The sequence below is a fragment of the Medicago sativa genome, chromosome 8, assembly GCF_051527215.1.
Source record: "Medicago sativa cultivar Bolivia chromosome 8, Bolivia_mono, whole genome shotgun sequence".
Lineage (NCBI taxonomy): Eukaryota > Viridiplantae > Streptophyta > Magnoliopsida > Fabales > Fabaceae > Medicago > Medicago sativa.
In genome coordinates, this window is record NC_140756.1 from 39609268 (window position 1) to 39680729 (window position 71462).

Genomic DNA, 71462 nt, shown 5'->3' on the forward strand with positions numbered 1-71462 from the left:
CCAGGCAAATCTTCACTTATATGACTTCTATATATATAGTTGTAAACAAAATTCAAACAGTATTCTTCCACTCTTAGACTCGAAATAGAGAGATAAACACGAAGAGAAAGTTTTTTTTTTCTTCTTTTTCAAGGTTATTAGAAGCTTGGATGTTCTTTTTCTTCTTCATCTTTGTGTTAGTTCTTCATCTCTGTGTTAGCTATGCTCGCCATGGATAACCAACTATTTCTATGGGTTGAGATTAGGATTAGTTTGCAAGGATTTCAATGTAAAACTATATATTAGTCTGACTGATTATATACAATCTATCTTTCAATATGTTGATGATTTGTTTTCGTTCTTACCTTTTTTTTTTCTTCTGACGTGCAATCCAGAAATGATTTATTGATTTAGAAAATGCAAGACATCGACTTTTTATTTAAAAGATCTAAAATAATCTCTTTTATGGCTACTAGTTGCTAGACATAGGACTACGTTTACAACCACGTACATTGTATAAGTTTAATGTCATTGAATCAATTAACTGAGCGAGACATATGAAGTTAATGTTCGTGTAAGCCCTAGAGGCCAATTAATTATAAGAACAAGATACTTGTATCAGATATTTATTTATTAAATAATGACATTTCTTTGTTATGTTTTTTTTAATGATAAAGTAATTAAGTCCCCATAATAGTTAGTTTGTTTAAATGGAATATTAAGTGTGACTTAACCGTGAGACATCATTAAACACAAGGACACTATTCTTAAAACATCTGCAATCAAGCTGTGAAGTGGGATATCATTAAATCATAGAGATTATTATGTGAGTAGATTAATGATCACATCTCACGGATTATTGATAATGAGTTATCAAGTCTTCAAAGAGATATAAATATTAAGGGTAATATTCATATTGGATTGACCGACCATGAGAATGTTACATAGAACGTTATGTAAAAGTTACAAGTCATTCTCATAGTGATAAATGATGTACTCCACCCTCGACCTGAAACCACTGTGTACCCTAGATGTAGGAGTCGGGTACTCTGTGCCGTACAAACGTTGTCTGTAACAGGATGACTATAAAGTGCTAAAATTACAAACGTCGACGTAATTTGATTTCCATAAATGGTGTCACAATTACAAAACTTCAAAACTTGATTTTTCTTATAATTTTGTACTCAGATTGTTTAAAACTGCTAGAAACTCAATTAAAATGCATAAAAACTAACTGAAACACATCATATGACAGCATGTCATGTGTTGAAGAAGGTTTTAATCGCCTCTTCTTTGATTGTAATGTCTTGAAAAGTTTGATGCGCAGTTAGAAATTGTCTATGTTTCTCTCATGCTCTTTCAAATAATGCAATTGTTCATTTCGAATAATTTTGCGGTCTTAGGTTCCCATCATGAAGCTAAACGAATGTTTTCACGTCAGTTGGTTGGCTAACGTTTGGATGATCTGAAAAGCTCGTAATCACCATTTTTCAAGAAGAAAATCAATGTTGAACTAATTACTCCCCCGTCCCCATTTAAGTGAACATTTTGTTCATTTCACACTTATTAAGAAAAATATTCCTTCCGTTTCAAAATACATGTCCATTTTAGAGAAATTGCAATAACCAAGAAACCAAATAAATTTTGTTATTTTTGATGAAATTATGTGTGTGTTTTCTATAATACCCTTAACCATTTATTATTTCATTCTATTTTTTCTCTCTCTACAATAAATATGTAAGGGTATTATTGACAAAACAATAATCAATGTTGCATTGAAACTTGAAAGTGACAAGTATTGTGAAACAAAATTATTCTTCAAAATGGACAAGTATTTTGAAACGGAGGGAGTATATCAGTGAAGGAGAAAGAAAAATGGTTTTAAATGCTCTTGTCAAGTATTAGTGGATTTACCATTATCATAAATGCAAAGTAGAATATATTAAATTGAGAGTGATGAAAATAATATTAATTAAAGTTATAATTGGAAAAAAGTAATTAATATTACATTGGAAAGTAAAATAGGTCATTTATTTTAGGACAATATTTTTTTACAAAAGACTCACTTAGTAAAGAACAAATGGAGTATTTAGCTAATCAAATATACAAACTAATTCCTTCAATATATATATATAGACACACAAATTAATTAAACATTTATTTTACACTTTTGACATGTCATTGTCTAGTTAAATGACCTCGAGACAAACCATAATTGATAATTCTCCGGTACATTTGCTGTTTGCTGTCTATGCTGTTGCTGATATAGAAATGTGATAAATTTTAGTGGTCCACTCTTTTTGGAGGACATAGTTGGTGATGGTGGACAAAAAGATCTATCAGCTACAATTTTTTTATACTGTAACAATGCAAATTAGACATATCATATCAGAATATAAATGATATTTTAGGGAAATGATAAAAAAAAAAAAAAATCCAAAATGAGTCGTAGTTTATATATTCCTGGTGTTCCACATACAATGGCAAATCTTATTAGGGACATGGAAAATTTGTTTGAGCGAGATGGAAAGTTAAAAAGTTTAGGTTTAAGTTTTCGTAAGAAGAAAATGCTAATAGAATAAGAGTCTTACTAATAAATGCCTTCAGTGACACTCGTTACGGCTTATGATATTTAAATAGTGTTTTAGAGACACTCATTAACATTTTTCATATAACAATTAACATACTAACTGAATTATATGATGTTATCATGAAAATGAAAATTTACGGATTTGTTTTTTTTTCCTTAAAGAAAAGATAGAAATAATGTATTGAAGAAGCTACTTTATACTATAGTATCAATCATACAAAAATCAAAGTTGAAAAAGTTGAATGATCACAAATCACCAAATGAGAGAACATGCAAGAGTGTTCAATTTTGAAAATTGATGTTCACACTTTTAACAAGTCTGAAACACACCAGAAAATGACGTAAATGTCCATCGACAGTTAACTGTCGCCGGTTAAAATCCATCGACAGTTAACTGTCGATGAAATTATATTGGTAAATTACTAGTGTTTCCTAGCATTGAGTGAAGTGTGAACAACATTCTTCTCAAAATTTTAGAGCAAACCAGAGTCGCCAAGCCACGTTAGTTTTTCAATCAATTAAAGTTCTACAATAATTGATACTCCAAGTGGAAGAACCTTATATTGTCATATTGATATTATTCTTACACCCCTAGAAAGTTGGTTCTCCTTTAAGTAACAGTCTCTTTCAATTTATAAAAATTAAATCAATGCATAATCAAAGATGCAGATTTGCGTCAAATATGCTCTAAAAAGAGCTTATAGAGAACAGGTCATCTCACACAATGACCTCTTATTCATATCAAATATGCTCTAAGAAGAGCTTAAAGAGAATATGTCATCTCATACAATGACCTCTTATTCATATGTTGTGTTATAGTTTTGTTTGGTATGAGATTCCTATAACAATATTCTTTCTGTCTCTTATTAGATGACCTAGTTGACTTTGATACACATACCAATGCATATTTTTTATCTTTAATATCTTTAATTATCTATTTAAAAAATTATGAAAATTTAATATTTTGAAAATATTCATCGAGACAAATCCAACAACATCTTATATGATATTATTTATCTTTGTATATTAGCATAAAAGTATGGTCAAAGTATGTCAGGTCAAAAATGTACATTATCAAACATGTCATCAAATAAGGGACGGAGGGAGTATAGTTTTTGGTGAACAATACTCCATCCGTCTCTAAATTATAGTCGTTTAAGGTTTGTGCACGGGTATTAAGAAAATAATTAATTGTGTTGATTTCAATGGTAAAATTAATATCATTTACTAAAATACCCTTGTTAATTGTAGTTAGTGGAGTAGTTAAGTTGAATGAAATTCAATAAATAAGGGTATAATAATAGAAAAAAATAATAAATGTTGCATTGATATTCTAAAGTGACAATTATTTTGAGAAAAAGAAAAAATATTAAAGAGACAATTATTGTGAGACGGAGGGAGTATTTTAATTCTATTTAGGGTTAATTAAGTAAATGATCCATATAAATATTCAGAATTTTGTTTTTAGTCCCTACAATATAAAATCACACTTTTTAATCCCTATAAAATTTTCCATCAACATTCCTAATCCCTATGAAATTTTCCATCAGCATTTTTAGTCTCTATAAAATTTTTCCATCAGCATTTTTAGTCCCTAAAATGCGTAAGGAAAATGTCACAGGGACTAAAAAGTGTGATTTTATTTTGTAGGGACTAAAAACAAAACTGTGAATATTTATAGGGATTAAAAAATTAATTAACTCTTCTATTTATAATTATTTACTACTCCCTCCGTTTCAAAATGAGTGTCGTTTTAGCCAAAAAAAATTGTTTCAAAATGAATGTCACTTTCAGTTTCCAATGCAATAATAACTTTTTCTTTTCAATTGTACCCTCCAATTAATACTCAGCACACTACTTCCAAAGTATTACTTTTAAAACTAACCGATAGTTAATAAGGATAATTTGGTAAAATAACCATTCTCTTTCATTTAATCATTGCATTTTTTAATATGTGTGTAAACACTAAAACGACACTTATTTTAAAACGGAAGGAGTAATAGATAGACGTGGGATTATTGATGAGTTGACTCTGACTTTAAGACCCACTAGAAGTGCTTTTGATGTTTGCTTTATTGTTAGAGTAACTTTAACTTAGTCTTCAAATCCTTTGACTTAGCCTTGCTCATAATCTTTGAATGTTTGACTTCCACATGATCAAAAGTATGTCAGCTATAATAATTACAGGTATTTCACCCGTTGAATGGTTTGTCTCAGTGAGTAAGTAGGAATCAAAGCAAAAATTGAAGGTCATTTTAATTTGTGTCCTTAGAGCATCTACAATGGTGAGGTCTTCACCATTTAAGACCTGGTACCTAATAGGTACCCCCATTGTGGGAAAAAAAAGTGAGTGTCTTAAAAGATGCAAGGTCTAAATTAAGACCTCATTCTTAAATGGGCCCACATCACTTTTTTATTAAAATAATAATTAAAAAGTGTATTAAAATAGATAGTGTATTAAATAAATAATATTGGTGGGACCCAATTAGACCTTTTGTTAGAGGATCTCCATTGGAGTGGTTGAGTACCTATTAGGTATTATTATTAAAAAATTATTAAAAAGTGATGTGTCAATGTGGGACCCATTTAAGACCTTAAAGATGAGAGTCTCCATTGTGGATGCTCTTAGGACACATATTAAACATTACTCCCTCCGTCCTATAATACTTGACATAATTGATTTTATTATGTATTTTAATGTATAATTTTGAGCTTAAATATCTCGAATAATATATTAGAAAAAATCATGAAAATTTGATATTTTGAAAATACTCATCGAGACAAATCTAACGACATCTTATACGATATTATTTATCTTTGTATATTAGTAGAAAAATATGGTCAAAGTAAGTTAAGTCAAAATTACACATTTTCAAATGAGTCATCTATTGCGGGACGGAGGGAGTAATTTCATTCCATTAATAGTAAGAATTTAATGAAAAAAAATTAATATTAAACATTGTGAGCAATAAATTAACACAATTTTCAATAAATAATTTCTATTAGTGGAATTCTTAACATGTGCCTTAAGAGCACAACTTAACATTTCCCAAAATTGAATCACTGTTTTTAAATTTTTTTTTTAGGGAACTGTTTTAAAATTTTAAGATTTCTATGTCATCATATATTATTTCAACTTTTAAAAAAAATATTTTAATATATTATTTCAACTAAAAGGTTGGTCGGTAGTGGTATCTCATGGTAGAACGGTAATAAAAGTGACTCGAAACTCTAACAACGATCGACGTTACCCTTTGCATGTAGAAACTCGGCTTTATTTCCTGTCTGCCCCTGTTGTGAAAAAATATACCAATATGTCCTATTTGAAAATTTAAATACGGAAATATCTTAGTTTAGATTTACTAGTAGGAATCTGCGCACTTTTTGCTGACGTGTCCTCGAGTTTACCAATTAAAATGACGGACTCGTGAAAACCTTTTATTTTATTTTATTTTATTTCGTCTTCTTCTTTTTTTTTGTTGTTGTTCTTTTTTATTGTTTTTATTCAATTTTAATTATCAAAACATAAAAACATAAATTAAAAATAATTTAAAAATATAGTAATAAAATGCATAATAAAATACTCCGTCCGTCCGTGCCACATCTCCTACGTCTAATGTCAAATATTACAAATTAAAACATTATTACGGCAAATAAAAACTACAAATGTCCGTCCGTGCCACATCTCCTACGTCTAATATCACGAACAGGATATCGTGGTTCTTTCGATTGTATGTTGTCGATAGATGATTGCACAGAAGAACTGCCTCCTTGAAGCATTCCATTAAATGATTGAAAAAAATCATCTTTCAACTTCAGTACCGTCTTGACGCCATACTTCACGTAGAAAATCTTGATCAGTTGTGCCCCATGTAGCGTTTAATGATGGACTGGAAAAATTAAAATTATTGTGTTAGTGTGAAGTTATTATGTGGTTGGGTTTGTTGTGTAAACCGAAGGTCCAAATGTTCTTGGGGTGTTCGGTTTGCATAGAAGGTTTGTGGGGTTTGGTTTGGGTGGAAGCTTTGGGATGTTTGGTTTGTGATGAATTGGTTTTGTGGAGTTTGGTATGTGTAGAAATTTTGAGGGGCTTGATCTGCATTGAATTGATTTTGGAAGGTTTGACCTGTGTAGATGTTTTGGGGAGTATAGTTTGGATGGAATTGATGATGTGAGTTTTGGCTTGTGTAGAGGTTTTGAGGGGTTTGATTTGGGTAGAATTGGTTTTGGGGGTTTTGGTTTGGGTAGAAGTTTTGGGGGGTTTGTTTGTGTATGTGCTATAGTTTGGTTGGGTATAGGGAGGGTTATCAGAAAATGTTACTATGTCCATATTTGAAAGTTGTTGTGTTGGGGCAGACATATTAGGGACTTCAAAATTTTCTGGTGAATCTTTTGGTGATTCAGGTTGTTGTCAACGTGTGTCCCTTAAATGTTTGTTGCTGGAAAGATATTTTGTATATGATTTAAACCAAAGCCTATACTCCCTCGTTGGTTTAACTTCATCTGCATAACGCTCACCATGCAACACATAGTCATGACGATTTTCCCTTATTTGGATTTCTTCGGGATATTTGTGTTTCCAAGAAATTGTGTATTGCTGCCTCATGTCAATTTCATGAGACTTCTTCATGCATGTTGGTTCATTTGGTGGTATATTTTGCGCGAGTCCAAATTGGAGTCGCATTCTATCTGATTGGTATTTTTCTACCAAGTGATAACAAAAGATATAAATTTTGGAAGTCCACAGTTGACTGTCCTCTTCGCCCTCGTATGGAAGACTTAAGTAAGGCCTCCAAACAAGCTGAAAAATAAAATTTAATTTAATATATAAATTTAATTTAAATATTTTGCAATCATAATTTAATTTACACTGAGCATTGAATGAACACACTTACAGTCGAAGTGATTAAGTCCCACACTCACGAAGTCAATCAGTTTAATCGAGAAATGCTTACTTTTTCTGTCCGCGAAATTGTCGACCACAAGGAGGGAAGACCAAAGGGAACTTTCAAGGTCGCCTTGCAGGCAGAGTTGTGTGATTGTGGGAAATCTCAGGCTTTCCGTATGCCTTGTTCACATGCCATAGCTGCTTGTTCCAGTTTTAATCATGACTACCAACGATATATCCATCAAGTTTACCGCAGTGATTGTGTATTCAATGACTACAATACCAGGTTCGAAGTAATTCAACACCTTCATATTGGATCCCATATGAAGGGGAAATTCTCTGCCACGATGAGACAAAGCGAAGAGTGAAAAAAGGTCGTCCAAATAGTACTCGCATTATGACCGAAATGGACGGGGTGGAAAGAAGTCCAAGGAAATGTGGAATATGTCGTGAGACCGGGCATTCACGAAAAAATTGTCCACTTACTAGACAAAACTAGTTAATTTTATGTAATTGGTATTTTATATTGTGCTATCTATTAATTTAATAAATATTATTGTTGTTATATTTTATTATGAAATTTATTGGTCTATTTTCAAAATATTTTTAATTTAAGTTTTTAGGTTTTAATAATTAAAATTAAAAAAAATAATTCTACAAAACCACAACAAAAAAGAAAAAAACAAAAAAAGATATAAAGAAAAGGTCTTCACGAGTCCGTCATTTCAATTGGCAAACTCGTTGCCACGTTACCATCGAGTGCACCATTGCGCCATTTCATTTGGCAAACTCATACTTCAAAATTTGAACTAGGGCATATTGATATTTAAATTTTCAAGTATATTGGTAATAAAAACTCACAACTAGGGCATTAAAAAAAGCCTAGAAACTCAATATTGTTCATCAACTGAGATTGTGACATGACTAAAATCAATTCAACTTAGACAAGGAGAAAACAAATATAAGTTATGTTTTGAGGCACACATCAGTTTTTTTTTTTTTTTTTTTTTTTTATCAAATTGATTAAGTCACCATCTTATCCGTGAAGATAAGAAGGACCGTAAGCTTGTATTTTTCGAAGACGAAACCTATTGTTGAAGTTTGGAACAATTCCAAAACGACGTCAACGTCTGTCGTTGAAGTTTCGAACAATTTTCAATTATCAACGATGGAAAAATATTAATGCGGACCATATTAGATTTGTCTTGAGAATGATTCTTGTTGACCCGACCTTTGTATTTTGAATCTTAACATATTGTTTTTTAGTGGGTATCTTAACATTAAACATTCTAATATTTGAGATACTGAACATAAACTGAACTTCTATTTAACAGTGTTATTTACTACTATGGAGTTTCCTTTTAACGCTCATATAAAACCACTTTAGTTTATAATAAAAGTATTAAAAGATTATTACAAAAGTGGAATATATATCTATTGTTCTAGACTAAAACATTTGGCTAGAAGAACAAAATCTACAAACTAGTAGCAGCAGCAGCAGTATACGTAGACGTAACATAATGGGTTCGACAAAAAAATGGCAAAACAAATGAGTTATGTGTTGATGCATACATTTGTATTCCTTATTTTTGTCAAATCAATACTGATGAAGTCACCGCATTAGCGTAAAGATAAGAAAGACCGTGAGCATCTACTTTTGCAAGACGACGTCTAGTGTAAACTGGGCATAACACGGGTGTATAAAAAAAATAAAAGGCAGACACTCCAGAAATATTTCAAGGAAGTAGACAGAAAACAAAGGTATATAAATTCAACACAAAATACATTCACAAGTTATCTTCAATTAATGAAAATATTGATATTAAGCACAAAATATACTTAAAAGATCTTTGAAATCAAAGTTTTAAAAGCAGTCAATCAACAGAGACATAAATTAAATAAAATCAAATAGTTCAATCTAGAAAGAAGCTGGTGTCGTACAAGGCAAAAACCATAGAAAAAAGTACTACTTCCAGCCATAATACTAGAGAAGAGAATACTCAAAATTAGCTGATTGGGATTAGGAGTTTGAATATATCAAGTGCTTCCACCATAACAGCATGATTCAGATCGAATTCGTAATTGAGCATCTGGAACTTACCCGAGGGAGAAGTAGGAAAATGAAGATAGATTTTACAAACACAAACTACACGTCTAAAAAAAGATCTCAAAAGTGCACAAAATCTTCAGCAAGACTAATGCAGAATCAGTCAAATATCGGCCATGGAAGATTGCGATGGCAGATTTTTTGACAACTATCACCGCCAATTTGTAAAGATTGGCAGTACGGCAGATTTTTGGTATTCTGCCATAGTCACTATCTGCAATTGACGACACTGGACTAATGTCCACTTGTTCACATTTTTGTTAAGAGTGTGGGAAGATATAGAAAATCATGTATTGAATCCTACCAAAGAAGTATAAGCTTTCATGGTTATCATTTGTTGACAGAGACCAGAATAGGCCAAAAGTTAAAACGTTTATGAGCTATAAAATCAGGCGACAATGACACTTTCATACAGCACAATTAGTCATGCAATATTACAGAGATCTTAAGTCTGTAATCAAATACATAGATCTCAAGTCTGTAATAAAAAATCACGGACCTACTTGCACTGTAATAAAAAATCATGGACCTACATGCAAATAGAAATGAGGTTCAGCAGACCAGTCTTTCTGTGTGTAAATTATTAACCGAGCATCAACTAAAATAGTAAAATCGTAGAAACTAGACTTCAAGTGAAACTAGTGTCATGGCAAAGCTGCAGATTTGGCAACACCAGCAATAGGAAGGTACTCATTTGCCCCATATAGCATCATTTTAGTTACCGTCTTGAGAAAATGAGATAAATGTAGTAATCAGAAAAATTATAAACATTTTCAAAAGCATAAAAAATATTGTTCAAACCATTTTCCTCATTGAATCCTCATTAATGAGCAATGTTCTGGATAAAACATGTAGAGAAACTAAACCATGAGGTATGGCTCATTTGGCAAGCTCTTTTACATTTGGGAGGATTTTACTATCAGTTCTGGGATTCAAAATCTGAGCAGTGCTTAGCCTTACGCGAGCAACTTGATTCAACTATAAACAGCTAATTCCACCATATCAATTCAATTCATTTCAATGGCATGCATTGAATGGACATACCTCACCGACTCAGTACTTTTAAATAAATACAATCAATCATGTTTACTAGTTTATTTATAAGTTTTAGTATTCCAGAAAAAGAGTTAATATGACATTCATACCACTGCCATGAGGTGGTTTCAAACAAAAATGACAACTATAGCATCAACTAGCTTATATATACATAACAACAAATATGATTATTACTTCTTTATGGTTGTTCATGCAATCTTTTCAAAACCAATTCATACCATATGATTAAGTCGCAAATATAGTTCATACCATTGTTGAAACATCTGGATCAGATACTCAGAACCAAACTTTTTTAAATGATCAATCTTTTTCTAACCATATGACTTCCTCAGCATGAACCTCCATGTATATTGCCACATTGAACATGAGGATACAACAATAACTTCTTTCAACAAGGTAAATATTCAATCTGCTCAAAAATATAGGTAGATATTCAATGAATTGTTATATTGTTATGCTATAAATTTGAAATTTATAACAAATTTAATTAATTATCTCATGTAATGTAAGTTTAAACTTCACATAATGATCTAATAGGTACACATATGTAATAGACAAGCGCGTGCAGATGATACAAATACTACACAGAAATTCACGTGACATGAATGTACTTACTAGTTACTTTCCCATGCATCTAGAATTATGTTAGATGTGAGTCCAATAGTGGAACTTAGATCCAAACACAGGCTAACCATCAAAGAACTTGCATTTTCTGAAATTGTATAAAGTCTGAGGTCAGATTGAGTCGCTAATTATTGGAGAAAAATGAAATCATGAGTCCATTCTATAAGAATGTGTCTTCTCTCATAGTTTAACGATTTAATGCACACAAACTTCAATTTATAAATTCACCAAAGGATCTTTTCTATACCGATGACAGGTCGGTGTATGCTTTACAAATAGTAAATCAGCACAATCCCAATTTATTATAACTCACTGCCGATCGGGGCTGGATTTATTACATCAAAAACAATTCCTCAAACAAGCAGTATAGGCACTCAGAAAAATTACTGCATTACTGCACCAAAACTCTGATGGCTTCTCTTGAAGTGATTACATGTCCTTAACTTGTTAGCCATATATGCATTAAATGGAGCATAAGCAAGTTAAGATCCTGTTCAAGGTTACATATAAGGCCAAAGTCTCCATTCAAGCCTCATACATGCCATTTTCTATCATCCTGAAAGTGTGATCCGAGAGATGATTAATCAAGGATTAGCGCTGCAAATTGTCAACTGAATTAACCAAAGATTGCCAACTAAATGATACACTTTTCTACAGCACAGCACCTTGATCTTGACGCTTGTAAGGTGCCAACAATCAGAATAATCCAATAACAAATTTTGTGAATAATCTCCTTAGTAAGGAATAATTTCCTTATCTGTCCTTCATAAAGGGAGAGAAGCAGATACCGACTCCCGAAAATTCAACTTCTAATTCACAGCTTCTAAACTACAGCTTGTAAAGAACTCTTGCTGTTACACAAATCAACATTTCCTCTACCACAGAGGGCCACGAATTTATCATTAAATTGCAATAAAGGACACTTATCTATCAAGTTCGAACCAACATATGCATCCTTGAGGAAGACCGTACTTCTTACACCTTTATTAGTGAGGTAAAATATCCCGGGATGCTTTATTAAACAAAGCAGCAACTGCGACGGCAAAAAGCACTCTGAATGAAATGCGTCCAGCTGTGCAGATGTCATCCTCCTCTCCATGGTCAAGCTAAGGAGCTCATGAATTACTGCCAGGGACCGTTTTCGAGTTTTTGGATCTGCAGCATCAAACCTCCTCACATTCAAATAAGGAGAAGGAAACTCCAACTTCTGCCACCTCTCAAACTGTTCAAGGAAATTAACGTTTGGCCTAAAACCAGCAGGAAAGTTCACTTTGAACGCATATGGACCAGCATAGTTTCCATCTTTTGAAATCTTCACCTTCTTCTTATCATCGTTTGGCTTTGTGTTCACAATTCCTTCCTGTGCCAATCTATTGCATATTTACATCAATTACTTGATATCCAAATAATTTATAAATTGTGGACCGCAATTGCAACCTTTGTAGCACCGACACTTCTGATCGAAAGGGTGTCCAGTGTTCCACACCAACACGGCACCGACACATGTGATTACATTCAGTCATGTCATTTTCTTAAATTACTAACAGTGTTACGTGTCAGTGTCGTGTCAGATGTCCATATATGTGTGTCGGTGCTACATAGACTGCAACTGCATTCACAATATAAGAGTTTTAGAGGTCTTCACAGCAGCATTGCAACCGCAACTACGGCTGCTTTTGCCAGCCACAATATCAAAGTTTAAAAACTTCGATTACAACCGCAATCTATAACCATAATCATTACATGTTACACAAATCCAATAATGCACCTAGCAGCTTAACAAAAACATAAAACTCTAGAAGAAAAAAAAAAACAAAAAATGTACCTAGCTTCTCTAGCAGTAACAGCCAAAGTAGAATCCCAATCTTCCAAATAAACAAAATCCCTTCCATTAAACCGCTTAATCGAAAAAAACTGCGGATACTTCCCAATCAAACATTCCTTAAAATCACAAGGCAAACCCATCTCATTCCCAACAAACTCAACCGTTTCAAGTGGAATCCTACAATCCACACAAAGCATAAGCATCTTCTTCAAATTATTAACCAAAATCGGCTCCATCAAAATTTTCGCCTCGGCTTCTTCGTTCGCCACTCTTTCAGCCTTATCAGTTAAATTCACAAAAGGAGGAGAACCAGTTACACGGAAAATTGTGGGGTGTTTTTCAATGAGGGTCATGAAGTCCCATTTGCGAACGAAGCCGATGTTTTTCTCGAGATCACGGAGGAAGAGAGGGTTGTTTTTGGGTTGGGATTGGATTAGGGTTTTGAGTTCGAGGATTAAGGATGGTTTTTTGCGAAGGGACATTACTCTGTCGAGTTCTGGGACGCGGTGGTAGGTTTTCTTCTTTGGTCTTCTTCCGCCGCTTGATTTTTGGCGGATGGTGGTTGTGATGGGTGGTGGGTTTGTGGTGAGGAATGGAACGTTGCGACGGAGCATTGGAGAGAAATGTGACGAGGCGAGGAAAACCGGTGAGAGGTTATTTGCAGCTTACTACTCTCTCCCCGTTTCAAATTATCGGTTGATTATAAAAAAAAAAAAAAAATCCCCATCTACTCCCTCGGTTTCAAAATATAAACAAAATTCACTTTTTAAGTTCATTCATTTAATGATGTATGTGGTCCATATTATGAACCACATACATCATTAAATGAATGAACCTAAAAAATGAATTTTGCTTATATTTTGAAACGGAAGGAGTATCTATTAACAATTTATAAAAATCAGCAAAATTTCATAATTATTAGAGTCTATCTGTTATAGATTTTAAGAAAAAAATCATTTTTTTAATAATCACTTTTAAGAGTTTTGCATCAGTTTGTTACAGATTTTTTAAAAAAATTAAAATCTAAAAATAGCTTCTAATGAGAAGCTGTTAAGGGCTCGTTTGTTACGGATTAGAATAAAAGTGATTTTCACAAAAAATAATTTAGAGATTATGGGCCCGTTTGTTACGGATTAAAATAAAAGTGATTTTGACATAAAATAATTTAGAGATTATATTTTAGAGATTTTGTGAAAAATCAGAATCTTTTTTGTGTTTGTTTACCGTAACAAAAATCACTTTTTTTAAACAAATAATCTAGTTTGTTTAGATACAACTATATAAAAGGGATTTTTTGTTACAAAATTAGTTCAATCTTTTAAATCATATTTTCTCACTCCGCTAAAAAAAATATATTTTTTGAGAGCTGCTATTATTAGCTTCTCATTTGAAGCTGTTTTTAGATTTTTTTTTTCTTCTAGATTCTGATTTTTTCAAAAATTTGTAACAAACAGATGCAAAACTCTTAAAAGTGATTATTCTTTTAAAAAAAGTGATTTTTTTCCTAAAAAAAACTATAACAAACGGACTCTAAGTTGATTTGTTTGAATACAACTATATAAAAGAGTTTTTTTTTGTTACAAAATTAATTAAATCTTTTAAAACATATTTTCTCTCTGCCCTAGCTAAAGAGAATTGAACCAAAAGCCAAGCCGCGTTTTTTGACAAGGAAAGTTTCCTATTGGCACAAGTAAAATACTAAAATGCCCACAGCGGTTGTTAACAACTGCTCTGCAAACCGCCGGTAGTTAACTGCCGCTGGAGCTCAGCGGTAGTTAACTACCGCTGGAAACTGATCTAGATCTGTTTTCACTTTGTTTTTCAGTTCTGCGTCCATTGCCACCGTTTCAAAATTTAAAAATTCATTGCTTGAAGAAGCTGCTTGATCTTGTGGAGAAGAGTTGTCATCAAATACACAAGGAAACCATGGTCCATAAAGCAGCTTTGAAGGTTTAAGAAGGTAGGTCCATATATTGGCTCCTTTCTCAAATTTTCTCACTGTTGTGTTTAGAGAGATTTTCTCAATGGAAGAAGTATGTGATTTATGAAAAATGGTAGATTCATAATGCTTATTTCTGGTCATTTCAGGGGGCTCCTCAATATGTGATATGGACTGAAGTTGCCTTACGGGGATGCTCATTTGAAATGTTGCTCACTGTGTTGGTGAGGAATAACTTTAAACAATTGTCCATAATGAAATTGAAGAATAACATTAAACCCGAAGGCCATGAAATTGGAGAACTAAAAGAAGAATCAAAATTAGTAGTTGTAGAAGTTGAAATAAGAAGCTGACGGTGACACTGAAGTTTGAAGAGAAATAATAAACTTTGAAACGGTGGCAATGGACGCAGAACTGAAAAACAAAGTGAAAACAGATCTAGATCAGTTTCCAGCGGTAGTTAACTACCGTTGAGTGCCAGCGGCAGTTAACTATCGCCGGTTTGCAGAGCGGCTGTTAACAACCGCTGGGGGCATTTTAGTATTTTACTTGTGTCAATAGGAAACTTTCCTTGTCAAAAAAGCAACTTTCTTAGTACTAAGATTTGATGCAAGAGTTTAGGTGGAAAGTATATGTGTGGTCATGTACTCACATATAGAAGATTGTATATCTTATGTCTAGTGTGAATTGAATTTTAAGAATTAAAAGTAACTACCAGGAGATAGAAATAAGGGAACATGGGTATCTATCATAGGTAATTATCACAAGTAAAAATAAATGGCAATGAAAGTATGAAAGGTATTATCATGGGTAAATCTTTCATAGGTAAAATATACGTGATAGCAGTGAAGGCAATAGAAGGTATTATCATAGGTAAATATACATGGTCGAGATTTGTTTGCATAGGAAACCTTTTGGATAGTGTCGTTTGATTAGGGAAAATATCAAGTTACTTGAGGTTAATGAGAGAAGTTCATAATAAAGTAAATAGTGTGATCACACGATGAGTCTAAAATCATGGATTAGTTAATGGAGTATAAGATGATAATATGATGAATTATAGAGTGGTGGGATGAAGTAGTTGACGATAACCAAAGTAATTTCGTCAAGGTAATAAAAGAGCCTAAAATAATCGTTAGGTAGGAATGTAGAAGGCTTAAAAATGAATAAAGAATAGAGTGTGGTCGATTAGGATGAACGATGATGGTGAAAGGATTGATAAGACGAAATGTAACTGAAAATAGGAAGATGTGCGTATTAGGTAACGAATAATGTTAAGGATAATAATTGTTTTATGATGTTGAATAATGATAAGTTAAATATTGTTTATGATGATAAGTAACAATGAGAAATACCTTGTTTATGATGACGAGTAACGGTGAGATAATACCTTGTTTTTAACGATGAGTAATGATGAAATATACCATGTTATGATGATGTGTATGATGAGATGAATTTCATGTTTGGTGTGAGTTATTGATGACGTGTTAAAGTGCATTACTTGGTGAGTCTGTCTTTATGCATGCATATAGAATCATAATTAGGGAATGATGAGAACGATGAGAGTATGTTCAGTAACACAACTCTGACATACAATAAACGATGAGTAGGTGTGGTACCACATGCATATAGGTCCTAGGAAGGAAATTCATCTGCATCTAAATGATGATGTCTGAACTTGGTGAGTATGTTCTAGAATGAAGTGTACATGATGATGTATATATTGATGAGAAACTAAGATGACAATTGTAGCCGTTGATGGTTTGAATACCATTAATATTTAATGATGTTTGTATTTTCTAGCCTTATGTTATGAAGTGTATTTCTCACCCCTTGTTGTTATTGTGTTTATGGTGTCTGTACTCATGGTGTACAGATACTTAGGTTGAAGAATAATAACTACTGGGCGATTTTTAAGGTGGCGATGGAAGCTTCTTCCATCATATTTATCTTATTAGTGAATAAATAAGTAGTCGATTTACGTGCTCTGATCTGTAACACTAAGATCGGGGGTTGTTAATTAGTTACACATTTTTCTTGAAGTTTGAAGTGTTATAATTGTGACTTGGCTTTTGAATGTTCAAGACCTATTTTATTCCGTTGAGTTTGAAAAACTATTTCAGCTTCTGTTTTGAGATATTAATATTACATGAGTGCATTGATGTTGAGCATGTGTAACACCTACTTTTATTAAATATATTTACTTTTTATCTAATATTCCAAAGTCGGGGTCTTAGGATGTTACAAAATGAGTTCAAACCTGAAACTTCCTAACCTCAATAAGAAGTGGTAATTAGAAAAGCCAATGGAATTGATATAATTTTCAGGGCCTACTTTTATCATACGCTTCAATCCTCATGGTTACACTCGTAGTTAACCAATTGACAAAGCATTAAAGAACATGCATAATCTAATTTAAATAGAGCACAATCAAAGCATAAACTGAATGAAAAACTTTATTAATAAATTCCAACAAATAAGAAGGGGTTCATATTGGAATCCTAATCAAGAGGTTTAGTTGATCATGGCAACATACATTATAATAAAACAATAGAGAAACATACCCTAGAGAGAACAAGAGAAGGAGAAATCCTGCCTTGAAACCCTAATGTTTGACCCTTGCTTTGACCTTTAATGTTTTTTAATGAATAATAATGTGTGCAAGGGTCTCTCTTTGCACCGATCCAGCTTTGAAAAGAAGAAAAATCAGTTTTCAGTCGGCAGTTGGGCGCCTAAGCGCACAAAAGCACACACATAAGCACCTGAGGCAGAAAGGAATGTTGTTCCAGGCACAGGGGCACATGGTACTTGCACGTGGTCGCTTGAGGCGGTCCATCATGTGCGATTTCTTGCGTTTTCATCCTGTTTTCGATCGTTCTTCGGTCTAGAAAATTCTAGGAACTTGAAATGAATTTTCTTCACTTTGTATTGTCTACAACGACCTTCTAAGAAAAATTGATCTTCAATTCCATATCATTGATCTTTCACGTGAAGTCTTGATTTGTCGATTTACATGATTCCTCACTACAAAACACTCAAAACAGCTATGGAATTGCATGATCTAGGATAAAAGTGAATTACAATGACTTGAGTGAAAAAAATCAATATTTTCCTCAAACCATTAACAATTTCTCTATCTCTCATCTTATTTGTCTTTAAATGCAACGAAAAGTACTAAAAAACATAGCTAAAATGTCATATGATGCTCTGTCATCAACGTTCTTCCTGTATCAAAACTTGATTTTATACATTGAATATTAGTCCATGGTCCTTCATACTTAAACATATATTAGCATATCCAATTGTTCTTTTAATACCTTATTATCATCAAAAATTTAATTAGGGGCATTGTACAAAACCCATTTTGTTTCAACATGATCTACCAAATTGAAGCACTCAAAAATCTAATCTTTTCAACTAATCAAATTAAAAAAGAAATTGGTAACCAACTCTAGTCCTTGTCGGATTAATATTTTTTTTAAGGCTAAAATACACTTTTGGCCCCCTATGTTTGGCTCCGTAGCAATTTTGGCCCCCTATTAAAAAAAAAACAACTTTCCAGCCCCCCAACTTCACCCCCTTTTGCAACTCAGTGGCCCCCTCCTATTTTGACTCGGTCAAAGATCAGCTGGCCCTTAGATGGACGCCACGTGGCATATAATAAATTAAAATAAAAAAAACAATTAATTATTTACATAATTAAATAAATATAAAAAAGAAATAAAAAAAAGAGCCATCTTCTTCCCACCATCTTCCAAACCCAACATACTTCCCACCTTCTTCCACTTTTAGATCTGCGTCGACTGCTCTCAAAAGAATCCACAGTGGGCATCAGTCTCATACGACATCTTCATGTGCTTAGAATGCTCCGGCAAACACCGTGGTCTCGGCGTTCAAATCTCCTTCGTCCGATCCGTCACCATGGATGCTTGGTCTGAAATCCAAATCAAGAAAATGGAAGCTGATGGTAATGACAATCTCAACGCTTTCCTTGCGAAGTATTCAATTCCGAAGGAAACGAATATTGTTACCAAGTATAACACCAACGCTGCTTCGGTTTATCGTGATCGGATTCAAGCTTTGTCGGAAGGTCGGTCGTGGCGTGATCCTCCGGTTGTGAAGGAGAATTTAGGTTCAAAGGGAAGGCCGCCGATGGGGCAGAGTCGCCAGAGTTGATTCAGGTTGGGATGATTGGGATATGGAAGGAGGTTCGGGCGGTGATGTGAGAAGTAAGTCGACGGGGGATTTTAGGAATTTGAACGGCGGTGGTGCGCCGGCGAGATCGAGGTCGACGAAGGATATTTATACGCGGTCGCAATTGGAAGCTTCTGCGGCAGGTTAAAAGGGATTTTTTGCGAAGAAGAGCGGAGAATGAGTCGAGGCCAGAGGGACTTCCACCGTCGCAAGGTGGAAAGTATGTTGGGTTTGGAAGATGGTGGGAAGAAGATGGTTTTTTATTTTTTATTTTTTTATATTTATTTAATTATGTAAATAATTAATTGTTTTTTTTAATTTTAATTTATTATATGCCACGTGGCGTCCATCTAAGGGCCATATGATCTTTGACTGAGTCAAAATAGAAGGGGGCCACTGAGTTGCAAAAGGGGGTGAAGTTGGGGGGCTGGAAAGTTGTTTTTTTTAATAGGGGGCCAAAATTGCTACGGAGCCAAACATAGGGGGCCAAAAGTGCATTTTAGTCTTTTTTTAATTATTTTATAGACATCGTGCACTTGAAGCCTATTAGTTCCCTTTTATGTCTTGCGAAAAGGTTATAAAATATTGTAAACTTGAAAAATAAGAATGAATTCTTCTGATTGGTAAGTTTTTTATGCGATCCCTTTATTAAGCATGCCAAAGGGGTAAACAAAATATTTTGATGTACTTAAGAGACATTTAATAATAATTCATATTTTAAGAAGTTTTTTTGCAACTCCATAAGCCATAAAAACTATTTATTGTATACCATAAGCCATAAAAACTATTTATTGTATAAAAGGAGAGGATGAGATTTGTAACATCCCGCCTGTCAGTATCGGTATATTACCCGTTAAACGTGCCAGAGGAAATAATTCATGGTAAGTGGGTTAATATTTAATATTTTATGACATGTCAGCATAACACGGGAAAAGTATCGGTGTCGTATTTAACACGCTTAAGGCAAGGGCAATTTGGTAATTGCATGTGCAAGGATATTTATTTGGTTGTGGTCACAAATATCTCATAATCTTTTCCCTTTCTTTTTCCAAGAGTTGACCAAGTCTTCCTTCTCTCTTTTTCTTCTTCTCCCATCGCCCTTCCTCTCCTCTCCACCAAATCTTGCAAAATCTTCTTCCCTCCATGGTAAGCTTCTAGACTTTGTTCCTTCATGATCCATTAAGCTTAAAGAAGTTTGGGTTTTGTTTGATTTCTCTTTTCTTCCTCTCAAGAGATGGATTCAAAGTTAGGGTTTTTGGGTGTTAAGTGAAGATTATGTTGGAAGCTTGAACTTGTACACGATAAAGTTTCTTCAAGATCAAAGAAGCAATATTGGACTTGGATTGAGTTTGTTTTCCAACTCCATCATCACAAGGAATGAATCTTGAAGCTAGGGTTTGGATGGTGGAAGCTTTGAGTTGGAATAGGTAATTAAAGATGGATGAGGAAGCAAGGATTATGGAGCCTTGGATTGCAAGAAAAACAACTAGTTTGATATGGTATGATCAAAGGGAGCATGTAGATCAAGAGCTAGGGTTTTGATTGCTTGAGCTTAGGGCTTGAAGGATTGCCAAGTTTATGTTAAGGTGAGTTCCTTAGATAGCTATCCTCCCTTTGGGATCATGTGTTTATCTTGTAAGGATAATATGCATTTTAGGGTTTATAAGTTTAAGTTTAGTTGCCCTTTTCTTGCCATGCTTTCTAATCATGCTAATACTTGCTATATGAGTGTTTTACAAGTATCCTATGATCAAATATGTTCCAATATACTTAGAGACACTTAGTTTGAGGTCTTTGGGGGTTAAAATACCATTTTTACAAGTTCTGGACTGTCACAACTCGCCATAGCGAGCTAGTACTCGCCATGGCAAGTAAACAGAACAGAACCAATGTTTTACTCGCCTCGCGAGCAAGTTTACTCGCCATGACAAGTAAACAACACAATCTGCCCTGTGTACCCATTTCAGGCAGATTTGATGTTTTGGTGCTGGATTTTCTCGTGCAGTCTTTTATGAAAGTAAACCCCTCAAACCAAGGTCCCATATGATGATCTTTTTAAAGAGACTTTCTCAAGAATGAAGCAAGTATTTAACATGCTTAGTGATGCTTGGCAAACGAGATAATTATATCTTGAATCGAGTAGCAAGTTAATCATTAAGCAAGGGAAATAATATAGAGCCTCAACATAGCTTGTCGAGAACTAGATAGTTAAGCATAGAATCAAGTATACTAAGATTTGAATGATTAGATATCTATTCATAAATTAAGTTAAGCAATCAATAAGTTTACCTGTAGTTGGATTGTTTAAGGATCCGAGGAAAAGAGATAGCATGTTTTAGGTATAACCTTCATACATGCATAAGACCAAGTTTTAAGAAGAGTGTTATGTCTCTTGAAATCCTTCCAAGGTTGGATTCAAGGGGTTCCCCACGGGGAATGGTTAAGCTGAAAGGGAGCCGCATTTCACTAAGTTAAGGTGCCGTGTCTTTTGTATTCCACCAAAGGTTGGATATAAAAGGTTCTCCAAGGGGAATGGGGTAAGCCGTAAGGGACCCGCACGTTCACTAAGGGAGTCCGGTGCGCTCTTGCTAAGCACTTCACCGGTAGTAAGGGATTAGCTTCCGGGGTTACTCCACTCGGGACTAATCCATAAAATGAATTCAGATAATGTTGTTTGTTACACGCTAACATAATCAATGAAGCTAACTATGCATAATGTTCATACATTTATATGTTATGTCATAGAGCCTTGACGTAGATTGTCAAGAACAAGTAGAGACTTGGCGTAGTTCGTCAAGAAGTAGTAAGATAGCAAGGATCACTTTTGTGATAAGAGATGATATGTTATAGAAACAACATATTAAGCAAGTAGAAGTAAGTATAGAAAGATATGCCGATGACGATCTTAGGTTTCCCCTAATCGTCCGGTTTAGAATTGTGTCGTGATAGGAGTATGAGATCCTTGATGCATAGAGTGTATTCTTGGCAAAGTGGTTTTAGTTTCCCCTTGACCGCCATGACACGTATAGAAGAGAAGCCTATAACAAGTTAAGATGGATTTATGACGGCCCTAGTATGCACGACCGTCTAAGAAAGCAAGTCCCCACACACGTATAATCAACCGACAGGTTGTATTGTAGATATGTGGTGGCCGTAGGTTTCCCCCGTGGTTGCCTATAGCCTAGGATTAGGTGGAACTCATTGAGACATTATGTCTCATCCCAATCCTTATTTGTTTCAGGTATCCGGATGGTTTAGCAAGCTAGTAGCCGGATGGAGGTTGCGACAAGTGTTCGTTCGTACCTATTGCCGGGAGATGAGGATATTCAAGGATGCATATTTAATACTTCAGAAAAGTTGAGTTGTAATTTATTGTACGAACGCATTTGTTGTATAATAAATCCATTTGAAGCTTTTTATGTTATAAATTTTAATGTATCCAGTACTAAACTAACTCACATGCTAGACTTTCTAGATACGTCTAGTATGGGTGTTACAGGATTTATAAATTATAAAGTCATAAAACCATATTACATTTCTAACAGGGAAAAAACATGGTTCAAATTGTCAAGTATTTTTATGTTATACTTATATTTCTCTCCTTATTTGTTGTTGCAATGAATGATGATTGTAAGTAAATTTTATCCTTTTGAAATTTTCTTACTTACTTCCTACATAATATTTATCACATTTTAATAACATATTTTTATTTTCTTCTTTCTTTTCAGACCTATTTGAATGTACTAGTGATTATGATTGTAAAGATGTAGGGTACTGCTCGGATACTTTTGTAGCAAAGTGTTTTGTTAGTTTTGCTTTAGCCCACTTCCTTTCAAAAGGAAAATGTGTATGTGTTTGAGTGATGAACCCAATTGATTCTATTATAAAATTTCATAAGCTATCATTTATTTACTGTATTGGTGTTGAATTTGATTGATCTTTATTGGAATATGAATATCTATTAACAATTATAAACAAATAGAATGTTTAGTGTAAGATCTTAACAAGTTAAAAAGTAAGATTCATTGTGTTTACTTTGAATATTGTTTGAAAATTTGGATGGTTAAGAATCTTAATTGTGATTGACTCAAAACTTACATAATTCATGGAAATTAATAATGCCAAAATTGTACATGAAAAATAAAAACAACGTACAATTTTTAATGCATAAAAGTGTATGATTTGAGTTTAAAAAGTTTTTAAATAAGTATTAACTTAAAATTTTAAGTGCTGAAAAATGTAAAACGAAAGAAATGTAAATAACTTGAAAAGTAAATTACAATGAAATTTAAAGTGTATAAATGTAATGAATTTGCAAAGTAAATTACTTTAATTTAGATGACTTTGAAAAATAAATTATAGAAAACTAAATCGTAGAATAATTAAATTGCAAACAAAGTAAATTATAATAACAATAAATTTAACATTCTGATATTTTTAATCTAAAGCATGATTTTTTTCTCTTTTGAAAATCATAGTAATACTTTTGGCTTAAATGTATTTTTTATCCACCTATTTTAACTTAACCGGAATTTTTATCCCCCTATTTTCAAAACCACTATTTTAGTCTCCTTATTTTACATTTTTTGGTTTTTTTTATGCCCCTACTAATTTCAGTGATTTTTCATTGTCATTAATGATGTGGCGGTGATGTAGCAATGTGTGTTGGCTAATTAAGTTTTCACGTCATCAACTTAAATAATTAATTACATACAAAATGTAAAAACTAATTAATTAATAATTAAAAAACAAAATTTGAATTAAATCATACTATATATAAAAGTTGCCCCAAGCCATCATTTTAGCCCTAATTAAACCTAAACCCTAGAGAATAAAATTCCTGTTTTAACCCTAACCTAAACCTTAATTACGAAACAGCTATAGTAACAAATGAAGGAGAAAAAAAAGCCGCGAACAACAGAATAGAAACCAAATTATGAGAATAACCACATCTCTCTCTCTCTGTTATGCATGTTTTCTTCTCTCTCGCTCCCACTGCTCTCATATGCTTCTTCAATCGATCTCAGGTATCTTAGTTCATATACTCTTTCCTTTAATTAATCGATTCACTTTATTTTCGTGGTCGCACGCTACACTATATGGCTCGAATTTCATTTTTTGATTCTGTTTTCAGGGGTTTTGAGGGGATAAACATCATCTTTTGATAGTTTAGTAAAAATTTGATTTTGAGTTTGATTTTATATACCCAGAGACCTTTTTTTCCCTCATTTATTCTCTTCTGCTCATATCTAAATCACTCTTTTTTCTTTTGCCCAGATCTTCATTTATGACAAGTTACAAACTTAACTCCGAAGATACAGGTAATTCCATCACATTCTCCATGGTTCTTTTATTTTTGCTTTTGTCCCATTTCAGTTTATTTTTCATTTTTTGAACAATGAAATTAAACTTAATCTTATTCTTATTGTGTATGCAGAAATTTGTGCTTAAAGCGAACATATGGGATGGATGCAACCATAAAGTCAAGAAAATCTTGCAGAAAATTGATGGTATGCACCTATTAATATGATTTATTTACATCTTAAAAAACATATTATGCTTTCAATTGTTATTATCCGAAGTTAAACAAAACCAAACTGGAGTGTGCATCTGTTTCTTATATTGTAGGCTTTGTGAATCAGTTTTTCCACTTACTTTTGCCTCCCCCATCTGTTTGATATAATGCTTTTATGAACTGTCACCTATAATTTGGCTTATATTGTGATTTGTGTGTTTTGGCTGCAGTGATATAATGCTTTGATTTGTCTGTTTTGGAATCATGCCTCAGACAATCTCTAATATGTCCTTAGTTTGTTTATTGTTTGTTCTTTATAACTTCTCTCCACTGTTGAATCAACGTCGCCAAATGTTGTATCAAATTTGGCACTGATCTCATCCGTCAAGATTGTTGGAAAAACACTATAATTCTTTTATTCCTTCCTCTGTTTTTCTCTTTCGAAGTGCTCAAAGCGGCCGGCGGCGGCACCAATTGAAGGTTTATTGTTCCTTTCTTTTCTTCTAAAAAATTCTAAAAACTACATTTGGTGCTAATTTTTTTTTGACAGCATAATGTGGATGCACCGGTAAAAGAGGAATAAGACGTATATCAATGAAGAAAACAATTACTAAAAAGAGGTTTTATCAGTTGTTTCATAATTGTTTTTTAGCTTAGAACAACAATGATATGGGATGGTGCACTGCATTTTTGCGGTCTATTCTTTTTGTTTCTAAAATATATTTAATAAGGTTGCTTCAAGTTGAGCCCTAAAGCTTATAGTTAGTAAAGGTTCAGATAGCATATATTAATTACTCAAAATATAAAAGAAAATGTTCATCAGTAAGGATTATAATAAGAATATGGGAAGGAGTTGAGTTTAGTTCAGGGTTTTGGAGCAACTACTGTTTGTTTGAGGGCTGATGCATTTTTGTACTTTTCTGTTTCGGCTGCAAGTTTGTTTCAATTCTTTTATCGTCTGCTTGGATTTGTTTTCCATCTGTGTTTGTGCTGCTGTAGTTTTGTTTTGCAGGGTTATCAATTCAGGTTCATTGTTGAGGCTGTTTTGTTGTCCTGCTGCAGTTTCGTTTGACATTGATTTTTTAGCCAATTCATTTTGTTTCTAAAATAAATTTATTAAGGTTGCTTCAAGTTGAGCCCTAAAGCTTATAGTTAGTAAAGGTTCCCTTAGCATATATTACTCAAAATATAAAAAGAAAATGTTCATAGTAAGGATTAGAGATTTCAAACTTGATTTTGAATTATTTTCCCAGTTATGCAAGCAAGTGACTTTGAAATGCATTTAGTATCACCTTGCTTCTCTCATATCTACTCTAATTATTTTATATGATATGTGTAGTGGCCTTCATCTTTTGTTTAGTCTATTCAATTAATCTCTTTTGTTATATTTTTTTTTTTAATTATTGAGTTTGTTTTATCTTTCCATATATCATATATATATATATATATGATGAACGCACATATCGTTAAGGGTTTAGAGGTCATTATGAAAGTGTGCGAATGTTGAATGAATGCCAAAAGAGTTTGGTTGTATATAGTCCCTTGCATATATAAAATATGTTTAGTATCCCTTTCGGTTGATAGCTTTTAATACTAATCAAGTTACCTTCTAAAAATTCTGAAATAAATATGGTTGAAGTGAAAGCAAAATTTCTTTGGTATCCCTTTTCTGGTTTAAGTGGAAACGTTAGTTTACTAATATTTTCATAGTTGAATGGCTGGGGCAAAATTCTGAAATAAATATGGTTGAAGTGAAAGCAAAATTTCTTTGGTATCCCTTTTGTGGTTGAAGTGGAAACGTTAGTTTACTAATATTTTCATACTTGAATGGCTGGGGCATATCACATATATTTCATACTTGAATGGCTGGGTCATATCACATATATTTTATATATCTGTTTCATACTATATATAAAAGTTGCCCCAAGCCATCATTTTAGCCCTAATTAAACCTAAACCCTAGAGAATAAAATTCCTGTTTTAACCCTAACCTAAACCTTAATTACGAAACAGCTATAGTAACAAATGAAGGAGAAAAAAAAGCCGCGAACAACAGAATAGAAACCAAATTATGAGAATAACCACATCTCTCTCTCTCTGTTATGCATGTTTTCTTCTCTCTCGCTCCCACTGCTCTCATATGCTTCTTCAATCGATCTCAGGTATCTTAGTTCATATACTCTTTCCTTTAATTAATCGATTCACTTTATTTTCGTGGTCGCACGCTACACTATATGGCTCGAATTTCATTTTTTGATTCTGTTTTCAGGGGTTTTGAGGGGATAAACATCATCTTTTGATAGTTTAGTAAAAATTTGATTTTGAGTTTGATTTTATATACCCAGAGACCTTTTTTTCCCTCATTTATTCTCTTCTGCTCATATCTAAATCACTCTTTTTTCTTTTGCCCAGATCTTCATTTATGACAAGTTACAAACTTAACTCCGAAGATACAGGTAATTCCATCACATTCTCCATGGTTCTTTTATTTTTGCTTTTGTCCCATTTCAGTTTATTTTTCATTTTTTGAACAATGAAATTAAACTTAATCTTATTCTTATTGTGTATGCAGAAATTTGTGCTTAAAGCGAACATATGGGATGGATGCAACCATAAAGTCAAGAAAATCTTGCAGAAAATTGATGGTATGCACCTATTAATATGATTTATTTACATCTTAAAAAACATATTATGCTTTCAATTGTTATTATCCGAAGTTAAACAAAACCAAACTGGAGTGTGCATCTGTTTCTTATATTGTAGGCTTTGTGAATCAGTTTTTCCACTTACTTTTGCCTCCCCCATCTGTTTGATATAATGCTTTTATGAACTGTCACCTATAATTTGGCTTATATTGTGATTTGTGTGTTTTGGCTGCAGTGATATAATGCTTTGATTTGTCTGTTTTGGAATCATGCCTCAGACAATCTCTAATATGTCCTTAGTTTGTTTATTGTTTGTTCTTTATAACTTCTCTCCACTGTTGAATCAACGTCGCCAAATGTTGTATCAAATTTGGCACTGATCTCATCCGTCAAGATTGTTGGAAAAACACTATAATTCTTTTATTCCTTCCTCTGTTTTTCTCTTTCGAAGTGCTCAAAGCGGCCGGCGGCGGCACCAATTGAAGGTTTATTGTTCCTTTCTTTTCTTCTAAAAAATTCTAAAAACTACATTTGGTGCTAATTTTTTTTTGACAGCATAATGTGGATGCACCGGTAAAAGAGGAATAAGACGTATATCAATGAAGAAAACAATTACTAAAAAGAGGTTTTATCAGTTGTTTCATAATTGTTTTTTAGCTTAGAACAACAATGATATGGGATGGTGCACTGCATTTTTGCGGTCTATTCTTTTTGTTTCTAAAATATATTTAATAAGGTTGCTTCAAGTTGAGCCCTAAAGCTTATAGTTAGTAAAGGTTCAGATAGCATATATTAATTACTCAAAATATAAAAGAAAATGTTCATCAGTAAGGATTATAATAAGAATATGGGAAGGAGTTGAGTTTAGTTCAGGGTTTTGGAGCAACTACTGTTTGTTTGAGGGCTGATGCATTTTTGTACTTTTCTGTTTCGGCTGCAAGTTTGTTTCAATTCTTTTATCGTCTGCTTGGATTTGTTTTCCATCTGTGTTTGTGCTGCTGTAGTTTTGTTTTGCAGGGTTATCAATTCAGGTTCATTGTTGAGGCTGTTTTGTTGTCCTGCTGCAGTTTCGTTTGACATTGATTTTTTAGCCAATTCATTTTGTTTCTAAAATAAATTTATTAAGGTTGCTTCAAGTTGAGCCCTAAAGCTTATAGTTAGTAAAGGTTCCCTTAGCATATATTACTCAAAATATAAAAAGAAAATGTTCATAGTAAGGATTAGAGATTTCAAACTTGATTTTGAATTATTTTCCCAGTTATGCAAGCAAGTGACTTTGAAATGCATTTAGTATCACCTTGCTTCTCTCATATCTACTCTAATTATTTTATATGATATGTGTAGTGGCCTTCATCTTTTGTTTAGTCTATTCAATTAATCTCTTTTGTTATATTTTTTTTTTTAATTATTGAGTTTGTTTTATCTTTCCATATATCATATATATATATATATATGATGAACGCACATATCGTTAAGGGTTTAGAGGTCATTATGAAAGTGTGCGAATGTTGAATGAATGCCAAAAGAGTTTGGTTGTATATAGTCCCTTGCATATATAAAATATGTTTAGTATCCCTTTCGGTTGATAGCTTTTAATACTAATCAAGTTACCTTCTAAAAATTCTGAAATAAATATGGTTGAAGTGAAAGCAAAATTTCTTTGGTATCCCTTTTCTGGTTTAAGTGGAAACGTTAGTTTACTAATATTTTCATAGTTGAATGGCTGGGGCAAAATTCTGAAATAAATATGGTTGAAGTGAAAGCAAAATTTCTTTGGTATCCCTTTTGTGGTTGAAGTGGAAACGTTAGTTTACTAATATTTTCATACTTGAATGGCTGGGGCATATCACATATATTTCATACTTGAATGGCTGGGTCATATCACATATATTTTATATATCTGTTTTGGCATTTTATTGTTTCATCCCCCGTGATTTTGGCTTATAGTTACGTGTTTTTTCTTCAAAAAGTCTATGGTATGCATAGTTTGTTCCCTTTCAATGTGAGGGCAACCCTTTTTTCAGTTGATTCTTTAGTATGCCTTTTTAAGTTGATAGACTTTTATGCAACACTTTGATGTCCATGCGGTGTCCCTTTTAATTGTTTTGGTGGGAAAACATTCCTTGGCCTAACATGAGATGAGAGTATTATGAATTTGTTGTCGTTGGGCAAACGAATCTTATACATTTCTTTATGATTTGTTTGTCTTTGTTATATACTCAAGATTAAATATGGGTTCTGCCATGTAGTTTAATGATAGACTCACTTTTTTGTCAAATTCATCTTTGTGATCATAGTGATTTTGTATTAATTGTCATAATGTGGGCTGTGTGACCATAGTGCCTTTTAAAGGAAAATCTGGAGTAAGCTTGATTATGAGTTTGTATAGAGGGCTTGGTTTCTACTAATTGAGTTATTGAGGGAGTTTGTAACCTTTTGGTTTCATTGTGCAGTGAAGAAAAAATATGAAAAACATGAAGTTGTGCATGAAAGGTTGTTTTAAGTCATACGCTGGCACACTCTTGAATCCTTGCTGCAGTTATGCCTCTTGGTGTGTTGATAATGAAGTTGTGCAGCCTTCTTGAGCAATGCAACAACGGTTCTGTCATTTACTACTATTTCGGCTTGGTTTTGTACTTACTGATGTTTGAGTGATATGGCTGCTTAGTGTCACGTTGTAAAATTGATGTGGCATAGACATGTAATGATTATACTTTATTTGTTTTGTATTGTACCAATGTTTTTTTTTTTTTTTTTTGATTTGGGGAGTGAGGAGTCTTTAATTGGTGTAGTCTTGACTGAATGGTGTTACTCTATTAGAGTTGTTTTGTATTGAAGACTTTGTACCCGTTTTTTAAAATATATCATCTATTAAAATAAAATGTGATCTTAATAGGCTTAATTAAATGAGCAAGCAATAATATGACAGAAATTTTTCTTTTTAGTATTTGAAAAATAAAGTAATGCTTCAAATTGTTAGATACTACCAAAAAAAAAATTGTTAGATTTTTTTTTTTTTGAAGTTTCAAATTGTTAGGTAAATACATGATAGTTTGCGTATTTAATACATGTATTTGAAGTATGTATTAAACTGGTAATCATTTTGCTTTATAGTGTTCCTTCAATACCGCGTCTTTTTTTTTAAATGATACATATTAACGGTTAGTTCTTACATTATTTTTTTTCTTCGTTCGGGTTTGAACGTAAAACATTCAACTACTTATTACTTAACTGAAATCAGTTGAGCTATGTAACCCCCAACTTCATTACACGTGTCTGATTAAAAATACTAATAATTTAAGATCTCAGACCCGTGCGTCGTGTGGGTTTGATGTGCATACTCATGAATTTTTGAACACGATTGTTGCTTCTGGAATTCCAAAAGGTTTACATTTCAAGGTTATCATTGACTCCATCAGACAAAAGAATCTCATTCAAGTTTCAACGAAGACAATTTCCATTGGTTGTTTCATTTGCGATGACTATGAATAAAAGTCAAGATAGTCGCTTAAACATGTTGGAGTCTATCTGCCTCAATCAATTTTCTCCCATGGGCAACTATACGTTGCCATGTCTAGAGTTACTAATAGGAAAGGCTTGAAGATATTGGTTCATGATGACGAGGGTGATGATACAAATGTAACATCAAATATGGTTTATAAAGAAATATACCAAAATGTACTTTAGTTGGTTCGTATTACAAAAAAACTTTGGATATCCTTATTAATGTGTTTTGTTATACTAATACTTTTATTTCAAATATGATGTGCTTGCTTTATTTATATTCTAACGTTTGTCAAGGATTACTTCACTATACATTGTCCAGTATTATTAGAGACCCGTGCGGTGAATCTATATGATTTAGCAAAGCATATAGATAAAAGTCTAGTCTATCTATATATAAAAGTTGTCCCAAGCCAATTTTGAAGCCCTAATTTTTCCAAAACCCTAATGGCTACAATTTACTGTTTTAACCCTATTGTTGAAATTTTAACCTCGACCCTAAAATTTTCTCTCTCTCTCTCTCTCTCTCTCTGAGAACTGTATCTTCTTCATCCTCTTCCCATTTTCAAATTTTTCCTCCACAAATCCAAACACTCACTCTCTCCCTACTCACTACAAAGTGCATCACGTGAAAATTGAGATGGCATGCGGTGAATATAGACTTCGATCGGTAGCGAAAGAAAACATGAATCCGGCGGCGGCGGAAGAGGAAAACCGAAACAGACATGGCGGCGGAAGAAAGAAGCAAAAATATCTTCATCTTAATCGATCAGACATGGCAGTGAAGTTAGGGCACACTTATTGATTAGGCACGGTGGTTCTAGACATGGCGGTGTCGTTGCTCCGATAGCAGTTCTGCCAAACACGGCGGCAATTTGGTAAGGAAACTCTTTTTTCTTCCTTTTCTTTCCTGATTTGTGTATGATTATTGAGTATTGTATTGTAATTCTTCAATTTATTGTATTGTAATTCTTCAATTTAGTTTATGTGATACTACAACATAACAGTGAGAGGAGATCGCGATGGATTGCGGTGGTACAGAGAGGGAATCGCGGTGTGGAGTTAACGGAGGGAGATAGGTTCTAGCTTGGCCATCCAACAATTTCTCAGCCTCATTAACACATGGTAATCAATCTTTACAGGTTTGATTCCTTCTGCTTCAATCATTTGATCTTTCTTTATTATCCCTTTTCATTACTTCAGTGGAAGCTTCGATTTATCATTATTTATTTTTTCTTAAACGAAAATTGGACATTGATGAGAAAAGCTATCTGAGTATATTGTCGAAGTATGTAGATGAGAACATAAAATTGCTGAGAAGTTATAGGATTTTATCTTCCATGCTGGACACTGTTTCTGCTACCAAAAAGTTTTGTGATGGTCCTAAGAATTATTCGTATTCATATGATAGAGTCTTAATTTTGTTTTATAAGGTTTCAATTTCTTCCACTAAGTTCAAACCATGGTGTGAATTTGAAAAACCTAAACATTTTAATATTTTATTTCTTTTTGTATTTTTTTTGTTGCTTTGTTTTTTTGGCTTATATTGTGATTTGAGTGTTTTGGTTGTAGAGTGCTCAAATTTTGAGTTTTTATAAAGAGGATAGCCTCTGTTTGTAGAATTAAGACTTTGAGATCACTCGGACGTAATACCTTTGAAAATGCTGAGGATTGATGATGATGATGATGAAACACATCTTGGTGATGGTAATCACATTCCTTTCTTCCCTGTGAGTAGAGATTCTTCAAATTCATATGCGATGATAATGATTAATTGTTTGGTACTAATTATTTTTCATTTAGGAATTTGGAATCATGCCTCACACAACCTCTAATATGTCCTTAGTATGTTTATTGTTGTTTCTCCTTTATTATATGTGAATCTATATGATTTAGCAAAGCAATAGCACACCTAGGTTAAAGAGGGATAGCACGCCTACATTGAATGCTTAGAGAAAGCTCATTTGTATACTTTCCCAACTAACTCATTTAATTATTAGAGAAAGCTCATGCTATTTAAATGAGCAAAGCTTGACTTATGTTACTTTGGGTGAATGTGTTTCATACTAACATACATACCTTCTGTTTTGAAACAAATGATCAAGCCTTTCTCTCACGATCATTATGTCGAGTTTGGAAAACTTTGTTATGTTTGCAAAAGACCAAGATTCTCTTGATTCCCTTATCAACTTGAAAGGTTGTTTATTGTCAGATTCTGTTTTGTTTCCATATTCCTATCAAAGCTGCAGCAGTTTTCATACTTCTGTTATTATAGACTACTTTTTTGCGTAAACTTACTTTTCTATCCCGTTGTTATAACATTACCAGTTCAGATGTGTGCAAGACCGTACGAAATGATTTGATGAAACTGACACATACCACTGGAATTCGACATAGGCATTGCAAGTATATTTTAAGCATCAAATCTGATCTTTGTGTTAAATATAGTTGAAACATTATGAATTTTATGAGTTATTCATATATGTTAATAAGACTGGACATCAATAGGTTGCTTAAAGCCATCGAGAAATTTATCGGGATTAGGTTAAGACTACTGTTTCTTCTAAAAAGATAGAGAAACAAATTGTAGCATCTGGTATCTTGGAAAATGATTTGCTGGTTGTATCGTTTTAAGGCTATATTCACTTCTTCTTTTACATGTTTGATTGAATGCATCATTGGATTTTGATTTTACTTTTACAACTTATTTCTTTTTGGGTTACAAAAAGAATTCTTTTGTTCAATGAATTCTTTTCTTTTATTTAGGTTCTGAATTCAACTTTCAGCACTACTATTCGATAGATTGAGAAGAGATAAAATATGGACCTTGAAATTATTTTCTTTATCTGGGTAACTTTTTTTTAGATATACCATGTTCTGGATTTTTCCTTTGAAAGAATTGATATGGATCTAAGCAGAGTTTATTGGATGCAGATTCTTCCTACAATGTTTTGTGTTTTATTGTTTCTCTGAAGTCAACAGGGAGAAGTAGCTTTGTAGAATTGATGCAATAACTGATACTTTTTAGCAGAAACTATCGTAGAGATGCTGGCTGTTGAGTATCTGCATTTGAGTTTATTTTTTCTTATGCTCCATCGCTAGCAGAGACAAAGGAAAAAGAATTGGCAGATGAGTTTTACCTAAAATACTACTCCATAGTAATGTTTTGTTTGCCATAAAATTGCTTATGCACTATGTGTTTTTAACTTATACTTTGGGTGTTGGTTTTTACTTAAATGTTGCTTAAGGTGCACATGTAGTCTGTAGCTTTATTAGAACCCAACAACTTTGAGATAAAGTTTTCATTACATTTCAAGTTACATGCGATTATTTTTTATACAAAATAATCTGCTTGCAGCCTACCACATACAACTCTTTAGAAAATAATTTGTTGTTATTAGAGATTAAGAGTTAAGGTAAAAATAAGATGGTTCCTCTTAATAATTAATTTGATTCCCACTGATCAAAAAGGATGGTTTTATAATATCTATAAATTTGATATCTAGTGACATGTAAGTACCTAAAATCATAGTACTATTATAATTGCTTTGATTTTTTAAAGAAATTTTGCCTCCTATTATAATATAACCTTGGGAGTGAATTTTTCTATACGGAACCAGTGAGTGGCTAAATAACAAGAATTGTGCAATTATGATAGAACCTTGCTCATCCATTATTTTTTATGATGTTTGTTTAATTATATTATTTTGCTAATATTCGACAACTTTCTAAAAAGTTTTGATTAAGAATTTGTTTTTCTTTATTACAGCTTCTCTTATTCTTTTAGTGCTTCTTCGTTTTTACCTTTTCTATTTCAGAGGAAATAGAAACCTAATAGTCTCATTTTGCTTTATTTCAGGCTGCATAAGTCAATGACAACATGTTTCAGCCCCATCTGTTAAAGAGGTCTCTGTTCAGCCCCAATTTGAATATATCCTTGCATTAACGAGTGTACATCAGGTAATATACACGTTGGTGATATTCACTGTGATTTCAACATGAAAATGGTGTATGTGCACAAGTACGTTAAATGAATATTCCTCATTATTTTAAGACAGAAAACACAAATGTTTGGGTTTAACTCTAAAATCTAATATTCAAGGGTGTGGCTGTTATTAGTTATTACTGAGTATGACATTTTTTTGGTTGAGAAATGTGTATTTAACCACTCAATGTACAATTCTTGAATTATGGATGAGATTGTTCATTGAATTTGTCTAATTTTTCCATTCTTTTCATCCTTAAGTACTAATCTCTACTGCACGTATTATTCTGATATCAAATACGTTGAGGTAGCTACTGGGTTTTTGTTTTGGAATGCTGATGAATTTCACACTTTTCTGTTTCGGCTGCAGGTATCTTTGAGTTTTTTGGGTGTTGGCTGGCTTTCATGTTGTTTTATGCATGTTGTGCACTACAGGTTTTCCGGCAGTCTGTGCAGCTACCATTTTGATTTGCATGGTTGTAGTTCATGTTCTCTTCATCAATTATTGATGAGGCTGCTTTATGGTCCTGCTGCAGATTTGTTTGGCATTGGTTTTTTAGTTGACAATATGGTGTTGTTTTTAGGTGTTAGCATGTTTTGGTTTTTGAATTCAAATGATGTTGGATGTGATTTTGTAGTTTTCTGGTAGTTATCATGTGAGTCTGTATTTTTTGTACCTATCAACTATATATGGGTTTGTAACTTTTGCCAATTCTAGGCTCACTGATTTGACAGTGCACAACATTTTTGCAGTCTATTCTTTTTTGTTTGTAAAATAAACTTATTCAAGTTGCTTCAAGTTGAGCCCTAAAGCTTATAGTCAATAAAAGTCCACTTGGCCTAGATTACTCACTCAAAATATAAAAGAAAATCTTCATCAGTTAGGATTTGAGATTTCAAACTTGATTTTGAATTATTCGGCCACTTAGACAAGCAGGTGATTTGAAATGCATTTAGTATCACATTGCTTCTCTCATGTCTACTCTAAGTTAGTTCTGCCATTCCGTGACAGATTTTTTCTTGCTGAAAACATGTACACCTTAGACCAATTAATATATATATTAGTATTTGGTCAATTAATTGGCAACTTTATCATCTTACCAGTTTGACAGATACGTTGGGGTTATCCTTTATATTACAAGTATGTATTAATTAGCAGCTTTCTAATCTAAAGCATGTTAAGACCTACACTCATGTAATCCCTTATATTCCAAGTATGTACTAACTTTCAGACTCATATACGCTCATTTCAAACAATACATACTGATAGGGAAAAGCTTATTTATACTAAACAAATTAACTTACATATGTACAACATGAGTTCTTTTAACATACCTTATACCTTATGATATATCACACCTATATTTTTTAATAAAAAGTGCAAGTAATGTTTTGAACCATATATGGCCCGTGCAGCAGCAAGACCTAACCCTAATCCCGCCCTTTTTGGCGGGTCTGAATATTTTTTATGAAAAAAAGGGTTTTTCAAGGATTCGAACCGGGTACCTCTTGGCTACACTTTACAACTCTCCCCACTAAGTCACTTCCTTTTTGATTGAAATATTGTTGCTTCCAAAATTGATATACCACATTACTAAAACATTTTTTTAAAGACGCAAACGCCCTAGCGGTTCCTTTTCTGATAACAATTTCTTTTCATTTTTAATGGTTCCTTTATTGATGGCAGTATTTATTATTATTATTATTATTGTTGTTGTTGTTGTTGTTGTTGTTGTTGTTGTTGTTGTTGTTGTTGTTGTTGTTGTTGTTGTTATTTTCTGTCGTTTACCATATAAAAGTTCCTTTTCATATTTCTTCTTATTTCAGTTACCACATAAAAGTTCATTTTCCTTTTCATTTTTATAGAATTAACGGCCCTTGCGGTTAGGATCAGTTTCTTGGTGTATGCTTACTACGTGTTACGATATTAAAGTTACATTTTTAAAATTGTTGATAATTTGACTGATTCCGATGATAATTTTGTCAGCCTCTTTGTTTCTCATATATTATTACTTGAAGTTATTTATTCTGACTTTTTATTTGCAAAAATCACTACACTAGATTATAACATTACTTTGATTTCTCCCTCTGACTTTTCAAAAATGTTTACTATTTTCAATTTGTTTATTTTAGTTTTCTTTTAACATGAATGTAATCGAATATGAAGATTGAGAATAAATAAATTCAAGAACACAACCTGGTAATATTATTTGGTAAGAAAAGAAATTTAATAATTTAAATTAGTGTAATTTTTGCATTTTTTGTTGTTGTTTTTTGCAGTCGTTTCATAGGATAGTATTGAATGTACAATCAATATAATTTTATATACAAAACCCGTGCATCGCACGGGTTAGAGTCTAGTTATAATAAGAAAATGAATTAGGTTTGAAAACTTGAACCCTAATTTTGAAAATGCCTAATTTCTTCAATTTCCATTAATAGGGGGATTAAAATTCCGATTAAGTTAAAATAGGGGGATTAAAAGTGAATTTAAGCCAAAACTTTTCTTTCAAAATTATTTTCCGAAAATAATGATCGATGTAATTGTAATCTCCAATTTGCAATCCATGGACTTTGTACTCGTAATCCCTGGAATTTGTAAAACAAGAGTCATTAGAATAACATCTATGTATCATGAACGATGTTATAAACAATAGTAATAATCCAAAAGGAAAAGAAGGAAATAGATAAAACTCAAAAACAAAATCCTAAGCTAATCTTGAACTTTAATTAGGATGACAGAGTACAAAGACCTACAAATGTCATCAAGTCCTACTACTTCTGATCCCCAATCAAGTCATCTCCTTGCCACATCCTGAACATATCCATGATTCTCACCTAACCTAAGACTCTATAAAGAGGCGTCCCATATATTTCCACATGTATAATGTACACCCTACGACAGCGACATTGAATTATTAAATAAAAGTGTACATTTAAATAAACAGGTGTTACACATACCGAACATTTCACCATTTCATAAACAAAGATTCATAAAATCAGCAGCAAAATAGTTCATTAATTTTAAATGAAACAAATTAAGTTCTCATCATATTTCACCATTTCATAAACAAAGATTCATAAAATCAGCAGCAAAATAGTTCATCAATTTTAAATGAAACAAATTAAGTTCTCATCATCATTGAAAAATAAATCAAAGTTCCAAACCTCAAGCTCCATGAAAAAGGATCAAATGACAAAACCCCTTACCTTAGTGTTACAGATCAGAGTACGCAATTTGACTACATAATTTTTTACTAAATGAATATAACGGAAGGAGACTTCCATCGCCACCTTCTAATTGCCCCGAAACTAGAGCTCCCCAACCTGAGTATCTATACCCCAAGAGTACAAACACACAACAATAACAAAGAGGTGAGAATACAATTCATAACATAAATTTGGTACAAATAAATTACATTGAACAATTATAAGAATTTCAATCAACTACATTTACGCACATTCACAATACTCTCCAATATAAACATCATCATTCATATCACTCATCAATTTAGACATTACCATTCATATCACATATCATATTAGACAACAACATTCATGCATTAGAAACTCTCCCGAAGCTCCAAAGTCGCCTTCCACTTGAACTGCTACAGTTCTGAACGAGAAATTCTGAATGAGGAAGGCTGGTATTTATAGTGAGAGTTTCTACCTGGGTTTGGGCTAAAAGTGGCAGCTTTATCCAAAATAATAATAGGAAAAGTCAATTGGGCCTCGAGCTTTCAGGCGCTCGAGGCACATTACCAGCATGCCTAGAGCATGAGAGTATGGCAAAAGCCATGCCCTAGGCGCATGAACAATGCCCTAGGTGCATGGATGCCTACTCCATGTGCTTGGCGCATGGTTTATGTGCTAGGCACATTTTTCATGTGCTAGGCACATTGCAAATGTGCTAGGCGCCTGACACCTCTTTCCTGGGCCCAAATTCTCCGATTTTCTTTCGATTTAAGTCTTCGTCTCCAAATAACTTGCCTCAGGACTTGGGAACAGAATTCCTCCCATTTGTAAGTCTTATGAGGCCTCTTGAATCTTCATTCTTTGTTTCCTTAAATCTTTGTAATTCTTCGGATGTTCTTGATTTGCCGATTTGTATGATTTCTTCGTGAATTACTTTAAAAACCCCCTAAAATTGCTATGTTTTGTGAAAAATAGAATTAAAAAGTTCTAATACTCCTCCTTTTTCTTGCTAAATCCTACTAAAATAAACTGAAAAACATGCTAAGAATAACGTAAGATGACCTATCATCAGGGGGACCACTATAATTTCTTAGTGTTCTTTCTCTTTCCCTTACTCTCTTTATTTTTCCGCATTTCTATTTAAACCTTCATAATAACTTTTCGGAAAAATTATCAAGAACACTAAACTAAAAAAAATCCAATAAATCATAAAATCTAATTCACTCCTCTTTTAGATATAAATATGAACTTACAACTTCATCTTCTCTTCAAAATCCAAATGCTCTTCTATACGTTCTTCAAGTATCAGAACTTGATTTTATACATTCAATTTTAGTCTATGGTCCTGCATACTTGAAAATATATTAGAATATCCCATTATTCTTTTAATAACTTGTTATCATCAAAGTTTTAGAGGCATTGTACAAAATTCATTTTGTTTCAACATGACCTACCAAATTGAACCACTTAAAAACGTAATCTTTTTAAGTAATAAATTTAGAAAAATAAATTGGTAACCAACTCTAGTCCTGGACGGATTGATACTTTATATTATTTTATAGAAATGGTGCACTTGCAGCCTATTAGTTTTCCATTTGTGTCATGCAGAAAGTTTATAAAATAATGGAAACTTGGAAAATAAGAATAATTCTTCTGATTGGTAAGTTTTTTAAGCGACCTCTTTATTAAACATGCTAAAGGGGCAAACAAAATATTTTGATGTACTTAAGAGACATTTAATAATAACTTCTACTTTTAAAAGTTTTTTTTGCAACTCCATAAGCCTTAAAACCTATTTAATGTATAAAAGGAGATGATGAGATTTATAAATTATAAAGTCATAAAACTATATTCCATTTTTCTCACTTGCAAAGGGGAAAAAACATGGCTCAAATTGTCAAGTTTTTTTATGTTATAATTATATTTCTCTCCCTATTTCTTGTTGCAATGAGTGCTGATCGTTAGTAATTTTTTATCCCTTTCAATTTTTCTTACTTACCTCCTATATAATAAATATCACATTTTTATAACATCTTCTTATTCTCTTCTTTCTTTACAGACCAGTTGGAATGTACTACTGATCATGATTGTAGAGAAGTCGAGTGTTTCTTGGATACTTTGGTAGCAAAGTGTTTTGTTAGTTTTGTTTTAGGTCGCTTCCTCTCAAAAGGCATATGTTCATGTGTTTGAGTGATGTGCCCAATTGATTCTATTATAAAATGTCATAAGCTATCATTTATTTATTGTATATTGGTGTTGAAGTTGATTCTTCTTATTATTGGAATATAAATATCTATCAACAATTATCAACAAAGAGAATGTTTAGTAGAGATCTTAAGAAGTTAAAAAGTAAGATTAAATGTATTTATATTTAATATTGTTTAAAAATTAGGATGGATAAGAATACTAATTGTTATTGACTCAAAGTTTATATATTTCATGGAAATTAATAATGCCAAAGTTGTACATGAATTAAAGTGTATGATTTGAGTTTAAGACATTTTTAAATAAGTGTATTAACTTGAAAATTGAAATGCTGAAAAATGTAAAGTGAAACAAATGTAAATATCTTGAAAAGTAAATTTCAATTAAATTTAAAGTGCATAAATGTAATGAATTTGTAAAGTAAATTACATAAATTTAGATGACTCTGAAACGTAAATTATAGAAAACTAAATTGTAGAATACTTAAATCTTGATTTTTTTAATGAAGAGAATGCATTTTTTTCCTTTCGAAAATCAGAGTAAAACTTCTCTTTCAAAAGTATTTTTCAAAAATGATGGCCAGAATAAATGCCACCTTTTATAATCATTTTCGAACAATGAGCTCAACTCGCAATTCATGGACTATGTAAAACAAGAGTCATTACAATAACATCTATTTTTCATAAATAATGTTATAAACAATAGTACTAGTCCAAAAGGAAAAGAAGGATATAGATAAAACTTTACAACAAAATCCTAGTATAATGTTGAACTCTAAAATGGATGACAGGGTACAAAGACCTACAAATGTCATCAAGTCCTACTACTTCTAATCCCCAATAAAGTCATTCACATCCTCAACATATCCATGATTGTCACGTAACTTAAGACTCTAAAAAAAGGTGTTGCAACATCCCAATTTTTAATACTAGTTTATTAGTATTACTATTAGATAGTTTGTTTGATGTTAGTAATTTAATTATTCACATTTATTGGGAGAATAGGTAATGAATAAGTGGATGGGTTAGTTAGTTGTTTAAAGAGTGAGATAAAATAATGTTTATGAAGAAAATAACATTTTTAGCAAGAATAATGAAGTGGGGTGCAAACAATAGTGCATTAGTAAAACTTTGTAGAAATGAAGGTGTAACTAGTAATCTATGTAATGTTTTAATAATTTAAGCAGATGGAGGTGTGAGTAAACATACTGTGGAGTTACAAGAGAATAGTGACCAATTTAGGGTGCGGACAGTAAGCCTGTTGTAAAGATTAAGTGAGAAACAAAACTCAATTGGTGGTTACAAATAGAGAAGAACATTAGAGAACCAGGGTTACGACAAAACAGAAGAAAAAAAGTCGGGGAGAAAAAGCAGAAAACTAGGATTAAGAGGAAAGGAGGCAAAGAGAGAAGAGCTTAGGGAGGAATTCATCAATTCGGCAAAGTAGAGGTAAGGGGGGAGTTATGTTCAACATAAGGGTTGTATACTCATGGATTGATGTTGATGAAAGTTGTTGTTGTTGAGATATTATAATTAAGCAATCAAAGTTAGGGTAATTGATTAGAAAATGTAGTCGTGCAAAAAGTGATGCAATTAGGTAAGTTGTGTGAAAAAGTAGTGTATGGAAGTTAGAATAACCCTAGGTAATGTTTCCTAACAGTTTGGGGATTATAAGAGCTCAAAAAAGGGTATTTCTGGGTAACTTAGGAGCAATCACGTAACTCAAAAACGTAGAACTCGAAAACATCGCAACATTGCGCTGTAGTAAGGGCGCCTAGCTCCCGCAACCCGAGAGCTCGTGCCTCAGGTGACTGTTTCCTAGTCCCTAGCGCCCAGTCTCAGGACAACATGCTGTTTTGCACGTTTGGTACAAGAGGGATCATGTCCGATAGTCCAAAACACTATTTAGGTGTCCAGTAACATATGGTTTGGAGTTTAATTGGTGAGGGAATGAGTAACCAAGAGAATTATCTTTGTTTATGTTAAGATAAAATGAAAATGTGTTAGGATGATTGAGGAATGGTTAGCGTAAGTTAATGGTGAGCCTAAGAAAGAAGTAGATGGAAGAGTATACGGCCAAAATGAACAATTCAAATGGTGAAGTGGTTTAAGATAATTATTATTTAGATGAGTAATAAGAGTAAAATGAATGACGAATGGGGTCTAGGTGTTTAAGATGAATGGAGATACTAGGATAAGCGACAAGATGAAAGTAAATGAAAGCATGAATTAGTTAAAGGAGTATATAACAAGTATAAGAGGGGTATTGGGGTGGAGGATTATGATAGTTGAAGATGCCCAATTAATTTTCTTAAGGTAATAAAGAACCTAATAAAGTTGTTAGATGAAAGTGGGTGGAATTTAGCCTGGGAAAGGCTAGTTTTTTCCCACCATGGGAAAGTTGGGTTTAAACCATTAGATTTAATAGGAACACCAATTTTATCATAGTCTTCCTCCACTATATTTTTTCACATTATCTTCAACCTCCATGACACTGAACTTGACCCACTGCCACCAGCACCGATCACAAATGAAGCCCATCACTTTCATTCTTTCTTTTTCAAATGGAAATAATGTTGACAATAAAAGTTTTATTTTTGGACCAAAACTGAGTTTTTCTTTGATATTGTTAGACAATAATCACTCACAGTCCTTCTTAAATTAATCCAAGGTATCTATGTGAAGATCTGGGTATTTCTTCATCTTTCAACTCCAAATTAATCCACCTCAATGACAACAACAAGAAGTGGAAGTGTGTGTTTGAGGGAGATGGAAAAGAACTGTTAAGATTTGCAGTAAAAGTGTTCTTGTTGATTCCACTCAAGCAACATATTTACTTTTACGGTGTACAATTTGGTAAAGAACATGCAAATTGTGAATTTATTCATGAACACAAACGAAAACCAATTTTTAATTTACAGAAAAAATAGTGACCCATTTGGCATAGAAAATTGAAGTAAAAAATGCAGGAAGAAAAAATATTTATAGCAGTTTGTGAAGATTTGTGTGATTAAGTTGTTGGAATGGTAGTCAGCCAAGGTTTACATGGCGTGTAGTGGTGGTTGAGTGACTCGTGACTCGTGACTCGTGAGAGAGTTATATGGTGGTGGTAATTACTTGTTCTAGTAAAGGAGTGTTCTTGCTGATTCCATTAGAACAAAAATGGTTGTTGTGTTAATTTCAAGCAATTACAATGAAGAGTTCATACCAAAATTGGTGCCGTGGTTTATTGGTGTTGGTTGATGATTGTAAGGTTGAAGACAAAGGGGAAAATATTTAGTGCAGAGAGACTATGATAAAATCAATGTCCCTTTTTAATCTAATGGTCAAGATTTACTTTCCCATTATGGGAAACAACTCCCCTTTCCCATACTAAATCCCACCATGAAAGTGTATAAGATTAAAATGAGCTAAGAGTAGAAATTGGTAGATTAAGATAATGAATGAAGTTGAGTGGTGTGATAAAATGAAATGTAATTGAAAATAGGAAGATGTGTGTTAAGTATTGAATAATGCTAGAAATAACAATAATAGTGACGCAAAATATTGAATTACTTAAAGTTCATAAGAAGAATGTTAATGGTGTAAAGGGTGCGGATATAGGGTGAGTTAAATATTGTAATACAATGATTTTAAGATAGGAATCGAGCAGAGAAGATTAAGACGAATATAAATTAAATTATGGGATGATGGTTTATAATGATAACCGATAATGGGGACTGAAGCCTTAAAATATACTGAAGTTTTGCTCCGAGAATTGACGATGTTATAAACAACAATAATAGAGAGATAAAGACCTTAAGTTAAAATGAATTTAAGACAACGAACTAGGTTATAATGTAGTTGTGACTGAGAGTAAGGGTATTGCCATTATAAATAAGAACGTAGTTAAGTGAGAGAAGTTAATGTTGGATATAGGTTCTAATGAAGAGATTATGTGTGTGTGTGTGTGTAGGGGGACTTATCACGTGAGAATATGTACTTTATGTGAGAATGATAGGAACGAATAGGAGCCCTAAGATTAATAATTAATGGATGATATAAAAAGACTCCTATTAAATAGTACATGTGTCCACACCCACTTTATCATCCATCACATCACTTTTGCTCACACCCACGTTTCATCTTCTCTAATCCATTATCAGTCTTTCTCAAATTTGTGTTACACTTTCAGATTTAAAACACATGTCATTGTAGCACAATTTTATTTTTAACCCACTTTAAGATTTAAATCTGTGTTAGCCTTTAATATGTTATTTTTTTAACTCATAAAACACAATTTTATTTTTAATTTTAATTTAATTTTTAACTACACCACCATTGAAGCAGTACTGAAGAAGATATGAATGCAATGGAAGAAGAACATTTATAACTAACATAATTATTTTTAATTCTCAATCAATTTTTCTTCTCAAATACCGACTCTAACCCTTATCAAATTAAACAGAAAATTTAAATTCTTAATCAACTACACCCTGTTGTACGCCGACAACGACGATTATGTCCGATTTGCTCACACAGGCGACCATAAGGTGATGATGAGAGAGACGTAGAGAAAGTCGGTGTCCCCCCTATGGTGGGAGGTTGGGTGCGCCGCCAAATTTAGTGTGTGAAGGGGTTGACGACTATCCTATGATGGTAGAAGGTTGGGTCACTGGATCTGGTGGTGAAAGGTGAGGAGAAGAGGAATGTTTTAAGGAGATATGAAGACGAATGGATGAAAGCATGTGGTTAACGTGAGAAGAAGATGGATGAAAGCGTGGCGGCTAAGAAAAATCTATCACATGACTTGCACATGACTTACTTAAGGTGTATGTTATAATCTCTGATGTGTTCCTTTTAATCTAATGGCTCATATTGCGCTCCTACTATTCTCACACAAAATACTCATTCTCATTTGATATGCCATATATATATATATATGACGTTGAAATAATGATGATAAAATACTATTGTATAATGATGAGGAAATATTGCTATATGACGCTAAATAATGACGAGATACAATGTCTCTTATGACAATAAGTAATAACGAGATATATCTTGTTTTTAAATGATGTGTTTGATGAGATAAATTCTATTGTCATGTAAATTATTGATGATGTGTTAATGTGTATTATTTAGTGAGTCTTTCCTCATGCATCATATCATATCCAGGACAATGACGAGTGTATGTTCAGTAACACAACTCTGACATACAAATAATGACGAGTAGAAATTGTACCACATGCATATAGGTAATAAGGATGAATGAATTACATCTTCTCATGTACGTGTTGATGTGCTAAACTTGATGTTGATGTGAATGATATGTGCATTATTGGTGTTTTTGAAATTGGTGATGTTGTGAATCATGTATGATGAACTACTTGCAAAGGTGTTGATGTGTTATTTGATGTGGTGTATTGATAGTCTATTTGATGTTATGTATTGATGTGATTACTAGATGATATGATTATGGAAGCGATGATTAATTAATGAAGTGAATAATGTGTATATATATGATTGGTGATGTTTTTTGTATTTAATCTCTGAGTTTATTTGTAACACCCTAAACCCTTAAAGTGATAAATCACACAAATAATCCAATCATACAAAGGATTTATATGCTACTTCTTCTTTAAGTCCAAACATGCATAAATAATTTTTCAAAACATCGCAATGGAATAATATCATAACATCTCACCAATAGCTAAATGAAATCTCCAAGTTGCCATGTCACATATATCATAATACATCACCAAAATATATTTGAAATCTCAACATATTGAGTGATAAAATCTCATCAACTCATAAAAACATAAACAACAGATAGACATCCTAATCAGAGCCTGATACACTAAGACTCTGGAAGCAAAAGATGAGGCTGCTCCAAAGCTAGCCTCCAACATACTCACAAGGAAAGCAAAACAACTAATCATGCACACCGTCTACCCATCCATACAAAATAAGGTATGCAGTCAACCAAATGACCACTGGGCGTTAGATAACATTCAACAATTAAAATATAATCAAATTAAAGTAAATGACATAATTAATTCCAAATAATTAAATAACACCTCATGAAGTTATGCACAACATCACAACATCACTATTAAACATCAAGCATACAAGCATAGTAATAAAACAAGTACACTTTCACCTCTTCACATATTCACCAATTTTCACCAAAGCACATAATTCATTGGGTTCACCAATGCACATAAATCACCAAGGTTCACCAAGCACATAACCAATTATCAAATGTATGTTATGCATCTAGACACGACTCTATATGCACGTGGTACCGATCACCTTCACTTGATACAACCGTATCATAATCACCGTCGTTGAATACAAAGTATTCTAGTCAACGTCGTTGGATACAAAGTATCATAATCATCGTCGTTGGATATAAATATCCTACTTATGAATGCATGAACATATGACTCCATAATGCATAAGTTCATACAACAAGTCACCAATTCTAAGATTACTAAAATATCCATTCTTAACAAATGACCAAAATACCCCTTAGTCTAAAAATGACTAAAATACCCTTCTAGGCCAAAAATCCACTAATCCCAAATAAAATACACAAAAGGACAATTAATCACACATAAACACATAGAAACAAATATAATAAATAATAAAAATAATTCTAGAGATAAACGGGTTGTTACATTATTCATTATGTTTATGCAATCTTCTTATTTGGATATATACACACCCCGATGGCAGATTGGACGCTTGTGCTCTTGTCTGGTACAAATATTCAAGACAATGATCTTTAGACGCTGTGCGCTTGGAATATGACGAGGATCCCTTCTTTTCATTAGGAGTTCTATAACACTGGGGAATTGGGATTTAATTTACTTTCAAAACTTTAATGTAGAGATTATTGTTCTTGAAAATTAGTTGTTTTGTTTAGCTGATATGATTAAACTTTGAAACTAATTATGTTGCACTATTTTTAATTGAATTGATGTGTATTTAATGAGGAGAATGTGTGACACCCTTGAATGATTAAATGCTATTTGTATTTTTAATTTAGAAAAAAACTTTTGGGGTTAGGGTGTTACATAGTTGGTATCAGAGCAGGTCGGTCCAGTCAGACTAAGTTATAACCATTATAATCCCCTTGTATGCGACAAGTATGTGAGTACTGTTGATAATCGTTTTTCATTTTAATAGATGATATCTTGGTGTACTCGATGTGTGATGAAGAGCGTGTAAAGCATCTATGATTTGTATTGCAGAACTTGCAAGAGAAGAAGTTATCTGCTAAGATGTCGATATGTGAGTTTTGGTTGCGAGAAGTGAATTTTCTTGGACATGCGATACCTACTAGTGGGAATGAGCAAAGCGGGGGAGAAACACTGTGTTTCAAGTGTGGGAAAATGGGCACCGTGCACACGAATGCATGAGTAAAGATGTAATTTGTTACAACTGTGGAGAACCTGATCACATTAGTACTAAGTGCCAGAAAGCAAAGAAGGCGCAGTCTGAAAGAAATGTAGTAGCTATGAGAAATTACATAAGGGGATGTTTGTTTCATTGATGAGAAATGTTTTCCCAAGAATAATGTTCTCAAGAATGGAGAACTGTAATCTTAATTCGGCGTATTTTTGAAGAAAAAGAAGTGTCTGGTTGATATTTACCATTTATGAGATTATTTGTAAACTTTTTTTTTATAAGCCAAGAGATAGGTGAGACATCAAGATGAGTCTGAAAGACACATACCCTCCTCCTTTGCTGCCTACTCATAATATGTTATTAAAAAAGGAAAAATTAGATACATGGTGGGTTGGCGGGGACAAACCAATACCCTAAAAAAAGAAAAGAAGAAAAAAACAACGAAAAAAAAGAGAAAGTAAACAAAAATGTCCCAAGAAGAAACAAGTGCTTATCCATCCAATATTCATGTGGCAGATCCAAGAGTCAAATCCATACTTGCACATGTGTTTGTTGTTATGTCTGAATGATGAAATCTTCCAACCATTGAGAAAGCCGCAAGATTTCCAGTTTCATATTAACTATTCCACTTGCCCATACCACACTCATATCATTATACGAATCAAAAGAGAACTCATATAAAACCCAACCAAGAGAGATCATACTCCATGGGCTGGCAATTTTCCAAATTGTCGATAGTTTAACTCATAAATCTTTTGCAGTGTATGGCTTATCTCCTTTTTTTCAAAGCAAGTCTTCCATGTAAACTCCTTTTGCAAGCTTCAATGTCTTTGATGTATACTTCTTGTGTAATTTTGATACATATTGATTCTCCTTTGATCGAAGGCAATGGTAACGGCTCGAATATAAAAATATCCTTTGGCAAAAGCACTTGGGAAAACAAACAGATAGTCTTTTGCAATGGGACTAACTGTTTGTCTATTACTACACATGGCTAGGAGAAGAAGGCCATCCCTTGTTTTCGGTCTCAACACGCACAACAACAAAATCTCGCACATAAATTCAATTGTCCTATCAACTAGTGTAACAATTGTTAACAACAGTACAAGAGTTATAACAATTGAATCGATTGGATATGAGCACCAAGTGAACAGTTTTGGAGAGCTTGTGAAAGAATTGACAATAAGAAGCAATAATTCACTTACAAAATTTTATGATATACTACCAAATTGAAAACTAATTTAGTGAGAAGACACTTTCTGGTCACACATCACCCACCAAGTACCTCAAGGCAATTGTAGTAAACAAAAAAGTGATTGCAAGATGAATCTAATTGATCGAAAAGGCATACAAATGATCGGTGCAACGACGCCCATGCTAGGAAACCCTAGCAGATCATTTTATCATTATTCTCATTTGTAACCATGGATAGTTACTTTGTGGAAACTTAAACATTATTTACATCTTCATGGGAATATTTTATTCACATCCATTTTCTTGACAATAAAAGCATCACTACAACATAAATGACATTTCACATCGGTGGAAATTGACCTTTCACGTCGGGTCCCAGCCGATGTCCCTAAAGGCGAGGTTATATGTTCGTAACATTTCAGATTTGACCTCCTCTTTTCTTCTTCGTCACACCACCACCATGCCTTCTTCGTCAGTGTTGTTGTTAGTCGCTAGTTTGAGTGAGGGAAAGAGGAACGATGTGAGAGAGGAAATGGACAAACACCTATAGAGAGAGAACACAACCCAGATCGGAACTCATAGAGAGAGGAGGAGGCTGACTTGAACAACGGAGGTCGATTTAAAACGACGACGGCCGATTGAGACTTTTGGTTGAGTTTTTCTTGAGTGATTGAGATCTTAGGGTTACTATGTTAAAAAACGTGAAATGTGTTCTAAGTGAGAGAAAGAAAAAAACTATCTGTAATCAAAAGTATGTTTTTCCCTCAGGTACGCTAGCATTTATGAGAAACATGTGTTATGTAAAGTTCATTAATATTGAAATTGCCACCACGTTGATCTTTCCCCCGGCATTAGTTTCACTATTGTGAAATGTCTTTGGCATTTATTTTTTAAAGCATTAAGTCCCTAGCAATCCATACACAATTAGCCCAATGTTTACTTAGGAACCAAGGAACAACAAATTTATGTTTTAAAGCATTGACTACAAATCGTTAGTCAATCTCAATCCAAAGGTTGCTCCAGTTTAGCTTTATAGCATTTTCAACTGCAAGTATGAAATCATAGATTTCAGCAATGTATGCAACTGTTATACAATTATTTTGCACAAAACCTCCCTGAAAATCCGAGTGACATCCCATGAAGATAACACCAATAGCAGAAGAACATGAAGGGCCAAAAGCTGAACTATTTATGTTATCTTTGATCCAACCCAAATTAGGTGGAGTCCATCTCTCTTATTTTACCGCTGAACATCAGATAGGCTTGGTTTAAACTCCAAGAAAACTAGTAACTGTAAAGTCCCTCATAGATAGAGTCCCACAACTTGTAGCTTGAGAACTACTAAGCTTGACCTCAACAAGAATTTGATGGATAAGGCATTGAACTGATGGTTGTTAGTTCTGGAATCTCCTAGCATTTCTTTCAATCCAAATTTTCCAAATAATGTGAAGAATAAGGCTTTGTTTGCGAGTTTGAAGGGGAGGGAAAGAAAATGCTTTAAGGGGAGATAAATATAGGGGAAAATTGAGAAATCTTTTACATTTTTTGAAAGAATATTTTTTTAAAGAGTGATAAATTAATACTTATGATTAATATATTTTTAATTTTAAGAATATTATAACAACATAGATTAAATTTGAAGAACTCATATAAACCCTCCTAAACCCCCCAAAACCCTCCTCCAATACAATTTTTCAGTTCCCCAAATGAGGAGGGTATTATATTGGCTTAATAGCAGTTTTAGCCCCCTAACGTTCCCAAAGTTGCGATTTTGGCCCCTTAAGAAAAAAACTACAAAACCGCCCCCTAAGTTTTGCACATGTGATAGTTTTGGCCCCCAAGGCCAATTTTGACTCGGTCTACGCTGACGTGGCATCTTAAGTGAGGTGCCAAGTGTTATTTTTTAAATTTTTTTTGGCCTTGGGGGTCCAAGACTGCTACAGTTGCAAAACTTAAGGGGCGGTTTTGTAGGTTTTTTTTCTTGGGGGCCAAAATCGCAACTTCGTGAAAGTTAAGGGGAGAAAACTGCTATTAAGTCTTTTATATTTTGAAGAAAAATAAGCCCCCTAAAGCCCTCCTCCCAATATTATTTATTTGTTTCACTTACTCCTTTTTTTTTCTTCCAAACCATCCCCTCCCTTCCCCTTCAAACTTGCAATCAAAGCCTAAAAGTTCTATCCAAGCATTGAACATGTTTTCCATAGTTATTTATAACAGCCTGAATAGACGATTCTAGAATATCATTTATATTTGATACTAGATAACTGGAAATTTTAGAGTCGAAATACAATGGAAATTAAAACTTGTCTCAATCACTCACACAAGATATAAATTATAGTTGATTACATGAAACAAGTTTTATCAGTGATGAAGATAAAATAAATATAGCCGCTACTCTAGTCTTTATCCTCTAAGCTACTAGTATCTCCATAAGCAACACTTATTTATCTTTAACTTGAAATACAAATAGTGTGGGGTGAGACCTACTTGCTTCAGTGGATTTCTACTACACTATAAATGGCCTAAGGTCCTTTTAATCCTAAACAATGTATATTTATACTAATTTTCATACAGTAACATGGTAAGTAAACAATTCCCATAAAGTATAATTGATGTTCCAGGGAAAATGATTCGGGAATAATTAATGTTGAACAATCAACTATTATCCTGTCTATTTTACAAACAATATTAGATGTGAGACGTACTCAATATTGCCTATGTTGACAACACTTTGTCCTTCAGACATATAAGTATTTGTCTGAAGGATATGATGACAAGTTAATAAAAGGAATCATGGATCATAGTGTTGTCAACATAGGCGGTACTGATTTAGTACTTGGAATTCTTCTATGAAAATAGTCATTTTGTCTAACATTCACATTCAGGGGAAATTTAATTTAAACTCTTCGTTTAAATTATGTTCCATAATATAAAATGACTATTTTCATAGAAGAATTCCAAGTAGTAATTATCTCTTAACATGATTTCTAAATAACTTTAGATCCCTAGGCATATATAATTTAAATGCATTGAGAAAAACTAATTTCTACTCACAATTTTAAAAATATATCTAACTAAAATCGGAGCCTTACAGAAACCCACCTCAAAGTTGATTCCACCTCGAAATTGACCTCGTCTTTATTATTCCAATTCAAGCACCGTAGCAAAAACTATTGCACGAACATTTCGGTGAAACCATCAACAATTTCGATCATCATCAATTTCGATAATTCATTTTCAACATTTTGGTGAAACCAACAACAATTCAGCACTAGAAAACTCGGATTTAGCGACGGCAAGATTTTGTCGCAAAAGAGGCTAAATTCCGTAGCAAACATCTTTCTGACGGATTTTGCGACGCAGCCGTCGCAATAATGGGGCGGAAAAAATTAGCGAGGGAAAATCAAATCCGTCACTCATTGCGGCGGTTTTAATGGGGTCGCAAACCTTAAAAACGTAACTAAACCTCTAATAATATTGATATTTGAAACCCAGTTTTCCGTCACAAATTACTGACGCAATAAATATCCGTCACAAATTTCTGAGGGAGAAAACCGTTGCAAATTTCTGAGAGATTACTTCCCGTCGCTAAATTTCTGGGAATTTTGATAGCGTTGACTCTAAGGCCGACGCTAATTTGCAGAACAAAAATTTTGTGTTTTTGATTTTCCGTCGCAAGTAACAATTTTTTTTTTTTGCCTTCAAATTAGTTTATGAAATTTCTCAATTCTATCTCAAAACACTGTTGGAATATAAGACAAAGTGAACCACAAATATCAAAACTTTTAAGAAAACAAAATACGATAAAAATAACGTTAATATTTGATTAAAAACCTTTTTGGCTGCGTTCACAAGAATCACACTACTTATCTTTTGCATTAAAATATGTTGAAATAATTACTAAATTGTATAATAAAATTTACTTGAAACTAAAAGTTATAGTCAAATTCTCAAAATAATATGATAAATAATCAAGTATGTGGACACAGATGTTGATCCTAACTCGAAGGATGAGGTCGATATGGAGGTAGATGTGAATGGCCTTGTGCAAAAGACTCCATGAATTTCTAGAACTGCTCCCGGAGCAAACGTGAATCCTCCTGTGACTGCTCTTGTAATATCCCGCCTGTCAGTATTGGAATATTACCAGTCAATCGTGCCAGAGGATTAATATTTCGGAAAGAAGTTTGCCATAATTATTTATTATGAGATGTCAGCTTAATACGGATAAAGTATCAGTGTCGTATTTAACACGTTTAAGGCAAGGGTATAATGGTATTTGCACCCAAAAGGGGTATTTAAGTGGTATTGGCCCAAAATAATTCATTTGGGATTGCTCTTTCTCTCTCTAGGTTTGGAACAAGAGAGTTTTCTCTTCCTTCTCTCTAGAGGGGCGCCCTCTCCTCTCAATCTTCTTCCTCTCAAAGTTTGTAAGTTTGTGCAATTGATGAGTGAGCTTGAATCATGGTGTCTTAGCAAGCAAATAACAACTAGAAAGAATGGATGGAAGCTTTGATTTGGTCGGTTTTAGCAAGAGAGTCAAAATAGGGTTTGATCATAGGGAGCTTGAAGCATGGAGATATTGCAAGAAACCTGTTATGGTGAGTTCTTTAGCTAGTTCTCCTACCTTTGGGTTGTGCAATTCTTGTGAGAAAACATGAATTTTGCTAAGTTATGTTAGTTGTGAAAATTAGGGTTTTAGTACCCCTTTGTACCATTTATGATCAAGACATGTTAATGATGCCATGTATTCCATTTCTAACTGTTTTTATGTGTTCTGGAAGTGCCAGGTACCTTATGATGCTTGAAATTGAGGTTTTTTTTTTTTTTTTTTTATGCAAAATCACGTTTTCTGCAGAATTCTGGACTGCTACAGTTCGCCAGGCGAGCTAGAGCTCTCCATGGTGAGCTGGGGATCAGTGCTCTCTCGAGTAGCTCGCCATGGCGAAAAATTTCGCCTGGTGAAGAGATATTTGGCCAGGCGAAATTGACTGCAAATCATGTGTTGTCAATTCATTTTGTGGCCTGCATGGGCTATCTGAGGCTCGATCTTGCAGTATCTTATTAAACTACGAAACCCCTCAATTCCAAGTGCCTAAAGTACAATTCCAAATATGGTTTTAATTAATGGAAAGGAATGGTAAATCATTAACAATGATTGTTGATAGATGATACGCAAGAGCGAATGTTATGCAATATGTTAGGGCAGTGATGAACTAAGAAGGGGAATGAAAGTAGAGCCTTGACATAGCTTGTCAAGAGCTAGAATAGTTAGTAAAGAAATAGAATGCTATGCATAGTGATATGCTAGATAAGACGTGAGGTGATGTAGAGTATTATCTTCGCATAGGAGCTAAGTGACCATACGAGTACGGCAAGACGTGAATGGATGAGACATCTATTCACAAAGTAAGTTAAGCAAGCATATATTTTACCTCTAGTGGGATCGTTTAAGGATCCGAGGTAAAAGAGATAGTATGAATAGGTTTAACCTTCATACATGCATAATACTAAGACTTTTAAAGAAGTAAGTGTCATGTCTCTTGCTATCCACATTAGGTTGGATACAAGGGGTTCTCATGATGAGAACGGTTAAGCCGTAAGCGAGCCGCATGTCACTGAGTAAGCAAGAGTAGGTGTCGTGTCTTTTGTATTCCTTCCAAGGTTGGATACAAGAGGTTCTCCAAGGGGAACGGGATAAGCCGTAAGGGACCCGCACCCCACTGAGCGAGTCCGGTGTGCCTTAGCTGGGATTTTCACCGGTAGTAAGGGATTAACTTCTGGGGTTACTCCACCCGGGACTAATCCGTAAAATGAACTCAGATAATGTTTGTTTGTTAAATGCTAACATAATCAATGAATCTGACTATGCATATTTATTAGACATGTATATGTTATTTCATAGAGCCTTGACGTAGATCGTCAAGAACTGGTAAGATAGCATGAATCACTTTTTGTGATAAGATATGATATGTTGTTAGATACAACGTATTCAAGCAGGTAGAAGCAAGTAAAGAAAGATATGCCGGTGACGATCTTAGGTTTCCCCTAATCGTCCGGTTTAGAATCATGTCATGATTATGTTATGCTTAGGCCTCGATACGTAGAGCGTATTCTTGGCATTGCAGTTTTAGATTCCCCTTGACCGCCATGACACGTATAAGAAGTGAAGCCTACAACAAGTTAAGAAGTACCTATGACGGGTCTAGTATGCACGACCGTCTAGGAAAGCAAGTCCCCACACACGTATAATCCACCGTCAGGTTGTATTGTAGACACGTGGTGACCGTAGGTTTTCCCCGAGGTTACCTATAACCTAGGATTAGTTGGAACTCACTGAGACATCATTATGTCTCATCCCAATCCTTATTTGTTTCAGATATCAGGATGGTTTAGCAAGCTAGTAGCCGAAGGGATGTTGCAGCAAGAGTTCGTTCGTACCCGCTGCAGGATGATATGGATATTCAAGGACGCATTTATTATACTTTAGAAAAGTTGAGTTGTATATCATTGTACGAACACATTTGTTGTATAAGAAATTAATTCGAAGTTTTATTGTTGTAAATTTTAATGTATCCAGTACTAAACTTAACGCAAATGCTAAACTTTCTAGATACGTTTAGTGTGGGTGTTACAGCTCTTGAACTAAATGTGACTCCTCCTGTGATGCACGAATCATATGGCGAGATGCCGTCAGATGATCTAGATGAAGAAGGCTTGTATTTTCTTGCCTCTGCTCCCAAACCATATATGCGTCATGTTTGAGTCAGTTTTCTATAGTACAAAATAAATAGATTAGTATTATTATTAATTTAAATTACAATGCTTTACCTACAAATATAGTTTGTTTACTTACTAATCATTTAGAATGCTCGGTTGTTGGAATTGACCCACAAGTGTGCAATGGACCATCAAAGGATCTTCTATTTTGCTTATTAACTTCTTCCTTGTCCTTCCATTTACTATCCTCCCAATTTTGTTCCAATTTTTCATGCAATTCAACAGGGATGCATTCCTCTGTCTATTCCTTTTCGTACCCGATACATTGTATTATAATACCCATCAGATTCCTTGTGATGATACGTCTTCTTTATGGCTTGCTCATGCTCAGGAAGCCACTTATATATATCCTCCCGGTGGATAACTGAAGCAACCGAAAAAATGCTAATGATTTTAAGCAATTGTTATTTTTATTTTATTTTAGATTCTCATTTTTTTTTTGAAAATATCTAACAAAGTGGTATAAAAGTGATTATTAATTGATTATTAATTGAATTAGACTAAAACTAATCCTACAAGCACTGCAACTAAATTCAATGGTCAACAACAATGAGTTCAATGACTAAATAATCAATGCAAAAAGAAGTTTCAAAGATACAAACATACCCATTCCAAATGCCCCGGTAGCATAAATTATATTGATCTCATCTTTGATCCATTGCCTTTGAACACAAGCACGTTGATCAGAATCATGCTCCCATGATAAAATGCACATTTATGCCCACATTTCTAAACAACAAGCCACACAATTAGATTCCATCTTCGCATTTACACAAGGCTAAAAGTGCAGGAGGTCACGAGAGTGCAGTCATGGTTTATCAGATCTCATAGCAGATTGAGACCATGAAACACAAACAACAAAGCATGATAAAAAGGGGAAGATAAAGAAAGAAGAGCATGAACACAAGAAAATACCAACCATTAATTTTTCAGTGACCTTTTCACAGTCCATTCGTAAAAGACAATAGATGATGCCGCATTCGTCAAAATGATTTTCCCCGGTAAATTTAGCATTATCCTCCAAACACATTTTGGCCTTGGGGACAACATAATACCTGCAATGTTCAAATCAGACATGATTCATCCATTCAAACTATATTAAATTATTAATAAAAAGTTGGTACTTGTTTAACACCATAAATTTGGGCAATTATAACTATGCCGAAAAACAACGCAGTTAACAAGACTTAGTGCTTGCACAACATTTTCTTTTACACTAGCTGTTGCTATTAAAGCTAAAATAGTAGTATTGTATTTGGGATTTTCTTTTTCAATACACCAAGTCCCTGGGAGAATTAAAGAATCTATTAAAGTTCAAACAATATATCACATGAAATTGAATCGAGTTGAAGGGATAAAAGCTCCAACCTGATAATCTGGTCTAAAATCATGCCCCCATTGACTCACACAGTGAGCCTCATCAATTACAAAACAAAAGCATTATGAAATGAAAAAAGATTCTTCTTAAGTGAAAATCTATTTATACCAAGACAAATATGTTTCAAAGAATAAGCAGCTATCAACAATGGCATTTACTTGGCAACCTTTTCAGGAGTCACATATAACAACTTGTATTTACAGTAATCAGAATTAAGTTCTCAAAGGATCTACTGCTATATATTCAGCCCATTCCAAATTTGCACTTAAATAAGCAACAAGTATCCTTCCAAAAATCCAACTACACATGCTTAGAGAAGATCGTTAATGTAAAGTTCTAACACAATAAGGGATTATGAAATTTATTCCTAAAACAAATCAAAGGCCGAGTAGATGAATTGGAGATTTAAGCCATTTCTATGAATTGACAAACTTAGATGAACGAATTAATAGAGAAAGAGAACATCTTTGATGAACGAATCTATGGTTTAAATAGATAGAGAGCCAGAAGAAAATATAATGAAGAGATGTTACCTTCGATTGCAAAGAGCAGGGTGGCTTTGCCGAGGAGAATTGTGAACATGATGAGCTTCCCACCGAGACCTCTGAACTCAAACTCCAAATCTGATCCCTGGAGCGCCAAAGGATAAGAGTTTAAACAAATGTAATCATTGCTGCTCCTATCGTAATGGCATAAAAAAAAACTAAGATTTAATATGAATAATGTAGCCATGTAATTAGTATGATTAATGAATTTAATATCAACAAAGCAAACTAAGACACAAAGGAAATTTCTTAAATCAATTATGAATTTAAATAAGCTTTGGCTTTGTTCACATCAATATAAAGGGCTCATCTTATAATAATATCATTTCTCTTCATGCTAGAGAACAAAACCAACTGAAAAATAGTACATGTATTAACATAGAATCACATATATACCTCGGAAAAGAACATTTCATATTCATTTGATCCCTGAAAAATCGGTAGAATTAAAATATTACACTCCCTCATTCTATTATTCTTGTCACTGTTATTTTCTTACCAAAGTAAAAAAAAAAGCCAAAAACAAACCTTTTGCAAATATGTGGCAGGTAGAGTTGCTTCCAGACTTCTCAAGACGATGCCAAAATTGTGCTAAAAAGTAACAAAAGAATGAAGGAGACTATAAGAATGTGCATAAAAAGAAGATCATCATAATGCCTAATTCTCAAAGTTCAGACCAATCTCACAGACCAACAAAGCACATTTGTTTAAAAAATCTGCATGTATTTGAAATAAAAAAAAATAATTAAAAATAAATTGCTGATCGCATTATGGTTTAAACTTAGAAGATGACCTATTCAAAATTTTAAACCTGCCATCATTATCATTATCAAATGAATGATCTACAATCTAGCTTTAGATGCCATTATAATCATCAAGCAAGCAAACATCAATAATAAGGACAAAAACAAAGATGGGATAACCAAAATAAACAACAAACGTAGCACTAATTATTAGTGTCCCATTGCATCTAAAGTCACTAAAGAGCTACATTTTTAACGATTCATGGTTGGTTCTCTTTTATTTGTGCATAAGTTTGTTTATAGCTGAACTTTAGGCTGCATAAAAGTTACCAAGGCTGGTAAAATACCTAGACTTTGATTGAAAAATTTGATTTGATTTTAAATGAATGCAATGTTGTTCCAAGAAAAAATATATTAAACAGGGAAGGGAACTTTCTTTTAATGGTAAAAGGGAGGCTAATAATCACTTATCACAACACTGCACAATGAAGGAATCTGATAAGAGGGTATCACGTTGTGTATTTCATGCTTGTTTCCTATAAGGGCAAACAGAAGTAACTTCAGCTGCTAACCTAAACCAAAAACCAAAAACACGACCTTTCCCCTAACAGACATGGCAGCAGACCACAAAAACAGCTCCAGCGGCTAACAGCAGCAGCAGCAGACATAAGCTTTCTAATTTATACTACTTGCCGGTTTTCTTTAGTAATGGCTATAAGCTTGTGTACAAATTCATCAAATCTTGCAAAACATCTCATGGACATGTCACAACTCACAAGCCTCACAAGTGCTTAAGATGGGAGATAAACTCAAATAAGTCTATTAAATTAAGGTTCCTATTTAGTTTTCTTCTCACAGACACACGAAGGAAAAAAAGACAACACATAAAAGGTTATCAAACTCAAAATCATAACCTCAATACAGTAATACTAAGTGATCACTACCAGAATCCGCTATTTTAATTTGGTCCCATAGTTCTATAACTTATTATAAAATAAATAAAACAAATTAAATAAAATAATAGATAGAAGATAGATCATGTGAATCGCACATAAGTTAAAGTATATCAAAATTCAATGGTTGAATGAATCAACAGATATAAAACTAATACCTGTTGTGTTGTGCAAAGAGATGACGACTGAACACGGTTTCACAGCGACAATGAGAGTTGACGGTCTTCGGCGAAAGTGAGACGAAAGGAGTTGAGAAGGGTTTTCCCAACGCTAGAGATCACAAGAATCCCATCAAAAATAGCTCTGCATTCTTGTCATCTCTTTCAGTTCTATTTCCTACAAGTAATAGAATCCAATTAATTCAAAATATAATCAAATATCCAATTCAACACCTTATACAGTAAGCAAAACACTAATCACAACACCATATACTCCGCGGGTACTGGTACTCGTATGGCACTCGTACTGTACGCACCCATGATGTACCAATTTTGTTTTTTTTTTTGTTTTTAAACCTTGGTACGGTTACGGTACGACGGTGGTACTCTCAGGGTACGCATAACCGTTTTTCTTGAGAAAATGAAGTTTTCCATTTAAAATTAAATGTGAAGGAAAAGGAAATAATGCAACTTGGAACTGCAACTATTGCAATATATCATACAAGGGTTCTTATTTTAGAATAAGATGTCATTTGCTCCTAGAAAAGAAAAAGGGATAGCTATTTGTCCAAAAGTGACGAATGAATATCTTGCTGAGATGAAAGAACTTGATTGCTAATGAAAAAACAAATCCAGTACAAGAAGTTCCTTTTCCTACTGGAACTACAAGTTTGAATCCACTGGTTGAGCAATATAATTTCCTCATGCTATGTTATTTTAAATTAACTTTTTTTATCCTAACGTACCCGTACCTTTGTTTTTTGAGAAATGCCGTATCCCGTACCCGCACCCGTACCGGGTACCGCACCCGCACCCGTGCAACACAGATCACAACAAACATATCAAGCAAATTGAAATATTAAAATCAAAACCCATATAAGAATGATTATCAAATTTCAATCCTAGCACTTACATCATCACTTTCAAACACAAAAAACTATATAAAAAAAAAAAAAATCAAACCTTTATCAGAATTTTCCAATACCCAAAAATCAAACTGTTATCAGAATTTTCCAATACCCATATAACAATAATTTCATACAGTCTTCAAATAACAACTTAATCATTCGAATGTGAGAGAGCTATAAAAAAATGTACCTTTAAAGTGAAAAAAGAGTAGAATCAATGGTGAAGGAGGTGAAGTGAACTGACGATAGTGGTGAAGTATGTGAGATGGGATAATAAATAGTTAATGATATTCTTGGAAAAAGCAAAATAATTATATAAAATGTAACAATTTTTATTTTCGGAAAATATCATATGTGTGAACATCATTCCACAATATCTTTCAAAATTACCAATCAAAGGTTGCGCATATATATATATATATATATATATATATATATATATATATATATATATATATATATATATATATATATATACATGGTATTACATCAGCTAACATTATGTAAGTTTCTGACTCTTAGAAGCTTGAGTATATGATGTAAATCCATGAGAAGATAACCCAAGTTGTACATTGTGTAGCTCTAATCAAAAGTCTTCCATGCCAGACCATTAGACGAATGTTGTTGTAGTTCATACAAACCTTTTCTTCTTTCAAAAATTTTAGAATGCCAAGTCATTTTCTTTGCGGTTTGCATTGACATATACATTCTTGATAATCTTGATATAATTGGTAAGTAGAAAATTGCCTTCTTTGGAACTGGTTTTCCCATATTTGATATCTAGAGCATTTTCTTTTACGATACCTTGGCTTATGCCAAAACTTTCATTCAACTAGACCTTTGTCTTTTACAACAAATTCATTGTCGTAGTACAACATGCAACCGTTAGCACAACAATAAATTCTATTAACACCAAGTCCTAACTATTTAATATCATTATAACTTTGTGGCAAACTAGCATTTATGGATGTTGTATCTAACATCATTTTGATCATTAAATCTAAAGTTAGTTCAAGAACATGAAATTTAGAGTTCAGGCCTAAAGTCTAACACACATTGTTAACATTCAGTTAGGAGATACTTCAAACAACGATTTATTTGTTTCTTTTAAAAGATTATAAATTTACAAGCTTCTTCATTCCGGGGTTCATCTACTTCAAATCATCTTACACCTCATCATATTCGGCACCTAATCATGCATTAGTTCCAAGAGCATTCACTAATCAAGTTAACTAAGCCCAATTGAACTAGTATATAAGACTAGTGTTAGTCCTAACCCTAGTTTTGAGATTCATTTGATACGTTTCACCTAGAAAGAGATTAAGTGAGGATAAAGAGAAAATTGAGAGAGAAGAAAGAGACCCATGAGGAGAAAGAGGTAGAACAAGCTTGAAGATCAAGTAGAGGAGAATATTTGGAGCTATGAAAGCTTATGTTTGAAATCTAAGGTATGAGCGTGAGAATTACTTTTCATAGGATTGATTGAGGATATGAGTAGAAACTTGGTTCTTGTGTTTTCATGAGATATTGATGAATCATGTTAATTTTTGTGCTCCATTGATTAAACTAGTTTTGAATATGATAAAAGTTGTGAAATGTTGTTGTGCTAAAACTCATGGTTGATTACATGGAATAAGTGCTTTTGAGATTTTAGCTTAATTATGTGAAAATCATGATATTGTTGATGATTATTGCTCAAACCATGTTCTAATTACTTGCCATGTTATTGGGTATGTGTTTATATTGAAATTCATGAAAGTGATTATGTTAAATGTGATGACTGGATTAAGTTGTGGTTTGTTTGTGAATTTCGTGAGAAACAGGTAATAATCATGAAAGTTGTGTTTTGATGAATTGGATTATATAATTGTGTTGGTGAAGTTGTTATTATGATAAAATGGATAAGAAAATCTGTTATGGTTGTGTACTTTTAGGTGTGAGATTGAATTGGAGAAAAACGAGGTTTTAAGCTAAAATTCATTTCAAGTGATTGAGTGAATTAAACTATGTTGTGATAAGTTGAATTGAATTGTTTTGGGTTAGAAATGATGTTAATTGATAGAGTATAAGTGGTTTAAGTGTTTGGAATGAATTTGGCGCGATCGGGATCGAAAACGGTTTTGAAAACAAAGTTCAGCGTGCAAAAACGAAAAATTTCAGGAACCGTGTCCTGATGGTCATGCATGACCGTGCGCTTGGGGAGCTATGGACTTTTGGCAAGTGTACTAAATCTATCGAAGTTATAAAATTTATAAGTTCATATCCACAGGGACTGTTTCAATTTCTACTCAGCAATGTCGTTATTATTAAGGATGTGTTAAAATAGGGGGTTGCCCTAAGCAGTTGAGTTGATTGTATAATCAATAAAGAAGAAGATAAAAGTTGTTTAGAAAATATAAGGAGAGATGAGATCAGGTCATTCAAATCCTCTGATTAATTCCGTTTGGTACAGTACACCTATTTACTATGAATATTTCTCTATTTTCACGATGGTTAACTTAGATAGCCCTAATCAATCCCTTGACTTATGAACCTCTTATCAGATTACAGTCCCTAATTCCTTAGACGAGCTAGTATTCATTGAAGGTTTGAAAAGCGTTAACCTAGTATCACAAATAAACGATTATCCATTCTTAGACTAACCCTGTTTATTTGAACAATTCAATCAGGTCAAAGTTGTAAGTTAGGTTCAGTAGTCATTCAATCTTAGCGATTCAGATTATATGGTGTCAATATATAAAAAGCATTAAGAACAACTGAATTGAATAAAACTAGATTGATATTCATGAGAAATAGAGTTTCACAACAACATAAACATGATTACATCAGATTCATCTCAGACGTAATCTCTAAGAGATTTAGCTACTCATAATCGAAATCATATATAACATAATCAATGGAAGAATTAAAACATACATAAACTGACTATGAGTTGGTTAGAAAGCCTCCTCTTCAGCCCTTTGCTCTCAAAATCGCACTTAGGTAAAGGTGGGATAATATTTGGATAAGCAGGCTACACAAAATTCGAGTTAGGCACTCCTACAGATTTGAAAATACTGAAACAACAATTGTAAATGTACTAGAGAGTATTTGTAATTATCAGGACAATCGAGTTTGTAACTCAGATTTTTCATTGTTTGTCCCTTTGCTTTTCATTCTCTTTTTTTTTTGTTTTTTTTTTCCGTTTTGAATACACCTATTTGTGTGCATTTTTCATGATTTCAACCTTTATAAAGTTCTCTAGTTCTTTAGTACCCCACCCGAAACTTAGTTGGTTACAAATTCCAAAAGCAACCCCAAATTTATTGTTCAGCAAAATTCTACATAGCCTAACTCAAAAACAAAATGTCGGGTTAATTCCTAAATGTATCTAGGCTTGTAATGTAGTTTGTCACCGAACAAAAAGATCTAAACCTACGGGCTCAATTTGGTTTACAAAAAGGATATATTTTAATGGAATTAGGGTAGGCTTCAAAAAGGCTCACATGACCAAACACTATGCCTTAATGTGTAAATGACAGGACCAATCAAAAGAAAAGAAAAATGGCAAGTTCTAGAAATGTAGTTGCATATACCATAAACTAACCGAAGTTTATTAATCCCTATTTTCTTTATCTACCGCAGGAGAAACACATAATTAGAGAGTTCATTTTCTTTCTCATTCGATACTAGCGTGTTAATAGCATCGGGTTCGGCAATAGTGATATCCCCAACATTCCAATAGCTTTTGATTGATTTGATTAATTAGTTGTTATTAAGCTATGCATAAGTTGATATGGTTTCATCATCACTTAAGTAGATTGTAATTTTTAATTTATTATTATAATTTAGAACCCGATTCGAGTTGAGATTTTTTATAAATTATAGTTTAAACAACCAATTCGATGGGTCGATTAGCCAAAATCTAATTAAGCAACATTAGCTCAAAAATAACGTTTCAACGATTGCCTTTATTTAGAATTTTATTTAAAAAGAAACAAACTGAAACATGGTTCAATAGGCTATATCTATATATAGGTGGCATATATAGTTCTTATATTTAGACATATTATACAAGTTATCACAACAACCAATCATGCATAAAATATATAAAAAATAACAATGCATAGCTTGCAATATCAACGTTGATGCATCGGGCCATGCTTGTAGTTGATACGAGGTGTGAAAGGAAACTCCATGAATGGATATGAATGTCGTGTGTTTGACGACCTTCCATTTGTGCGGCAGATATACCAATTTTTACCGTCTCCGGGAGAACATCTTTCAAATTAATGATTCGATGAAATTCGATAAAATCGTGGATGTCAGTCGTCATAACATCCAATGTCTTCCTCCAGGAGTCATATCGTATGATCACTTTAATCAATGATCCACTCCTCCATGTTGATGGCACAATTTTCAACCAATTTTTAGAGTATACATCGACTCCAATATGTGAATACGTTGAATCTTCTATTTGAAAATTTTCACCAACAAGAAAGAAAACAAGTTCACCAGGCTGAGTATTATAATTTTCGTTTCCCTTTAAGACGAACGAAAAGATGGAGACAAACTTGGCAGTGTCACCATTGTTCTTATTCCAAATAGGAATTGCTGTTGAATACAAAACCTGACTTACATTCTTATTAGGGTATGTAGGGCTGGTCAGTTCCAGTATTCCATTAGGTAAAATCTGAGCATTCCCTTGGAAGGTAAAATTATCGGCGGCTTGGCTGAAGTTTTTGACATCAAAGGAATGATAATTTGTGTCAAGCAATTTGGAATTCCCTTCTGTTGTTTGCAAGAGAAAGAACATTGTGTAAACTAAAAAATGAACAGAAAATTGAGTTTGAGTTGGAAGATATGAGCTAGAGAAAGCCATGGAGGCTGAAGCTTAAGTTTTGATATTGAATTGTGAGTGAGCATTTCTAATTTGTCACATGTATGTACTTATACACACACTTGGGGCTATTTTTTTAATTAGAACTTTTTTAGGGCGAGGGTACGATGCTTAAAATAATTAAAATTTAAATTAGTATATCTGCTTCATGCAGTAGGCGATATAGATCGTTGAAATGCAATCCAACAACTCCGATTTAAGTAGTGTAATTTGACCAATTTTACATAGATTTAATCTTAGTCGTTCATTCATGAACGGGAGGTCGATAACAATTATATATATATATATATATATATATATATATATATATATATATATATATTAAATTTTTATTGCAAGTTGTCATTTGTATTTGTATATGTGACTTGTTCTCACACTTTTGATACTCGTTAAATCTCTCAAAGAGTAATACATTCAAAACAAAAATTATTTTAATATAAATGACATTTACAATTCTCAATTTTTTTTTTTGTTTTAAGAAAAAAATGTATGCTCTAATTGAAATTGCATGCATTATTCCCAATTTTATATATCTATTTTAGATTAATGTTGATGCCAAAGGGTAGTTTAGTAAAAAAAAATATTTGTTATCTTTCATTTTTACATTTCTCTTCTCTAAATAAAATGTTCTAATAGGTCAATTATTATGGAGCGAGAGTACTAATTTTCTCGTACCATTTCAAGAATTCAATCATTTTTTTTTTGATGGTTAGAATTCATTCATTTTTACTCATCACATTTGTAATACAAGTTTGCTTATATATATATATATATATATATATATATATATATATATATATATATTGGGTTAATTGTTCAAATTGACCTTTGTAAATACGCGATGTTTGAAAAATAATTCAATAAAATACAAAACACATATTCTAACCTTGTAATTTGACGTTCTTCTTATTTTTGATCCCATAATATATTGTAGTCCACAAAAGTGACTTAGAGGTTGAACTTTTCCATGACATTTTCCAGGAAAATAATTAGAGTTTGGTTATGCCAAACAATATCTAGGTTTTGTTTTCATGTTTGGAGCTCTCAATCATGTATTGACCTCATTGCTCCAAATACTAACTTGTTTCCGTTTAAATACATGGATAATTGAATATAAAGTGTCGCATATGCTAACAATTGTTCAGAAAGAAGATTTAGAAATAAGAACAGTCAACAAATTTGAAACACAGGTGAGGGTTCTTATACATCTGGATGAAAAATGATTTTTAAGGATCATGGAGAACACTAGATTGATACCAGAAATTTCTATAGTGGTGATTTTTTTAAGATACAGAAAAAAGAACAGTTTATTAACCTTTCATATATGTATTTTAAGATCCTTGATAGATAGATGTTTGGCAAGAACAAAATACTATCGAAGTATTAAAAATATCGCTCCCACAAGGACTGGTTTTAATCTCAATAATTCAATTACGTTGTAAGTTAGGATGTATAAAAAGTTCTTTTGATTTGCCACTAGACAATTGATTGGTTTGTTTGCATAAAAGTAATGACAAAAAATAAAGATTGATGTTAAGAATAAGAGAGAGATGGGTTTAGGTCTTTCGAATCATCGATGCTCCCCTAATTGGTATACTGCACCTATTCTTATGAATGATTCTATAGTTCCACGATAGTTAACAAATTAGCCCTAATCAATCCCTTGAGTTAGGACCCTCTCTCAAACTACAGCCCCTAATTCCTTAGGTGGTCTAATAATCTTTGAAGGTTTTAAGCACGTTAACTTAGTATCACTAATAAACGATTATCGATTGCTAGACTAACAATGTTTATTAGAACAATTCAATTAGGTCTAAGTCGAAAGCTATGGTCAGTAGTCATTCGTTCTTAGTAAATCATGTTTATATTTGATCAGGATATAAAAAGCATTAAGAACAATTGAATTGAATAAAAACTAGATTGTTATTCACAATAAATAGAGTTTCACAGCAACATGGATCAATTAGGGTTACAAAGAATCATCTCAGACCTAACCTCTACTCATAATGGTGTTTACAAATAACATAATCATTGGAGGAATAAATACATACATGAACTCGTAAAAAGATGAAGAAATCGCCCTCCTAGTCGTCTTGTAGTCTCAAAATCGCACTTTGCTCTTCTCAATTCGTAACCCTTGTCTTTGGAATAGACTTCAGCTTAAATAGGCACAGAAATTTGCCCAAAACCGTGTCACGTTTTAAGTAAATCGTGACACATTTTCCTTTGAATAGTCAAAAAGCTGAATTAAGGTTTGCTCAAATCGTGTCACGAATTGGCCATCGTGACACGTTTTCCTTAATGTCGAGAGCATGTTTTAGCCTTCTCAAATCGTGTCACGTTTTCTGCCAATCGTGACACGTTTTGCTTCTTTGTATTTTCTTCAGTTTTCTGCTTTTGTTGCTGCATAAGTTGCCTTGTGAACTCCAAAATTTGATCAAATTACATAAAAAATTACGTAATGACGAGATGTCATAAATCCTCTTGGAGTGTACTCCGTCTGTTTCTTAAACAATAATGTATAATTTGCTCAACTGCAAAATTTGACCAAATATTCTGAAGTAAAGAGTGTATGTTGAAGATTGTTTGTTGGAGAGTGCTTTGCTAGCATAATTTTCTCAGCATATTACAAACTAGTCATCGAGCTTGTGATTTACGAAGCCCTTCCTAGGGCCAAGATAGATAGTTTTTACTGCATTGCCGTAGATTACCTTTTCACCTTAACTAGCTGAACTGATTTTAGATAAAGGAAAAAGAGTTGAAGGTCCTTAGTTCAAACCCAGAAAAAGTATATAGCAATGTAAGAAACTACTACTAATATTTGCCATTTTAAAAAATAAACTAGTATTTTTCAGGGCTTTCTTACAATTTACTAGTGCCAAGTCCTAAACCGATTTTTTGCAACTATTTGCAATTTCTCCTAGATTACACTTTTGACTTTCCAACACAGTGTACCTTGGTGAATTGCACATTTTGAATGAATTTTTTTCATAGAAAAATGTTAGCAATGTCAGTAGTTATCTCAACTTCTTCGGATCAAACCTATTATCTCCTTCAAACTGCTTCAACATCCCTTACCTCACCAATCCAGCTGCCTAAGCGGGACACATTTTGAATGTGTTGATTCTCTGCATTTGACATTGTCATTGTGGACTTTTTATCTTTTTTTTTGTTGAGTTTTTGGCATATTTAACATCGGTTAATGGTCATTGTATACAAAAAAAAAAAAACAAATGTCTTTGTATTAGAGTTATCTCTCATCATATCAACGTCGCTAAATGTCTTCCACCAATTTCCGTTTCACTTCACGAAGATCTTGATAAAGTCCTAGCACAAAACGGTTGATCCTTTACCTCCTTACCATGCTTCCAAAATTGAAGGGGAATATTTCATATAAATGAAAATAGTGAAGCCAAGGGTAAACTTCGAGAAGTGGTGTTTAATTTGGCTGATCACAATGCAAATTGCTGATGGAAAATGTTCCGGGTTGAAGGAATATATCGTAGACAAATATGTTGTGTTGTAAAGGGGAAGGAGAGGGAAAATGGGAAATTGGGAGGTGTTAGGAGAGGAAATAACAATTATGAGAAAATTAGATTAAAAATTAGATAATGTAGAAATATGTAGAAAAGTTTTGTGAAAGAGGTTCCCGATCTAACCAAGTGATTGAGATTAAGTGGATAATGAGTTTACCTAGAAAGAATCGTTTAGCCATACTTTATTGATCTCATGGTTGAACTTACAGTAACTAGGACTCATTTTTACTAAGAATAGGAGGGTACACGTAATTAGAGAGTTCATTTTCTTTCTCATTCAATACTAGCGTGTTAATAGCATCGGGTTCGGCAATAGTGGTATCCCCCAACATTTCAAAACTATGTGTTACTCCATCAGTAGTAGGAGATGTAAGTATCGGTACATAGAATAACTTTTGATTGATTTTGTTGTGAATTCGATGAGAAAACACACCAATAACAAACTTGATGTGTGGAGCAAGGAATAATTAAGCAATCAAAATCAAAGTGTACGGAACAATTATAAACACAAGTCAAAAGTAGAAAACAGCGAGAGAGAAAAGAAGAGAGAACACAAAAGAATTTGTTGACCCAGTTCGGTCCAAATTGACCTAGGCTGGGGGAGAGAGCAGCCCTCCGTTCCACTATATGATGAGTAACATTACAAAAGAGATATCAATGGGTTACAAGAATAAGTCTCCCAGCTAATTCTACCCAAAGTCCCAACCTCTTCCCGTAACCAAGAGAATCAATCCTAATAGTGTTTCCCAAGGTGAATCAACCCTCAAACCCTAGTGTTTGTTCCAAAGAGACAAACTCTATACAAACCCTAGTTTTGTTGTTACCTTTCTAAACCCTTGTTTCAGCCCCCTCTATCTCAAGGTTTACACTGATATAATGTCTATATTTATAGTAAAAGAATCCTCAATAAAACTGGAACAAATCTAGGCCCAAAAATAAGTTTCTGTCTTATTTTCTGCTGTCAAAATCGGCCACCGTGCTCACCAAATCGACCACCGATTTTTGCCGAACCAATAGACAAAAAAACAGAGTCCAAAATCGGCCACCTAGCTCTGAAAAATCGGCCCAAATTTCAACTTTGAGGCACTTTCACAACAATCTCCACCTTGACTCTAAATTAGTGATGATGCCAAACCATCAACCACCATACTGCTCTTTCCCTTGCTTCCCACTACACCAAGTAGCTCCACAAGTTTACACCTTAACCCCTTCAGCCATCGGAATGTCTTCCGCCTTCTCGAAGGTCCTTGCAGTCCAACTACACTAAGAATTTTAGGTAGTTCCACAAGCATTCACCATAACATCTTCAACACAGGACATCTCCCATTTCCTTGAAGGTCTCCTTGCATCCAATCACACTTGGCCTTCTTTTAGGGTAATCCCGTAAGCTGTGCTATACATTCTTCAACCTCTAGAATGCCTTCCGACTTCATGAAGAAATCCCTTGCTCACCATAGAGCATAACACCCAAGGTCCTCCATAGTCATACCATTACCGGTGTGTTCAACTCCACTTCAAGCTGAGCGTACTCTACCTCAACTAGAAATTGCGTACATCCCACCATGTCCTCAACCTTGAAACTCCACCTCAACAGGTAGATCATGAGTATTGTTGCCTCCGCCTCTCCAGACTGATCATGAGTATTCTTACCACCGCCTTTCCAGGATGATGTTTTGTGTTTAACTTCTCTCCAGACGACTGCCACTCCACTAGGCATGATTCCCAAGGTGAAAAACATCACCTTCTTCATCCTCCAAAAAACACCACACCACCAGAGTGCCTGCATCCTTAAGATGCACCTCAATGTTTTCCAAATCACCAATGATTTTGCTGAACTCCACAAGTAGCTCAATGATGGCCTTTGACTTTACCATCTTGAATGAGTAAAGTTGTTGCTTTAGGACTTGCCGATGAGCCAAAGACTTTGTCATATACAAATATTCGAACTTTGACCACATCGATGTCGCGGTTGTATCCTTTGCTACTTCTCTCGAAACTTTATTCCCGAGGCACAAGACAATGGCACTCCTGGCCTTGTTCACCATCTCGGTCTTCTCCGCTCGTGACATGGTGACCGGTAACGAACCTTCACCCTTCAAAGCTTTCTAACACTTCTGCTGTATTAACACCGCTTCTATCTTTACCTTTCATAACCCAAAATCGTTATCTCCGGTAAACTTCTCAATATCCCACTTCGAACCCATGATACCTGGTTATTGATTTGACCTTTTCCCCACGGTGGGCGCCAATTGTTGTGAATTCGTTGTGAAAAACACACCAATAATAAACTTGATGCGTGGAGCAAATTAATACCAAGTAATTAAATCAAGCGGATGACAAAATAATTCAAACAAAAGATAAACAACAAGAGATAAAGGAAGAAGGAGAACACAAGAATCTGTTTACCCAGTTCGGTCTAATGATGACCTACTCTAGGGGAGAGAGCAGCTATCCATTCCACTATAATGATATGAGTTTCTTTATAAAGAGATATTGAGTTACAAGAATCAGTCTTCAAACCTATAATTCTACCCAAGTCCCAAACTCTTCCTGTGACCAAGAGACTCAATCCTAGTAGTGTTTTGTTCAAGGTGAATCAAAACAATCCCATTCCTAGTGTTTGTTGCCAAGAGAAATTCTCTATAAACCCTAGTTTGTATGTTGGCTTCTAAACCCTGTTTTCTACGAAGTGTTTTGTTTCTACACACTCTCACTCTCTCTCTGATATTCATATGATACAAGG

General features: G+C 33.4%; 2 protein-coding genes and 5 long non-coding RNA genes across 10 annotated transcripts; 4 read left to right on the forward strand and 3 right to left on the reverse strand.

Moving 5' to 3' along the window:
- Positions 1-11443: 11443 nt before the first annotated feature.
- Positions 11444-13736, reverse strand: LOC146899033 (Ubiquitin carboxyl-terminal hydrolase family protein). The gene is made up of 2 exons (XM_085733238.1): positions 13070-13736; positions 11444-12614 (listed from the first exon to the last, which is right to left on the reverse strand). Exons 1-2 carry the CDS (start codon positions 13681-13683, stop codon positions 12068-12070), a joined length of 1161 nt encoding a protein of 386 aa, XP_085589364.1. The 5' UTR covers positions 13684-13736; the 3' UTR covers positions 11444-12067.
- A 6312-nt stretch (positions 13737-20048) lies between these two features.
- LOC146899034 (uncharacterized) lies at positions 20049-23114 on the forward strand. 2 transcript variants are annotated; one of them, XR_015023150.1, is made up of 4 exons: positions 20049-20348; positions 20435-20788; positions 22444-22832; positions 22931-23114. It is a non-coding gene; the product is annotated as an uncharacterized LOC146899034 (long non-coding RNA). The 2 variants fall into 2 exon arrangements; XR_015023149.1 differs by having other exon boundaries at positions 20065-20788.
- Positions 23115-23966: 852 nt separating this feature from the next.
- On the forward strand, positions 23967-30244 carry LOC146899035 (uncharacterized). 2 transcript variants are annotated; one of them, XR_015022910.1, is made up of 6 exons: positions 23967-24229; positions 24480-24523; positions 24640-24712; positions 27130-27173; positions 27290-27362; positions 29816-30244. It is a non-coding gene; the product is annotated as an uncharacterized LOC146899035 (long non-coding RNA). The 2 variants fall into 2 exon arrangements; XR_015022909.1 differs by lacking the exon at positions 23967-24229 and having other exon boundaries at positions 24237-24523.
- Positions 30245-31878: 1634 nt separating this feature from the next.
- LOC146899036 (uncharacterized) lies at positions 31879-35608 on the forward strand. 2 transcript variants are annotated; one of them, XR_015023567.1, is made up of 4 exons: positions 31879-31991; positions 32439-34024; positions 34726-34826; positions 35222-35608. It is a non-coding gene; the product is annotated as an uncharacterized LOC146899036 (long non-coding RNA). The 2 variants fall into 2 exon arrangements; XR_015023566.1 differs by having other exon boundaries at positions 32439-34826.
- A 1634-nt stretch (positions 35609-37242) lies between these two features.
- LOC146899037 (uncharacterized) lies at positions 37243-39562 on the reverse strand. The gene is made up of 3 exons (XR_015023275.1): positions 39300-39562; positions 38062-38186; positions 37243-37440 (listed from the first exon to the last, which is right to left on the reverse strand). It is a non-coding gene; the product is annotated as an uncharacterized LOC146899037 (long non-coding RNA).
- Positions 39563-39774: 212 nt separating this feature from the next.
- Positions 39775-40307, forward strand: LOC146899038 (uncharacterized). The gene is made up of 2 exons (XR_015023276.1): positions 39775-40006; positions 40106-40307. It is a non-coding gene; the product is annotated as an uncharacterized LOC146899038 (long non-coding RNA).
- A 23934-nt stretch (positions 40308-64241) lies between these two features.
- LOC146899039 (putative bark agglutinin LECRPA3) lies at positions 64242-65302 on the reverse strand. The gene has a single exon (XM_085737656.1). The coding sequence runs from the start codon at positions 65163-65165 to the stop codon at positions 64365-64367; it is 801 nt and encodes a 266-aa protein (XP_085593782.1). The 5' UTR covers positions 65166-65302; the 3' UTR covers positions 64242-64364.
- Between the last annotated feature and the right edge of the window lie 6160 nt (positions 65303-71462).

Coding starts and splice junctions, on each gene's coding strand:
- LOC146899039 (XM_085737656.1), bottom strand. CDS start 65,165: ATGGCTTTCTCTAGCTCATATCTTCCAACTCAAACTCAATTTTCTGTT.
- LOC146899033 (XM_085733238.1), bottom strand. CDS start 13,683: ATGCTCCGTCGCAACGTTCCATTCCTCACCACAAACCCACCACCCATC. Junction 12,615..13,069: donor GTTACTGCTAGAGAAGCTAG/GTACATTTTTTG, acceptor AATATGCAATAG/ATTGGCACAGGAAGGAATTG.